This window comes from the organism of the source record quoted next, unplaced genomic scaffold (genome assembly GCF_019419815.1).
Source record: "Pyrus x bretschneideri cultivar Hongxiangsu unplaced genomic scaffold, Pyrus_bretschneideri_v1 Contig33, whole genome shotgun sequence".
Taxonomy (NCBI): domain Eukaryota; kingdom Viridiplantae; phylum Streptophyta; class Magnoliopsida; order Rosales; family Rosaceae; genus Pyrus; species Pyrus x bretschneideri.
This window is the reverse complement of record NW_025999646.1, coordinates 3,137,170-3,207,019: the sequence shown is the minus strand read 5'-3', so window position 1 is coordinate 3,207,019 and position 69,850 is coordinate 3,137,170. Positions and strand designations below refer to the sequence as shown.

At 37.6% G+C, this 69,850-nt stretch overlaps 7 protein-coding genes, 1 long non-coding RNA gene and 2 pseudogenes across 13 annotated transcripts in view; 2 read left to right on the top strand and 8 right to left on the bottom strand.

The window, feature by feature from the left end:
• The window catches only part of LOC125468084 (G-type lectin S-receptor-like serine/threonine-protein kinase RKS1), a 4,124-nt gene extending 1,686 nt beyond the window's left edge, over positions 1-2,438 (bottom strand). The window contains 4 exon segments of the mRNA XM_048591231.1: positions 1-155; positions 582-704; positions 983-1,379; positions 1,381-2,438. The exon segment at positions 1-155 is cut by the window's left edge and continues 15 nt beyond it. Of these exon segments, the coding sequence (XP_048447188.1) occupies positions 1-155; positions 582-704; positions 983-1,379; positions 1,381-2,286 (1,581 nt within the window). The 5' untranslated portion in view covers positions 2,287-2,438.
• Positions 2,439-16,642: 14,204 nt separating this feature from the next.
• On the bottom strand, positions 16,643-17,930 carry LOC125480461 (annotated as a pseudogene).
• LOC125480398 (G-type lectin S-receptor-like serine/threonine-protein kinase RKS1) lies at positions 17,828-20,795 on the bottom strand. Of its 3 annotated transcripts, none has more exons than XM_048591233.1 (5): positions 19,183-20,795; positions 18,775-18,897; positions 18,310-18,481; positions 17,966-18,176; positions 17,828-17,875 (listed from the first exon to the last, which is right to left on the bottom strand). In XM_048591233.1, exon 1 carries the CDS (start codon positions 20,482-20,484, stop codon positions 19,267-19,269), a length of 1,218 nt encoding a protein of 405 aa, XP_048447190.1. In that variant the 5' UTR covers positions 20,485-20,795; the 3' UTR covers positions 17,828-17,875; positions 17,966-18,176; positions 18,310-18,481; positions 18,775-18,897; positions 19,183-19,266. The 3 variants fall into 3 exon arrangements, with proteins under 3 accessions (XP_048447190.1, XP_048447189.1, XP_048447191.1); XM_048591232.1 differs by having other exon boundaries at positions 18,310-18,478; XM_048591234.1 differs by having other exon boundaries at positions 17,828-17,862; positions 18,310-18,478.
• Positions 20,796-23,550: 2,755 nt separating this feature from the next.
• LOC125480352 (G-type lectin S-receptor-like serine/threonine-protein kinase At1g11410) lies at positions 23,551-27,397 on the bottom strand. Of its 2 annotated transcripts, none has more exons than XM_048591080.1 (7): positions 25,884-27,397; positions 25,507-25,629; positions 25,031-25,203; positions 24,686-24,896; positions 24,358-24,595; positions 24,079-24,232; positions 23,551-23,981 (listed from the first exon to the last, which is right to left on the bottom strand). In XM_048591080.1, the coding sequence occupies exons 1-7, from the start codon at positions 27,190-27,192 to the stop codon at positions 23,676-23,678; spliced, it is 2,514 nt and encodes an 837-aa protein (XP_048447037.1). In that variant the 5' UTR covers positions 27,193-27,397; the 3' UTR covers positions 23,551-23,675. The 2 variants fall into 2 exon arrangements, with proteins under 2 accessions (XP_048447037.1, XP_048447038.1); XM_048591081.1 differs by having other exon boundaries at positions 25,031-25,200.
• A 1,488-nt stretch (positions 27,398-28,885) lies between these two features.
• On the bottom strand, positions 28,886-37,412 carry LOC125480460. Its single transcript, XM_048591344.1, has 14 exons — positions 35,957-37,412; positions 35,727-35,864; positions 35,401-35,606; positions 34,988-35,198; positions 34,665-34,902; positions 34,440-34,587; positions 34,063-34,354; positions 31,130-32,461; positions 30,917-31,048; positions 30,699-30,841; positions 30,336-30,546; positions 29,761-29,998; positions 29,514-29,664; positions 28,886-29,417 (listed from the first exon to the last, which is right to left on the bottom strand). Exons 1-14 carry the CDS (start codon positions 37,239-37,241, stop codon positions 29,118-29,120), a joined length of 5,025 nt encoding a protein of 1,674 aa, XP_048447301.1. The 5' UTR covers positions 37,242-37,412; the 3' UTR covers positions 28,886-29,117.
• Positions 37,413-47,095: 9,683 nt separating this feature from the next.
• Positions 47,096-51,059, bottom strand: LOC125480351 (G-type lectin S-receptor-like serine/threonine-protein kinase RKS1). Of its 2 annotated transcripts, none has more exons than XM_048591078.1 (7): positions 49,570-51,059; positions 49,171-49,293; positions 48,691-48,863; positions 48,346-48,556; positions 48,019-48,256; positions 47,740-47,893; positions 47,096-47,643 (listed from the first exon to the last, which is right to left on the bottom strand). In XM_048591078.1, the coding sequence occupies exons 1-7, from the start codon at positions 50,876-50,878 to the stop codon at positions 47,338-47,340; spliced, it is 2,514 nt and encodes an 837-aa protein (XP_048447035.1). In that variant the 5' UTR covers positions 50,879-51,059; the 3' UTR covers positions 47,096-47,337. The 2 variants fall into 2 exon arrangements, with proteins under 2 accessions (XP_048447035.1, XP_048447036.1); XM_048591079.1 differs by having other exon boundaries at positions 48,691-48,860; positions 49,570-51,058.
• Positions 51,060-53,850: 2,791 nt separating this feature from the next.
• LOC125480330 lies at positions 53,851-57,186 on the top strand (annotated as a pseudogene).
• A 1,862-nt stretch (positions 57,187-59,048) lies between these two features.
• LOC125480331 (G-type lectin S-receptor-like serine/threonine-protein kinase RKS1) lies at positions 59,049-62,762 on the top strand. The gene is given in 8 exon segments (XM_048591013.1): positions 59,049-59,598; positions 59,601-60,461; positions 60,572-60,709; positions 60,913-61,040; positions 61,211-61,424; positions 61,553-61,790; positions 61,898-62,048; positions 62,140-62,762. Coding segments are annotated over 8 exon segments (2,421 nt in total). The 5' UTR covers positions 59,049-59,210; the 3' UTR covers positions 62,443-62,762.
• Positions 62,763-63,150: 388 nt separating this feature from the next.
• LOC103960186 (G-type lectin S-receptor-like serine/threonine-protein kinase At1g61500) lies at positions 63,151-66,674 on the bottom strand. Of its 2 annotated transcripts, XM_048591012.1 has the most exons (8): positions 65,441-65,780; positions 65,183-65,341; positions 64,984-65,091; positions 64,665-64,876; positions 64,356-64,566; positions 63,984-64,221; positions 63,705-63,855; positions 63,151-63,630 (listed from the first exon to the last, which is right to left on the bottom strand). In XM_048591012.1, exons 1-8 carry the CDS (start codon positions 65,703-65,705, stop codon positions 63,331-63,333), a joined length of 1,644 nt encoding a protein of 547 aa, XP_048446969.1. In that variant the 5' UTR covers positions 65,706-65,780; the 3' UTR covers positions 63,151-63,330. The 2 variants fall into 2 exon arrangements, with proteins under 2 accessions (XP_048446969.1, XP_048446968.1); XM_048591011.1 differs by having other exon boundaries at positions 65,183-66,674.
• A 1,809-nt stretch (positions 66,675-68,483) lies between these two features.
• Positions 68,484-69,493, bottom strand: LOC125480333. Its single transcript, XR_007260712.1, has 3 exons — positions 69,310-69,493; positions 69,117-69,228; positions 68,484-68,539 (listed from the first exon to the last, which is right to left on the bottom strand). It is a non-coding gene; the product is annotated as an uncharacterized LOC125480333 (long non-coding RNA).
• Between the last annotated feature and the right edge of the window lie 357 nt (positions 69,494-69,850).

Genomic DNA, 69,850 nt, shown 5'->3' with positions numbered 1-69,850 from the left:
AAAACCTCCTTTCCCAAGTTTGTTTGCTACAGAGAAATTGTCCGTGGCCGCTGCGATGGTTGTTAGATCAAAGAATGGTAATTCTGAGTTTATTTCACTTTGATCATCAAGATCTGTTCTATCTTCCATGAAAAACTTTTTGTTTCTCTGCCTCCCTGCTATCATGAAATACATAACAAGCAATGCAACGTTATAGCCTTTTGGTCATTAAAAATCAGTATTCCGCGACACTACAAGCAAACTTACAATAACAGTTGGCATTAGTTTTACATAATAGAGTGAGTAAAAGGTCTCATAGTATACCCATCCAGTAGCCCCTAATAAGTCTTTTACCCATCTCATTTTGTTCAACACCATAATAGTTTTTTTTTTTTGGTTAAACGATAGATTTGTAGATTAAATGTTAAATTAAGGAGCCGACGGAGTTCGAACCCACGTCGTGGTACAAGAGCAACACTATCATCTCCACCACTGTGGTAGATGGTCACTTGCACCATAGTAGTTTATTAATGTAGTGTTGATGTAACAGAAGACGGACACAAGAGGGATACTAATTAAGATAAAGAAAGAAAATTATTTACCTTTCCTCTTTCTCCTTATCAACCAACACAAAAGGAATACTAGGACAAGGAACACAAGAGCGGATACTAGCGAAATTGCCAGCCTTGCCTTCTTGCTAATTACAGAACCAGTTGCAAATTGAGCTACAAGAATATAAAATAAAAATAAAAATCCAAAGAATTCAACAGTTATGAACTGTAAATAGTAGCAAATCACTATAAAAAATCAAGGAAAAATATGAGGTTTTCTCATGTGCGAGATAATTGTAGGATGTAAGTAGCTAGGCGGATCATGGCAAAGTACAGCCGGTCAATCAATATGCAACCACGTACTATTCAACAAGATTTATCTCGTAGTAGAGAAATTCTGATAGATAGTGTAGAATACAAAATATTGCGAGTATGAAAAATAAAGTGACTACCTAGAGTAGCTGCATCCACTCGTACATACAAGTCCTGCCCAACATTGGAAAAAGTTCTTGTGTCTATCAAGTCCCCGTACCACGTCACACAACCCTTCCCTCCATCCCTTTCGTCTGCATTTGTGTATGCCGTGCAAGAACAATTCTTCCAGCACTCTTGCTGGCACTCTTTCAGACTCAAACTCATATTCACACGTGCCCAAGATGAATCGGGTACCTTCACGCGTGCCACCCTAACAAACCCATCCCCTTTTTGGCATGTAGACGCTCCCGATTTTCTCAGGCATCCACCCCATCCAACTCTCAGAGACCAATCCCGGGGGAACTTGGGTTCAAATCCGGGCAGACAAAGGCAAGAGAAGTTATAATTACTGTATGGGTTACAGTTACTATTTGGGACCACACTGTCCATAGTAGTCACACCACTCACTAGGGTTAGAGCTTACTTCGATCCATCTGTTTTCTTGATCTCGCCATACGAACCGTAGAAAAGTTCCTGACTCATCTACCACCCCCCTTGTGAAAACCGAGCCATTTGGAACGGTATACACCAGATATATCTCATCTTTATTGTTCACAAAGCTGCGGTGACTATTAGATGTTATTTCGGGGAGCCCGCTAAATCTCTGGCCTGTCCAAGGTCCAGCTCGAAACCATTTGGTGCGACCCTTGTAAAAAACCAACTGCGGAAACCCGGTCGGGTCAATCTCATACGAAAAATTCCCCGATCCGGGATCATCGTGGGACTTCCAAGATTTTAGGATCCAGTTCAGCCCTGACCGCCGGTTCAGCCCAATCTTCAACGACGGAAGCACTGTATCTGAGGGGTAATCAAAGCCTTGCCACAGCACCCTTTGGCCACTACCGTCATTCTCAAGCAATACAAGATTTCCTGTATCCAAAAGTTTGGCTATTATGGAATTGTTTGGCGAAGAGACTCCGACATTAGCGGACCAAAGAGAGGTATTTTGGTCCTTCCCATAAATGATAAGGCCTCCATGATCTCCATGAATCGCTAGGAGCCCAGCTCCATCAATAGGAGTTATGGGGTTGTCTCTGTTTGCAGTCCAGACGATGGTTTGGACTGGAATTTTGTTGTACCAAACTCCGACGTAACGGTTATGAGAATTACCTGGGTTATAAAACCCGAGTGCAAAGATTTTAGTGGTGGAGAGAAGAACGTCGCCATCTCTTAGGGGTTGGTTTGGTGTGATCGCGTCTATGGCAACCGAAAGGGAAGAGGGAAGAATCACAAGGAAAATAAGCAATAGACTTGTGACAAAAAACAATTTAGTGGAATTCATGGCTGATGGTTAGCTTTCTCATTGAGGAGTTTAAGTGCCAAAAAGGTTGCTTCTTCCAAAGGGAAGCAGAAACAAAAAGCCGGAAAGGTTGATTGTTTTTTTTTTTTTTTTTGAAGTTGGAGTAACACTAACGGCAGAAACAAAAAGGTTGCTTTCTCACTGAGGAGTAACACTAATGGCGCATGGGCAACATCCAGTCGTTGATGCTACGGTCAACTCACCCGCAACTTCCCGTCGTTGATGCAACGTGAACTTATCCACGACTTCCATTCATACGTGTCAACAAGGCATGAATTCCCTCAAACTGATCCTAGCTAGAAAACTCCACTTCAGTAATGCCTGACCACACCCCAGTTGTATACAGTTCGATTGATAAAGGCAGCTGAGCTAAATTGGCTCCGAGTAGGGCCGAGTACAAATTTGGCGAAACAAAATATCTCATGTTGAAAATTTGACAAAATAGAATACAACTAACAACGACACCTACGCGATGCTGCAGGTTTAAAAACCGTTTAAAATATTTGAAAATTTTTAAATACATATTGTAACAACCCATCCCGATATTTTATTTTCGGGTTTTTGAACAAGAGTACGTCCGTAAAGGTGCACTTTGGGCTAGACATTTTGCTTAAAATATTATTTGTGGGTCTTATTAGGTGTGCCCAAGAAGGGCCCACCTTCGGTTTGTATCCCCCGGCCCAATCACTCAACTCTCCCTCTTTCCCTGTCTCTCCTTCACTCTTTACCTCTTTTTCCCCCGAGCCTCACTCTGTGCCCTCTCCTTCTCCCCGAGTACCACACATACACACACCCATGCACACACAAAACAATACAATGGGTGCACCACCATCATCCTCACATCGTCATATCTTCCTCCCTGAGCCTAAACTAGTCGAACAATCCTTGGACCCACGTTCAAATCGGAGGAAAACTGGAAATGGAGAACTCCGGCGAGTTCTTACTTCCTCCAGCATGGGTAAGTCATCTAACCACGCCAAATCATCGTAAATGGTGTTTAGCAGTAAACTTAGGTTGTTGTTGAAGTGGCTTGGCATGTTTGTACGCAGAAAACGAACTCGAATCATAAACCCAGATTCCGGCGAGGAAACCGTGGCATTCCCGGCCACGACTGGCCCCGTGATTGGTATGATTATCTTCCTCATCCCCGTAGCTTCATTATCACAGTTAGATCGTCGTTTTAAACTTTAGAATCAAGGTTGGCCGGAGCTGGGAAGCTCCGGCGTTCTTCTCTGATGCAATCGGCCAAACCCAGGCCTTCTGGCCGTTGCTTGTGAGCCCAAACCCTTAACCCTTTGTTAAACCCAAAACCCGGATCTGTATCCTTTGAACCCAGCCCAAGCCTTTGGGCCGGACTGCTGAGCCCAAAACCCACTTCGAACCCAAGTTGCAAACCCCTTAACCTAGAAACCTTTTAGTTTAGGCCCTTGGGCCGTATAGGACTCGGGCCTTAGACCCGTTAACCTCAAACCCAAACCCTATATTTCAAACCCTCAGAGCCAGGCCCTTGGGCCGTGCACCTGGGCCCAGGCCCGTTACCAACCCAGCCTAGTTGACCCAGATCCATTTGACCCGACCCGGTTGGAACCTTTCAAGAATATTCTTTGAAATATTCACATGTTGACTTTTTCGAAATTTACCCATGACGGTTTTTAAGGTAATTCGACGTTTGGAATTTGTTTTTGACGTCCATTTTCCCAAATTCAATCATTTTAATATAGTTTTATTAATTGGACCATTTATGTGCTCAAGGGCAATTATTTGTGACGTTTCCGTCTTCGCTAGTTTGCGTGGCTCTTCGGCGGCCGCTAAGTATCTATGAGTGGGGCCCTTCTAAAATGCATGTTTTAATAGTAGAAATGCATACATGAAAAGCATGATTTAATGATTACGTTTTATGAGGTACTATGCTTACTGAGAATTTTGAATTACAATATTTTATCGAACTCATATTCTTTGTAGTATAGATGATGAATGACTTTATACTGCTTATAAACATGCTTTTACACACTTCTTTATAGTATAGATGATGGATGACTTTATATTATGAAGATGTTTTTGAGATATATGTACCTATATTTGGAAAGATTATGTTAAATGGTTTTGTGTGTATCTAGCGGTCACTGTTCTGCCTACGGGCGAGGGAGAAATAAGGCTGAGGGAGATATATGGTTGAGGGACATTTATGGTTGGCAAGAGGTATATGTTACTGGCTTCGGGCGAGAGATACTAATACTGATACTAACACCACCAGTTAGCACACTATATACGAGATATGTTTTATTTTATGGCATGCTAGGGTTTTTGAAAAACTTATTACATATTATACTACTATTGCGTTTGCACTAAAATTTTGGGGGTTAGTATGTTAATAACTGTTTTAGTATTATATATATATATATATATATCAACTTGGTCCACTCATATTTGTTTTGCGCCCCCTTAGGATTTAGATTTGAGGGGTACGATCCTAGCGTCAAGGCACTTACGCGTCGGCATCTTCGAGTCCTCTTGGTGTAGGATCCATTTCTTGTACTCATTCAATTTTATATTATTTCTTTTTAGGGTTCTAATTAGTTGTATGCTCTAAACATGTCTTCATTGCATATTAATTATATTTAAATTTATAAGTCCTATTTATTTCTTGTCCTCATGCATTCTAATATGGCTTCGTCACCTTCGGATGTCGGCCAGCACGTGCCTACCCTAGTGTTCAGTGAATATCAAGGTTGGGTGTGTCATATATGGTATAAAGTACTACTTATATATATGTTGAAATCTATTTATAATAATATGGATTGGTGATTTTATTGCCATTGTTCTAATATTCACATCATTTGAATAAAATTTATTAAAGAAATATAGATTGTAGCTGTCACATCCCCGCCGGGGGTCTACCATATCCTGGGCCTGCTCCACCATTGTAGTACGATATTATCCGCTTTGGGCGCCGACCACGCCCTCACGGTTTTGTTTCTAAGAACTCACACGAGAACTTCCCAGTGGGTCACTCATCATGGGATTGCTCTCGCTCGTTACTCGCTTAACTTCGGAGTTTCGATGGAACCTAAAGCTAGTGAGCTCTCAAAAGGCCTCGTGCTAGGTAGGGATGGGAATATACATATAAGGATCACTCCCCTGGACGATGTGAGATGTTACAATCCACCCCTCTTAGGGCCCGACATCCTTGCTTGGGGTCCACCACATCCCGGGCTCGCTTCACCACCGTAGCACGATATTGTTCGCTTTAGACCCCGACCACGCCCTCACGGTTTTCTTTGTAGGAACTCACACGAGAACTTCCCAGTGGGTCACCCATTATGGGAGTGCTCTCGCTCGTTACTCGCTTAACTTCGAAATTCCTACGGAACCCGAAGCTAGTGAGCTCCCAAAAGGTCTCATGCTAGGTAGGGATGAGAATATACATATAAGGATCACTCCCCTGGGCGATGTGGCATGTCACAGTAGCACACGGTTTTGTTTTTGGGAACTCACACAAGAACTTCCCAATGGGTCATCCATCATGGGAGTGCTCTCGCGCGCTACTCGCTTAACTTCGAAGTTCCTACGGAACCCGAAGCCAGTGAGCTCCCAAAAGACCTCGTGCTAAGTAAGGATGAGAATATACATATAAGATCACTCTCCTGGACGATGTGGGATGTCATAGTAGCATACCTTGTAATTTTTGGAAGCTAGGGAGCTGCAATATCAATAGTGAGATAATTTCTAGTCTTCTTAGAGTATGGGAAAAGGGAAGTCCGAACAAAAGTTCCTCGTTCCTTTTTTGAGCAAATTAAAAAAAGTGATGTTTCTTTTTGGGAACCTGTAATTAGACAACGCTGCAATCAGATGATACAAAAATGCACAAAATAGAAATAAAAAATAAAAAAATAAAAATTGAACACTGAGTGGATAAAAAAAAAAGTCACCTTACTCTTCTTGGTTGTATTGCTGTTGTTCTAATCTTACCATGTTTTAGGAACCGATGTGCTAAATGTGGTTAACTGCACTATCAGCAGCGATGTAATTCGCTTCCAAACCATGAGTAAAAGTAAACTTGAGTAGAATATTTATTAAAAGCTGAAGAGAACAGCAAAAAAAAAAAATTTACTATACAACATGAGGAAGAACTGTCGTAATTTGTTTATATAATTGATATGTTTGTCTGTATTTATTTTTTTTCCTCAGCAAGTAAAAAGGCCTATCCTTATTTTATCAAATTTGGAAGCACACGGAATATTATAATAAAATGATCAACTGCATATTACAAAATTACTGCCAAGACTTCTTATGGTTTAAATACTCTTTGTTTATATCTTGAGTTAGTTGTTCATAATGGTGTGTTTCAGGCTGTTTACCAACTGTTCTACTACAACGTCATAATTTGACTCTGCTCTCTAAATTTAGTTAAATTTTTTTATTAGAACACATAAGATAGGGTAATGAAATATCTTACCAAAATAGACATTGAATTTTTAACATTTAAAATTAAAGAGCACAAAATTGATAGATTTGGACAAAAAAAAAAAATTGAAAAAAAACTGCTGTAAATCAAATAGTGAAAATGTAACAACATGTCTCCAAATTTTAAGTTTTTATAATATTTTAATACATGAATTTACAAAAATACCCTTGCAGGCAAAATGTTGACTTTTGTTGATTGCCTTGTCGTGTCACGTAAGACTCATTTCCTTGGTATATCCTTGTAGTATTTGTCGTTACGAACGCGTGAGCGCAGACAAAACCGAATTTAGAGTTACAATAAATGTTTTACGGAACTATGAAGCCGAAGGGCAAAATTGTCAATGCACTATTCTAGATATTAAGTTTGGTTTTTTTAATTATTTAAATATTATCGTGGGGCCCACCTCCCCTTTTCCTTCTCGTGTTCCCTTATTCCAAGAGATTTTTTAATGTGACTGTCACATGAGGTGGTACACCACGTGTCCCTAAATAAATCGTGGGTTATGTGTGTTAAAAGGTTAATAACTTAAAAATTAAAATTATTCATCACTTGCAGAAAAACACATAGTGTACCATTTGTATTCTCGTCACAACGAAAAATTTATCCTCATTCCCAATCTCTCGGACTCTCTCGAAACCTTTCCCTACGCTCTCTCATTCTTCCCTCCCTTTTCTCCTTCTTATTCTTGTGGACATCTCTCACCTTCTCACTCGCAACTCTTATCTCTCTACCGTTATACTCTCTCTTCCTTTTAACTTTTACTTTCTACTCACTTTTTTGACATGTTGAATCCATATCCACTGTCTGTTTTCCCAAATTCTAACATTTTTGTAGAGTTTTACTAAATGGTCCCTAATTGTGTTTAGGCGTGTTGGTGGGAAGCAACATCATCCTTGCTAGCTCAAGCTGTTCTTAGGAATAAAATATTTGTGAGTGGACCCCTTACTAACTTATATGTTTTCATAAAATAGTAGCCTAGCATGCATTACATATTTAGTGATTTGAGTATGTTTTATATTATGCTTTATGAACTTCTATAATTACAGTTTACGAAATATTCATGATTTTATTGAAATTACGTTTACGAATGGTTATGAATGATTGGATTTGCACATATGGATTTCTATTGATCTTGAACATGACTTATATTATGGATTTGCGAATATGATTTATTTTATGGATTTATGAAATGGGGCTTTGAATTTTCGAGCTCCAGTGTTTTAATATGAGTTTTAAGATATGTTTTTGGTACTTATCTGGTGGGTTAAACCATCTCCAATCAAGGGCTAGCCAAAAGGCTTATTTTAGCACTCTGGTCTTCTAAGATATTAATATTTTAATAAACAGTATAGGGTCATATTTGCTTCTGTCTCCAACCGAGGGCCAAAGGGCTCGTTTTAGCACTGCCACAAAAAACCGTCTCCAACTGAGGGCCAAACATAATTTATTATTTAAATTTAAAAACTACAACAACTTAAATTCAAATCTAATAATAACTTAAATTTAAAAACTACAACGGTAACTGGCCCAAAAAACCAAAAAAATTAGAACTTAAATTTAATGAATGGTTTAGGTATTCAATGGCCCAAAAAACCAAAAAAAAAAAAAATTGAATACAATGGCTAGGTAATTTTTTTTAAGCAATCTTGTCGGTTATAATCGATAAGATTGCTCTATTTTCTGGCCAGCCCTCGAGCCCTTTGGCCATTTCAAATTCCGTGGGGCCCTTTAGATTCCACGAGCCATTTGGCTTAACCGTCGGTTGGAGATTGTTTCGGGTTATTTTTGGCCCTCTGGCCCTCTGGACCATTCAGTTGGAGATGACCTTATTATACAACACATCCGCACACGGGTATAAATGTCTATGGCCATAAGACACAATTGATGAGGAGGAGTGAGATATGATATATGATATACCCCCAGCTTCACTGCTGAAAGCAGTGTCGAATAACTTCACTAGCCACAACTAGTGTTGGTGTGGATGTTATTCTATTTTATACAGCTTCACCATCGGGTGATGGACATGTTATTCAGCTTCATCCTCGGGTGATAGACATGTATTGCCTTCGGGAGACTATGATACCCTAGTTAAGTACATCATGGATACGATTTACAAATGTTTTATGATGTTTTGCATAACATTCTAGGATTTTCATTAAACCTATATGTATTATTATATATGTGTTTTCAAAACAGGGGGTTATTATGTTCAAGAATAAAATGTTTTCCTATTATTAGTACTCATATTATAAACTTTGGTCCACTCACCTTTTGGTTTTTGTGCTTCATTCCTCAGGAGTTAGGATCGAGGCACATGATCTTGACGTTAGGACTCTACATCATAGGTATCCTATACGTATCATTCCCTTGTTCGTATATTTTCCTAGTAATTCTTCCTTATTACTTTTAGTAGGTTTATACTCTGAACACGTTTCTACTTTGGCATAATCGTTCTAATTACTTATTCTTTATTTGCATGCATGTTTAAACTGGTTTCGTCACCTTCGAGTGTCGGCCAGCACGTGCCTTCCCTGATATTTGGGGATATATGTCAGAAAAGGAAGAGTAGCATAAAGAGTGAAAAGTAGGGGTCGGTACCAAGTATACTAAATGATGCATTGGTCAAATTGGGTATTACAACTGTCAATCAGTTGTTAATTTGGTAAAAAAAATATTTATATAAAAATGGAATAAATGATGTAGTGAGATGGATCAGACCTCTTTGATTTGTTTTTTTTAGGCCTTTTAGAGATGTAATTTGCTGAGGCATTTCACATATCTTAATTTGAGAGAAAATCATCATTTTCATCTTTTTTTCTTAGAGGAATTGCTTGTTACAAATTTATAGATAAACCCCTTTTACTTTTGGCTTCCTTTATATACATAACCAATTATTCAACTGTTTATTGACAGGTTTAAGGTGGAGGTCTAAAAGTATGAATAACAATGCTCCCACTAAATACATGCCCTCTCCATGTGGTTTAATTGATCCAAAGAACATGTTACAATTGGAGAAATTATTAAAAGGAAAACTAATGAAAATGACTTGAAAACTTTGAGTTTTAACGATAAAGACAAAATAAAGGGTAAAGTGAATAGTGTCAGGATTGACTTTTTAGTGTAAAAATATGATTTTTCGTTAAAGTGAACAGTATCACGGGTTTTTCGTTAAAACTCCCATTATAGTGAGAAACGAAAATAGTATATGGATAGATTTAACTATTTCTCTATTATTAAGGTGTTTTTTTTGGCTTAATTAAAGCATGTGGAGAGGGTATCTCTAGTACGGTGACTTTTTTATTAATACGTTTGGATGTCGAACTAAACCTTTCAGTACTCAAGCAAACAATTGGTTATGTATTAAGAGGAAGTAAAAAGAAAATAATCACTATCTATATTTATAACAGCTAATTCCCTTGAAGAAAAATGTTAGTAAAGATTGCATTTAAGTGTTAAATGTTGAGAAAGGAAAACTAATGAAGTATGAGTTTTTGTGCCATACCATTCGATTGTTGTAGTAAGATACCATTCAATTGTTGTATTGCAATTGAGGGATGCTGTAGGCAACAATGGAATGAACCTGCTGAATTAGTGTTACTGTTCGTTCACTACTTCTGTTTGAAGGCTGCTTTTGCTGTAGAAAAATGTTAACCTACAAAAGGAAATATGATACTTATAAATAAGCAGGAATGAATTTAAATAAAGAAAAAGCATAGAAGGAAATAGATATATTATATATATATATATTTTAACATAGAGGGTTTTAAATATCAGAAACGGAATGTGTTTAAAAGCAATGTTTTGTGAAACTGGTGATAGAATTATATAAGATACTTATACACATTAGCTAATCAAGGATAGAAAACATACATAATCAGAAAGGTGAAAGGTAAAACGTAAAGATAAAGACGAAAAAAGAAAAAGGAAAAAGTTATGAACTGATAGATTTATAAAACTAACCTAATTTTATTCTAAATTTTGTAATACATCTTTAAAAACTATGTTAAGAGTGTAATTATTTGCACTGTTTTCTCCATTTTGTATCAATATTTTTAGACCTTCTTTTGATGTAACTCTGGATAATACAACATATAATTGTCCATGAGTGAATACAGGCTCATGAAAATATAAGCTAACTTGTTTTAAAGATTATCCTTGGCTTTTGTTAATAGTCATTGCTTAATATGTTCTAACTGGAAATTGACGTTTCTAAAAACGAAGGGCCACTTACTTTCAATTGCTGTAAGAGTTATTCTGCGTATAAAATCCTAATGTCCAATATTGCTTCCAACAAGTATTTTAGCTTCAATAACCCTGTTAAAAATTTGAGTCACAATCAATCTAATTCCATTACACAAACCATAAAATTGATTTAAATTTCATAACAATATAATTGGCATTCCTATTTTCAAAATTAGATTATGTGTTGGCAGATCATTGAAATCGTGTTTCTAGATTCTCAATGTTTCCACTTGAAGAACATATAGAATCATGACTTAAAAACATATATTGTTCTTCAGGTAACAAATTAATTATATAGCTATTTATTTTTGATACAGTTGTGTTGCGATGTGTTATAATAGCTCGTTCTCTTAAATAATCTAAATTGTCAAAACAATTTTCAAAATTGGGGAAAGTTGCAACAAAGATTGGAGAAATTGGGTTTGTAGAAGAATGAATCATTAAATCTTTAGGTGTGAAATCTCGTTCCTAGATTTCACAATTATAATTTATGTATTCATATTCGAGGAATTTTATATTAATTTTGCTTGAATTTAATTTAATTTAGTTAATTTAGAATTTTAATTACTTAGTTATAAAGTTTGAATTTTAAAAATAATCATTTAAAATCCGTAAACCTTTTGAGGTCACAATTAATGTTTTCAAATAGAGCTCAATCCTACGAACGTAGGTTCAAGCCGTTCGCGAATTGAAGCCATAACGAAGAAGTTACGAGCAATGGAAATTGGAGATAAATATTAATTTAGGAATTTCTCTAAAATATTTGGAAGAATGACCAATAAGATTGTGGGGAAAGCCCCATTTAATGGGAGGGTGGACCAATCAAAAAAGGGAGAAGGGAGTGAACTAATGGGAGATGAGAGAAATAAGAGAAGGGAAAGGAGAGAGCCAATGGGTCGGGTCAGAGATTGACCCGTGTGACTCGACGGCAGCAAGCTCAAATTTAGGTGATTTTTCGGCGAGATTGTCATGCCCCGATCCGAACATACAAGCAAGATCGACACGTGATGTCACCACATTCCTATTTATCTATCATGTTTCGCCTCCAAGACAAGACCAAAACACAAACAATGATTTAACCACGCATTCATTTTCTTTTATTTCATGACTGCATCTAACCTTAGCATTAGACTGCCTACGTACCCTAAGAAGGGATCAAGCCTATTTGTAGTTAACCATTCACTAAACTCAGACATTTATCGCAGTATGTTCTAACAAGAAAGCATAGCATTCCTTAATCAATTATTGGGACTTGACAAGCATGAATTACTAGATTCAGGGCTACATAACAAACGCACATGACAACCATGATTTTTATTTCATCCATCTTGTAAATCACTATGCTTCAACATAATACCGTGATTTATAGCATGCAACGTCTCAAAGAACAACCAACGAAGCACAATATTATTCTCTAGCCACATTAATCAACAAAACTGGTCATAGTAATAACAATCATATCCAACATCTTTCCACAATACTCTAATTAATCAATCCCAAGAATCAAAGATGCACAATATTAACATTTAAATACGTTAATCAATCAATAAGATCACATATCAATTCACGAAATTTAATAAAGGAATTCTACATAATTCCCTACCTGGATTCCAAGTAATAGCATGACAAATCTAATTTATAAACACAACGTCTACTGTGAGCAATTCCTATTCACTCGAATCTAGGGTCGGACTAACCTTATGGAAATAAGTAAGAGTAGGGATTTCGGACCACTCAACAGAATCCAATTAAAATATGGTTGCCTATCGAAATGTACCAAGTACAACTAATCCTCATCACCCATAGAATGCGTATGGTCCTCTATTGCAAATATACCAAGCAGAACCATAGGCATAATCTAATCGTGCAGCAGTGATCACCCATTGCGGATATACTAAGTAGGACCATGCATGTACCACTGCTTCATGGTGTAGTTAGATCAACCCACAACCTACTTACCCCTACCTTAACCCCTATGATTTACTACGTAAGCACCTGCACTATTAACTATCACGACCACTAACTATCTTGTCATACCAGTATATAAGTTCTATATAATACTTCTAATAAGATTCTAAGCTCGCATTTCAATACTAGCAATCATACATTTCATTCATATCATCTAGAAGTTTAGTAAACATGTACAGCAAATTTCATTCATATCTAATAATGCTACTTTTAGTATTGAAGAACGCTTCAGAACATCTTGACCAAAGTCAACCCTAGGAATCCAATTAGGAAGATCCATCCAGCGGATTTTTGATTTGTAAGTTCCTAAAGTTATTAAATATTACGTACAATAGCATACTGAAGTTTGGTGACAATCCAACGATTAGATCGTCGTTCGCTACAATGGTCAGGTGGTATTCCTTAATGCAAATGATAGAATTTCACTAATCGGCTGTCAAATATGGAACCGAGGTATCAAATTCAACCTAGAAGGATCAAGCAGTTTCTCGGGCCATGCATTGTCGCCACGCACGATGAACATAAACTAAGTTTTCCAATCAACTTTAAAAATTACCAAATTTTATAGGATTGTAGGGAAATAACTTTCATAACTGGGTCGAAGTCCAATTTGGCCGGGAAATACCTAAAATCCAATGTGGATCACCGGAAACCCTAGAATTGGGTGATTGTTGATTCGTCTTCTTCGCTGCTCTGTCGCCCCCAAACTTGTTTGGGGTTTGGTCCTGGACTCAAGATGATGCTAAAGATGGTGGTGGTCAAAGGAAAACGCTTCAGAAATGGTGGATCGCCGGTGGAGGGTTCTCGGACCCGTGTGCATTATGCACCATGAAATGGGGCCAAAACTTGTCGGGTTTAGGGTGAAAATCACAGGAGGGATGACGAGAAGACGTTTGCAGGTGGTGGCGGACTTCAGCTCGCCGAAAAATCACCTGAATTAGAGCTTGTTGCCTTTTGGTTAGCAGTCGAGTCACGCGGGTCAATCTTTGACCAGACCCGCTAACTCTCTTATTTCACTCCTCTCCCATTGGTTCACTCCCTCCCCTATTTCTGATTGGTCCACCCTTCCATTAAATGGGGCTTTCCCCACAATTTGATTGGTCCTTCTTCCAAACAAAAATAATAATTTTTTTTATTTAGAGAAATTCCTAAATTAATATTTATCTCCAATTTCCATTGCTCATAACTTCTTCGTTATAGCTTCGATTCACAAATGGCCTTCGCCTACACGTTCGTAGGATCGAACCCTATTTGAAAACATTAATTGTGACCTCGAAATGCCTACGAAATTTAAATGATTATTTTCAAAACTTCAAACTAACTAAGTAATTAAAATTCTAAATTAATTAAATTAAATTCCTGCAAAAATAATATAAAATCCCACGAATATGAATACATAAATTATAATGGTGAAAGCTAGGAACGTGATTTCACAGAAATCGAAGGCGAGATCGCGGTAGGGATTAGGGAAAATGTGGGGCTATGCATTCAAGGGAAACTGAAAAGAGAAAATGGAAAGAAATATCTAGAACAACCAAAGCCAAAGCACCTAGCGATGAAAGACTTGTAGAACCAAAAGGGCAAAACGGTCTTATCACTGTAGAAACGCAGCACCAAAATGGAGAGGACGAAAGTTTTGAGGTGCTGTTTCGCCACTTTACTATTAATGAACAGTAACCAAGAGTTTGGGTTTTAATATATGTATAATATATAATGAATGGTTTTACTTTTTATTATTGTGATGGAGTCCAACAGATACTGTACTCGTATGTGGTAAGATACTAGGTCTGATTAGTAGTGGACACTATAATAAAAGTGATCCATGATAAAATGAAATAGTTAACCAATTTGAAAAGTCCTAGGATTGTTTATTTGGCAAGCAAAGAATCACAGGTCAACATCTTTCCTCCTGTATGAATCCCAGAAGCCAAAACCTAGAAAAAAAGTCTTACCTGCTCCCTATGCTATGCTGAAGTTTGATTACCACAAACCTCTCATTCTTCAACACTAATTGACGTGAATGTGTCTGTTAGCGATCAAGTTTCCACCATAGTACGTCGCTCAATTGACAGAATTAGCTAACTAGACTAGTTTCTCTTCAATTACCTAGCAAATTCGCAATCTTAACCAATAATTCTGATATCCTACACGTCAAAACACTTGAAATATCTTAACGAGTTCAACTTTAGCAAGGTTCTATGTTATTACATGTCACATCATTTAAAGAATTTTTAGTATTGGGTGATGCATGTGATTCAATATCCTAGTGGTTAGGGTATTCGGTTTTCACCCATACGTTCTAGGTTCGAAATTGTCTCCACCCCTAAATTTTTATAATAGTTTTGAGCCCTTCCATTCCCTTAATAATAATTATAATAATAATAATAAATAAATAAATAAATAAAATGGGTGATGGATCTCCACTGTTATAACTCCTTTTCAATAAAAATGCTGGTTGTTTTGGTGAGGGAGCTGCTTCTTCATTACCTAGCATGAAAACGACTGCCAACATTGTTTGCCGGTCGTGGCATACTCTTGCACACAGAAGCTGGGCAATTTAGCAGCAACACCTCTCTCTTAGGGTGTGTATGCTTTGTTTAATATTTTTTGTGAGAAAGGGGAAACAGAGAGGAGAACAAAGAGAATCTTTTTCATTTTATATGTAAATGGTTTGAAAACCGAACCGAAATTGTTTGAAACCGCACCGAACTGAACCAAACGGTTTGGTTTCATTTCGGTTTTATCTTCAAAACCACACCAAATCGAACTGCAAAAAATTGTGATTTCGGTTTCTCTTTCATCCAAAACACCACAGGAAATGGCTTTATTTTTTTTAGGGATATTTTGAATGCGGTCCCGAATCATCTATATTCTTTGACTGAAACCTTGTTGATTTTTAATTTTTGATCGAAGTTCCTGAAATTAATGTGATAATTATTATATGTAGGTTACTATATTAATTAAAAATTGAAATTTATAGTTGTTTGTATTAATGAGATTTTAAATAAAAAAACCATAATTTTTGGATTAAAATTATTAAAATATAAATTATACTCTCCAATATATTGTGTGTGTGTGTATATATATATGTATGTATATAAACATGGGTACATTTATCAAAATTAACAAAAAAATTATTGTACCAAAATATGGTTACATTCTTCAAAACCACACAAAAATAATAGATATTAGGCTTAATAACATTAGTAAATTTCTTTGATTAAACTTGATATGGATACATTCTCAAATCAAGAAAAAGAATGTACCCATATAAGTTTAAAAATGGATTAGAAAAAATAGAATAGATTTTATATAAAAAAAAGGGTACATTTTACGACAACAAATTGGTATGTTTAAGAACGGGTACATTTTAAGATTAAAAAAATTGAAAAATTAGATGAATGGGTGCATATAAGATTAAAAAATTGGAAACCTTTTTGTAAAAATTAATGGTTACAAACTTATTCTAATTTTTTTTTAGGAAATGTTTTGAATTGAAAATTAGTTAGGAGTTTAATAAAGGTGTGAGTATTAAAATCTTAAATCAATTATAATTTTTACTTTAAAAATTATATAATTGACATGTAAATTTATTATTACATTAATGTAAGGGACCTTGATCAAAATTTGAAAACTAATAAGGTTTTCATCAAAGAACATTAGTTACCAAGGACCGGATACTAATTTTTCCTTTTTATATATTATATTTTTTATGAGTTCTAACATCAAGAAGCTTCCTTTTGCTTGGAGAATCTTCATTTTCAAGGCATATGGTAAATTTCGTTCACCTTTCTTCACACAGTAGCCAATCGTATGAGGTTAATATATTATTCTTTTCAAGCTGCTACTAGTACATATATATAAATGTACGGAAACAGAAGCTCGCTAAAGAAAGGCCTAGGACATCCAACATGTTCCACAATATATATATATATATATATATATATATATATATTGTGGAACATGTTGGATGTCCTAGGCCTTTCTTTAGCGAGCTTCTATTTCCGTACATGTCACATCATTTATAGAACCAACTCCTTCAGTACTTGTTGATGGATCTCCACTAGTACAATTCCTCAACAAAAATGCAGGCTGTTTTGGGGAAGGAACTACATCATTACCTAGCATGAAAACAACTGCCGACATGGTTGGCCGGTCAGCAGCAAACTCTTGCACACACAAGAGGGCAATTTGGATGCATCTCACAACTTCGTTGACATGGTACAATTCACCTATGGATGGATCAACGGTTTCCAAGGCATTGTCTTCTCTCCACAAGTTCCAAACCTAAAACAGTTTGAAAAAAATCAACCAAGCATGAATAAAGTAGGGGACAAACTTGTGGGAAAATCATTGTTTGCAAATAGGCTATAGTTAACTTACATATCCAACCAAATTTGAGTGGGGATATTTTTTGTGGTGGTAACGGAATTCCTTCTGCCAGTTATGATTTCTAGCAGTAAAACACTAAAACTATACACATCAAATTTTACTAAAAAAATTTCTTCCATTGCATACTCTAGCGACATATAACCACTGCAACAGTATAAAGAGATCATGGTGAGACTTGTACTCGGAAGTTGGAACTATTAACCTACTATTTTGGTACGCTCTAGCCAACTTGTATCTTCAATTTTGCTGAAATTTAATTAACTTACTATGTTCCGACCACACGATGTGTATTTGCTTCATATTGGTCCCCCATAAATATTCTTGCCATACCAAAATATGCTACTTTGGCGTTCATAGATGCATCCAATAGAACATTGCTGAACTTTAGATCTCTATGGATAATCCTTAATCTCGAATCTTGATGAAGATATAAAGTCCCTTTAGCAATCCCGCAGATAATCTCAAAGCGTTTTGTCCAATCTAAAATATTTCTTTTTGTTTCATCTGGATACAGTAAGAAGTTGAGACCAAATAAATTCTTGTTAACTTTAGTTCCAAAACGAAATTAAAAGAGAAAAAAGTAAGAAGATGTACCAAAAAAAAAGAGTCCAAACTTTTGTTTGGTACGTATTCATAGATTAGCATCTTCTCTTCATCTTCAACGCAGCAACCTATAATCTTGACAAGGTTCTTGTGTTGGAGTTTTGCAATTATAACAACTTCATTCTTAAACTCTTCAATTCCTTGACCAGAATGCTTCGATAGTCGTTTCACTGCTACGTTCCTTTCCATTATGAAGTACACCCTGAATTACAATCCAAGCACTTATGTAGCAGTTCATTTTAAGGCTTCAAACATGAATTGTCATGTTTGTTGTAAGCTTCTAGGGGTTAACCTAAAGTTGTGCATGATTCGGAAAGGTATAGGAGGCTAAGTACCTTATAGACTGAGCCAAAACCTCCTTTCCCAAGCTTGTTTGCTACAGAGAAATTTCCCGTGCCGCTACAATGGTTGTTCGATCAAAGAATGGTAATTCTGAGTTTATATTACTTTGATCATCAAGATCTATTCTATCTTCCATGAAACACATATTTTTTCTCTGCCTCCCTGCTGTCATGAAATACATAACAAGCAATACAACGTTATAGCCTTTTGGTCATTAACAATCAGTATTGTGTGACACTACAAGAAAACTTACAACAACCGTTGGCGTTAGTTTTACATAATAGAGTGAGTAAAAGGCCTCATAGTATACCCACCCAGTAACCCCTAATAAGTCTTTGACTCATCTCATTTGTTCAACTAACATTAGTGACATAGTAGTTTCTTAATGTAGTGTTGATGTAACAGAAGACCGACACAAGAGGGATACTAATTAAGATAGAGAAAGAAAATTTATTTACCTTTCCTCTTCCTCCTTACCAACCAAAATGAAAGGAATACTAGGACAAGGAACACAAGAGCGGATACTAGTGAAATTGCCAGCCTTGCCTTCTTGCTAATTACAGAACCATTTGCAAATTGAGCTACAAGCATATAAAATAAAAATAAAAATAAAAATACAAAAAATTCAACAGTTGTGAACTGTAAACAGTAGCAAATCACTATAAAAAATAAAGGAAAATTATGTGGTTTCCTCATGTACGAGATAATTGTGGGATGTAAGTAGCTAGGCAGATTAGGGCAAAGTACAGCTGGTCAATTAACATGCAACTACGTACTATCCAATAAGATTTGTCTCATATTAGAAGAATTTCCGGTAGAAGGTGTAGAATACAAAATATTGTGAGTACAAAAGATAAAGTGATTACCTAGAGCAGCTGCATCGACTCGTACATACAAGTCCTGCCCAACATTTGAAAAAGTTCTTGCGTCTATCAAGTCCCCGTACCACGTCACGCAACCCTTCCCTCCATCCCTTCATCTGCACTCGTGTATGCCGTGCAAGAGCAATTCTTTCTGCACTCTTGCTCACACCCTTTCAGACTCAAACTCATATTCACACGTGCCCCAGATGTGTCGGGTACCTTCACGCGTGCCACCTTAACAAACCCTTGCCCTTTTTGGCATGGAGACGCTCCCGATTTTCTCAGGCATCCACCCCATCCAACTCTCAGAGACCAATCCCGGGGGAACTTGGGTTCAAATCCGGGTAGACAAAGGCAAGAGAAGTTATAATTACTGTATGGGTCACAGTTACTATTTGGACCACACTGTCCATGGTAGTCACACCACTCACTTGGGTTAGAGCTTACTTCGATCCATTTGTTTTCTTGATCTCGCCATACGAACCGTTGAAAAGTTCCTGATTCATCTACCACTCCCCTTGTGAAAACTGAGCCATTTGGAACAGTATACATCATATACGTCTCATCTTTATTGTTCACAAAGCTGCGGTAACTATTAGATGCTATCTCAGGGAGCCCGCTTAATCCCTTTCCGGTCCAAGGTCCGGCCCGAAACCATTTGGTTCGACCGTTGTACATAATCACCTGCGGAAACCCGGTTGGGTCAATCTCATGCAAAAAATTCCCCGATCTGGGATCATCGTGGGACTTCCAAGATTTTAGGACCGTGTTCAGCCCTGACCGTCGGTTCAGCCCAATCTTCATCACTGGAAGCACTGTATCTGAGGGGTAATCAAAGCCCTGCCATAGCACCCTTTGGCTACTACCATAATTCTCAAGCAATACAAGATTTCCTGTATCCAAAAGTTTGGCTATTACGTAATTGTTTGGCGAAGAGACTGTGACATTAGCAGACCAAAGAGGGTTATTTTGGTCCTTCCCATAGATGACAAGGCCTCCATGTTCTCCATGAACAGCTAGGAGCCCAGCTCCAGAAATAGGAATTATGGGGTTGTCTCTGTTTGCAGTCCAGACGATGGTTTGGATTCGAATTTTGTTGTACCAAACTCCGACGAAACGATTATGAGAATTGCCTGGGCTAAAAAACCCTAGTGCAAAGATTTTAGTGGTGGAGAGAAGAACGTTGCCATCTCTTAGGGGTTGGTTTGGTGTAATGGCGTCTATGGCAACCGAAAGGGAAGAGGGAAGAATCACAAGGAAGATAAGCAATAGACTTGTGAAAAAAAAGAATTTAGTGGAATTCATGGTTGATGGCTAGCTTTCTCATTGAGGAGTTTAAGTGCTAAAACGGTTGCTTCTTCTAATGGCAAGCAGAAACAAAAAGCCGGAAAGGTTGAATTTTTTATTTCGTTGGAGATTGAGTAACACTAACGGCGCGACTTCCAGTCGCACATGTCAACAAGACACGAATTCCCTCAAACTGATCCTAGCTAGAAAACTCCACTTCAGTAATGCTGACCACACCCCAGTTGTATCCCGTCGATTGATAAAGACAGCTAAATTGGTTCCGAAAAGGGCCAAGTACAAATTTAGAGAACAAAAAAAAAAAAAAAAAAAAATCTGATGTCTAAAAATTGATAAAATAGAATACAATATAAATAAATGGTTTTATTTTTTATTATTGTGATAGAGTCCAACAGATAACATACTCGCAGGTGGTAAGCTATCAGGTCTGATTAGTAGTGGACACTACGAAAAAAGCGAACCATAATAAAATGAAATAGTAAACCAATTTGATAAGTTCTAGGAATTTTTATTTGGCAAGCAAAGAATCACAGGTCAACATCTTTTCTCCTGTATGAATCCCAGAAGCAAAACCTAGATAAAAAGTCTTACCTGCTTCCTGTGCTATGCTGAAGTTTGATTACCACAAACCTCTCATTCTTCAACACTAACTAATGTGAATGTGTCTGTTAGCGATCAAGTTTCCACCATAGTGCATCACACAATCGACAGAATTAGCTAACCAGACTAGTTTCTCGTCAATTACCTAGTAAATTCGCAATCTAAACCAATAATTCTCACGCCCTATACATCAATGCACTAGAAATATCTTACGAAGTTCAACTTTAGCGGGGTTTCATGCTACTACATGTCACATCATTTAAAGAATTTTCATACTAGGTGATGAGATTTTTGCATGTGATCCAATATCCTAATGGTTAGGGTATTCGGTTTTTGTCTATGTGTCCTAGGTTCGAAACTGCCTCCTCTCCTAAATTCTTGTGATATTTTCAAACCCTCCCCTCCCCTTAATAATAATTTAAAAAAACCGGGTGATGGATCTCCACTGTTACAACTCATTTTCGATAAAAATGCTGGTTGTTTTGGTGAAGGAGCTGCTTCTTCATTACCTAGCATGAAAACGACCGCTGACATTGTTGGCCGGTCGTGGCATACTCTTGCACACAGAAGCTGGGCAATTCGGATGCATCTCAGAACTTGGTTGACATGGTCCGATTCAGCCAGAGATGAATCAACGATTTCCAAGGCATTACCTTCTCTCCACAATTTCGAAACCTAAAACAGATTTAATAGGTAGTTAATAGATACGTTTATATTTGTTACTTCAAAGTGCTAAATCCCCTTATTATCTTCATCCCCACCCATCATGCTCATTACTTAGTTGACTATTATCTTAGTACGGTTAATTCCAGTGACTACTCGTGAAGACAATTAGTGAATACTCTGTACCAAGCAAAGAGGAAAACAGGGTAACCGAGGCAGACTTTTTTCGGTTATCAACCAATGTACTGAAGCAGTATTCTACCCAAAATCACAACTTAGGGCTATTTTCGCTGAAGTTTGGTAACACATGACATTACAAAGGACAGTTGTAAGAAATTTTCTTTGAATACGACGTATAAACCCATGTCATTAGCGCGCTTCAGTCATGGTTATTGTTAACTCATTTAGTGAACAAGTTTCTCCCTGCGATACTGCTGAGTTTGGATTTCTGGACTGTTATGTAAATGCAGGTTTCTCGGGAGAGGGAAGAGTTGTTTCCTTACTCAACACGAAAATAACTTCCGACATGGTTGGCCTATCCGATGCACTTTCTTGCACGCAAAGTAGCTGATCTAGATGCATCTTGAAACCTCGTGAGTAGGATGTGACTGATCCGAAGATGAATCAACTATACCTAATTCTTGTTCCTCCACCCACATATCCCAAATCTGATGCAATTAGGATCATTTTAGCGTACACTTTCAGAAATAAAAATTGGTAAATCGTTCCATACATAATTTAGAAGTTTAATGAATTGCCTACTTGTCCAATCAAATTTAGGGACGGACACTCAATATTGCAATTATTGTTCCTTTTGCCGCTAACGATCTCTAGCAGTATGACACCAACGCTAAAAACATCCGATTTTGTTGAATATCGCCCTTCCATTGCATATTCTGGTGACATGTATCCACAGCAGTTACACAACATGATATAAAATATTGAGCATGTTAATTGTTTGCTAATCGTTGTATGTTTCTATCTGTATATACTCAGCGAAAGACTAAAACACTTACTATGTTCCAACCGCTCTGTTTGTGTTTGCTTGGATTTAGTCTTCCCCAAATATTTTCGTCAGTCCAAAATCTGAGATGTTGGGGTTCATAGTTGAATCCAATAGAACATTGCTGGCTTTTCCCAATCTTGATGAAGGTATAAGACCCCTCGAGCGATTCCAACAATAATCTCGCTGCGCTTTTCCTGGTCCAACAATGACCTTCTACTTTCATCTAGTCCAAAAACATAAATTCAAAGTATGAAGAGTAAATAAAGTGAAAGATAGCATTGACAAGCTCTGCTGTAATTAGTTCTTCGTTATAGATTTTAGTTCATTCGAGTTATATAAATCATTTAAATATGAGGTGAATAAATCAAAGGATTAAAAAAGAATCAAGGGACTTCAAACAAAAAGGGATGCGCATGAGGAGAAAAATGGTGATCGGAAACACTTCCCATGAAAAAAATGTTGCTATTTGTAAATTAAAAGGTATATTAATTTTCTTTATTTTAGTTATTAGTCCAACACAACTTCAAATGCTACGCTAAATTAGTCCAGCTTAGTCTATTCTAAGCTAGTCTAAATTAGTCTATGAACCTAGTCTAGTCTAAGATAATCCAATGCAACAAACGCACCCAAAAGGGCCGCCAAATTTGCAAAAAGTCCAAGCTTTTGTGTGAATGCATACATGCAGCAACCAAACACCACAGGAAATGGCGTATTTTTTATTTTTATTATATTTAATTTTTATGAGTTCTAACATCAACAAGCTTCGCTTTACTTGGAGAATCTTCATTTTCAAGGCATAGTAAATTTCGTTCACCCTTTCTTCACACGGTAACAAATTGTATGTGGTTAATACATTATCTTTTGCAAGCTGCTACAAGTACATTTATGTTGTGGAACATGTCGGGTAATCCTAGGCTTTTCTTTAACGAGCTTCTATTTCTGTACATGTCACATCATTTATAGAACTAGCTCCTTCAGTACTTGTTGATGGACCTACTCCAGTACGACTCCTCGTCAACAAAAATGCAGGCTGTGTTGGGGAAGGAACTGCTGCCTCATTACCTAGCATGAAAACAACGGCTGACATGGTTGGCCGGTCAACAGCAAACTCTTGCACACACAAGAGGGCAATTTGGATGCATCTCACAACGTCATTTACATGGTATGATTCGCCCATGGATGGATCAACGATTTCCAAGGCATTGCCTTCTCTCCACAAGTCCCAAACCTAAAAGAGTTTTGAAAAAAATCAACCAAGCATGAATAAAGTAGGGGATAAACTTGTGGGAAAATCATTGTTTACAAATAGGCTATAGTTAGCTTACATATCCAACCAAATTTGAGTGGGGATATTTTTTGTGGTGATAACCGGAATTCCTTTTGCCAGTTATGATTTCTAGTAGTAATACGCCAAAACTGTACACATCAGATTTTACTGAAAAAATTCCTTCCATTGCATACTCTGGTGACATATAACCACTGCAACAATATAAGGAGATCATGGTGAGACTTGTTCTGGGAAGTTGGAACTATTAATTAACCTACTATTTTGGTAAGCTCTAGCCAACGTGTATATTCAATTTTGATGAATTTAATTAACTTACTATGTTCCGACCACACGATGTGTATTTGCTTCACATTGGTCCCCCATAAATATTCTTGCCATACCAAAATCTGCTATTTTGGGACTCATAGATGCATCCAGTAGAATATTACTAGCCTTTAGATCTCTATGGATAATCCTTAATCTCGAATCTTGATGAAGATATAAAATCCCTCTAGCAATCCCACAGATAATATCAAAGCGTTTTGTCCAATCTAAAAGATTTCTTTTTGTTTCATCTGGATACAGTAAGAAGTTAAGACCAAATAAATTATTGTTGACTTTAGTTTCAAAATGAAATTAAAGGAAAAAAAAGGAAGAAGACGTACCAAAAATAAAGGAGTCCAAACTTTTGTTTGGTACGTACTCATAGATTAGCATCTTCTCTTTATCTTCAACGCAGCAACCTATAATCTTGACAAGGTTCCTATGTTGGAGTTTTGCAATTATCACAACTTCGTTCTTAAACTCTTCAATTCCTTGACCAGAATTCTTTGATAGTCGTTTCACCGCTACTTCCTTTCCATTACGAAGTACACCCTGAAATTATAATCCAAACACTTATGTTACAATTCATTTTTAAGGGCGTCAAAAATGAATTGTCATGCTTGTTGTAAGCTTCTAGGTTAACCTAAAGTTATGCATGATTCGGAAAATTATAGGAGGCCAAGTACCTTATAGACTGAGCCAAAACCTCCTGTCCCAAGCTTGTTCGCTACAGAGAAATTGTCCGTGGCAGCTGCAACGGTTGTTCGATCAAAGAATTGTAATTCTGAGTTTATTTTACTTTGATCATCGAGATCTGTTCTATCTTCCATGAAAAACATATATTTTCTCTGCCTTCCTGCTGTCATGAAATACATAATTAACAAGCAATGCAATGTTATAACCTTTTGGTCATAAACAATTCGTATTGCGCGACACTACAAGGAAACTTACAAATAACTGTTGGCATTAGTTGTACAGAATAGAATGAGTAAAAGGCCTCATAGTATACCCGGCATGTAGCCATTAATAAGTCTTTTACCCATCTCAATTCTTACAACTAATATTAGCGACTATAGTCGTTTATTGTAATATTGACGTAATAGAGACCGTCAACCGACACAAGAGGGATAGTAATTAAGATTGAGAAGCAAAATTTATTTACCTTTGCTCTTCCTCCTTACCAACCAACACAAAAGGAAAACTAGGCCAAGGAACACAAGAGCGGATAATAGTGAAATTGCCAGCCTTGCCTTCTTGCTAATTACAGAACCATTTGCAAATTGAGCTACAAGGACATAAAATAAAAATAAAAAAACCAACAAATTCAACAGTTGTGAACTGTAAACAGTAGCAAATCACCATCAATCTCATGTGCGAGATAATTGTGGGATGTAATTAGCCAGCGAACCAGGGCAAAGTACAGCCGGCCAATCAACTCGCAACTACTATCCAACAAGATTTATCTCTTATTAGAGAAATTCCGGTAGAAAGTGCGGAATATATACAAAATATTGTGAGAATGAAAGATAAAGTGATTACCTAGAGTAACTGCATCAACTCGCACATACAAGTCCTGCCCAACACTTGAAAAAGTTCTTGTGTCTATCAAGTCCCCGTACCACGTCACACAACCCTTCCCTCCTCCCCTTTCATCTGCACTCGCGTATGCCATGCAAGAACAATCCTTCATGCACTCTTGCTCACACCCTTTCAGACTAAAATTCATATTCACACGTGCCCCAGATGAGTCGGGTACCTTCACGCGTGCCACCTTAACAAACCCTTCCCCATTTTGGCATGTAGACGCTCCCGATTTTCTTATGCATCCACCCAATCCATCTCTCAGATACCAATCCTGGGGGAATTTGGGTTCAAATCCGGGCAGACAAAGGCAAGAGAAGTTATAATTACTGTATGGGTCACAGTTACCATTTGGACCACACTGTCCATAGTAGTCACACCACTCACTAGGGTTAGAGCTTCCTTCGATCCATTTGCTTTCGTGATCTCGCCATACGAACCGTTTAACAATTCCTGATTCATCTAGCACCCCTCTTGTGAATACTGAGTCATTTGGAACAGTTATCTCCATATATATCTCATCTTTATTGTTCACAAAGTTGCGGACACTATTAGTTGTATATTCGGGTACCCCGCTGAATCTTTGGCCGGTCCAAGTTCCGCCTCGAAACCATTTGGTTCGATCCTTGTAAACCATCAACTGCGGAAACCCGGTTGGGTCAATCTCATACGAAAAATTCCCTGATCCGGGATCATCCTGGGACTTCCGAGATGTTAGGCGCCTATTCAGCCCTGACCGCCGGTTCTGCCCAATCTTCATCCATGGAAGCAGTGTATCTGTGGGGTAATCAAAGCCTTGCCACAGCACCCTTGGGTTACTACCATTGTGCTCAAGCAATACAAGATTTCCTGTATCCCGAAGTTTGGCTATTACGGAATTGTTTGGCGAAGAGACTGTGACATTAGCAGACCAAAGAGGGGTATTTTGGTCCTTCCCATAAATGACAAGGCCTCCATGATCTCCATGAATAGCTAGGAGCCCAGTTCCAGTTCCACCAATAGGAATTATGGGGTTGTCTCTGTTTGCAATCCAGACGATGGTTTTGATTGGAATATTGTTGTACCAGACTCCGATGTAACGGTTATGAGAATTGTCTGGGCTAAAAAAACCCAGTTTAAAGATTTTAGTGGCGGAGAGAAGAAAGTCGCCGTCTCTTAGGGGTTGGTTTGGTGTAATGGCGTCTAGGGCAACAGAAATGGAAGAGGGATGAATCACAAGGAAGATAAGCAATCTAATTATGACAAAAAGGAATATAGTAGAATTCATGGTTAGTTTCTCTTTTAATGGCAGCAGAAACAAAAAGCCGGAAAGTTTAGGTTTTATTTTCTTTGGTGTTGAATTCACCGGCGAATTCTAGTCGACGTAAGAATACTGATCCTAGCTAGAAAGGTGCACTTCATTAATGCTGACCACACCAGTTGTAGTAGATTGATAAAGGCAAATTTTCTCCTATGCTGGAATTTTAAAGAATCACAGGTCAACATCTTTTAAAGAATTTTCTCTTATGCTACGAGAGGATATTTTTCAGTGTAACCGTCACATGAGGTGATACATCACGTATTCCTATATAAATGGTGGGTTATGTGTGTTAAAAGGTTAATAACTTAAAAATTAAAATTTTTCATCACTTTCATAAAAACACGTGGTGTACCATCCGTATTCTCGTCACAACTAAAAATTTCTCTCCACGCGGAAGTTTGATGACCACAAACCTCTCATTCTTAAACACTAATTGATGTGAATGCGTCTGTTAGTTTTCAAGTTTCCGTTCATAGTACGTCTCACAATTGACATAATTAATTAGCTAACTAGACTAGTATAATTTCTCTTCAATTACCTTGCAAGTTCGCAATTGTAACCAGTATTTCTGACGCCCTACAAGTCAATACACTTAAAAATATCTTTAACAGTTTAACTTTAGCGAGATTCTGTGCCACTACATGTCACATAATTTAATGAATTTTCTCCTTCAGTACTGGGTAATGGAGTGTTTGCATGTGGTCCAATATCTTAGTAGATAGGATGTTGGATTTTCACCTATGTGTTCTAGGTTCAAAACTGCACCCTCCCCTAAATTGTTGTAATAGTTTAAAACCCTCGCCTCCCTTTAATAATAATTAAAAACAAAAAAAAAAACAAAAACAAAGATAAACTGGGTGATTGATCTCCACTGTTATAACTCTAATGCTGGTTGTTTTGGTGAAGAAGCTGCTTCTTCAGTACTTAGCATGAAAGCAATCTTGATATTTTTGACCGGTCCGTGGCATACTCCTGTCCACATAATTTGGGATATTTGGACGCATATCAGAACTTGACATGGTCCGATTGACCCAGAGATGAATCAACGATTTCCAATGCATCGACTTCTCTCCACAAGTTAGAAACCTAAAACAAATTTAATAGCTGGTTGATAAAATCATTTATTCATGTTACTGCAAAGCTACGATGCATGGACATCGTGATTTCTTCTTGTATTCCCGTGTTGTGTCGTATCCCTATGTTTGTGTCTGTATCCATGCAATCGTAGCTGCAAACTGTTAAATCCCCTAATTATCTCCATCTCCGTCACCACTCATCACGCTCATTACTTGGTTGACTGTTATTCTTAGTATGGTTAACTTCCAGTGACTATTCCTGAAGTCAATTCGTGAATACTCTGTACCAAGACAGGGGAAAAACAGGGGAACAGGGGTAGACTTTTTTCAGTTATTAACTGATATACATTCTCTGTACTAAACTAGGATAAGCAGAGAGGAATCAACATTCTACCAAAAATTACAAGCAAGAGCTTTTTTTTTCACTAAAGTTTGGTACCACATGACATTATAAAAGGCAATGGCAAGAAATATTTTTTTGTATACGACGTATCAAATCATCCAGGAAAGTTGACTACCAATTCATTCAGGAAAGATACACGCAATGTAAAAGGAAAAAGAGTCTCTATTTGAACAGACAAGAGTCAAACGAATCTTCAGTGCTAGGTGACTGTTGAAATCATTAAAAAATATTAGTAAGTATGAATTAGGATAAAAATACAGAATAGTGTCTGAAGTATATATTAACAAATGAAACCATAAATGTAAGAAGAAAATGAAATGGTATAATCTTGCACACATAAGAGGGCAATTTGGATGCATCTCAGAACTTGGTTGACATGGTACGATTCACCCAGAGACGTACAACCTAGATCATTACCGCGCTTCAACCACGGTTATTGTTAAGTCATTTAGCGAACAAATTTCTCCTCTTGATGCTTCTTTGTTTGGATTTGTGGATTGTAATATAAATGCAGGTTTCTTGGGACAGGGAAGAGTTGTTTCATTACACAACATGAAAACAACTTCCGACATGGTTGGCCTATCCAATGCACTTTCTTGCACACAAAGTAGCCCGATCTGGATGCATCGCGAAACCTCATGTGCAGGATATGACCGATCCAATGATGGATCGACTATACCTAATGCTTGCTCCTCCATCCACATATCCCAAATCTGATGCAATTTCAAACATCATGTTAGCACAAATATTCAGAAGAAAAAATTGGTAGCTCACAGCGTATATACTTTAGAACTTAATGAATTGCCTACTTGTCCAATCAAATTTGGGGAGTGACTTTCATCATCATAACTCGTGTTCCTTTTGCCACTAACGATCTCTAGCAGTATGACACCAAAGCTAAAAATATCCGATTTTGTTGAATATCTCCCTCCCATTGCATATTCCGGTGACATGTAGCCACTACAATCACACAACATGATACAAACTATTGAGTATGCCAATTGTTTCTTCATAATCATCCTATGCTTCTAATTGGATGTACTCCGAAATACTTACTATGTTCCAACCACTCTGTTTGTTTTTGCTATGATTTGGTCTTCCCCAAACATTTTCGCCAGTCCAAAATCTGAGATCTTGGGGTTCATTGTTGAATCCAATAGAACATTGCTAGCTTTCAGATCCCTGTGGATGACTTTCAGTCTTGAGTCATGATGAAGGTATAAGACTCCTCGAGCGATTCCGATGATAATCTCAATACGCTTTTCCCAGTCCAACAATGAGCTTCTACTTTTATCTGGTCAAGAAACATAAACCTTGATTCAATGTATGGAGATTGGAAAGTAAGGAAACCATAGGATAACATTTTCAAGCTCTGCTGCAATTAGTTCTTTGGTATATGCTTTAGTTCATTTGACTTATAATTCAAATATCCGATGAAGTAAGAAAAATGATTTCTACACACCCATTTTCGCTTTCAGCATACCATTTTTTTGACCTTTGGATTGAATAAAACAGAGGCTTAAAGGAGAATCAAGGGAACATAAACAAAGAGAGACGTGTAGGAGAAAAATGCCGTGGCGAAATAACTTCATGCAAAAAAATTGTTGCTATTTATAAATTGAAAGGTATACCAAATATGAAAAGGTCCAGGCTTTTGTTTGGTAAGTATTCATAGATCAACATCTTCTCTTCTGCCTGGACGCAGCAACCTACAAGCCTCACCAGGTTCCTGTGCTGAAGTTTTGCTATCAACATAACCTCATTCTTAAATTGTTCTAAACCTTGTCCTGAATCCTTTGATAATTGTTTCACAGCAACCTCTTGTCCATTAGCTAGTAAACCCTGAAAATTATCATCCCGTCTTTAGTTTAAGATTTGATACAGTAACGAAAATGCTATGTCAATGTGTGCATAATTACATACTTAGGAATGGAGTACTACTTGAGAGATGTGCTTAATTATGTTATCGATGTTTATGTCTTGTACTGAGATACCTTATAGACAGAGCCGAATCCACCTTCGCCGAGCTTGTTAGCAGCAGAGAAATTTTCCGTGGCAGCAACTAAGCTTTTTAGGTCATAAAATGGTAGGTCATGATGAGTTTCACTATCATCTTCCGTTTTTTCCTTTGAAGATCCTACACATAACATAAAGTGCCTATTAGACTCACTAAGAGGCTTGTAATACATTGGGGGAATAAATTTTTGCGTACCTTTTCCCTTTCTCTTTAAACACCAACAACATCCGACGAAAATGAAGGAGGATACCATAGCAATAGATACTACCAAAACCGGCAGCATTCCCTTTTTGGCAAGAAAACTCTTTGACTTCTTTGCGTATTGGGCTACAAAGTTAAAAATACTTAATTGAGAGAAATATGCGAAAGAATATTATTTCAGTACTACTTAGCAAGTTAGCCACATACCATACTCAAGTGCATCCACGCGAATGTAAAGCTCGTCACCACTCCCTTCGGCATTATCTCGAGTATCTATTAAATTCCCATACCATGTCAGGCAGCCAATGCCAACTCGTAATTTTGTGTATGCCAAGCAAGAGCAATTTCTCAAGCACTCATCCTCACATTGTTTCCAACTCGAATTCGTATCCACCAGTGCCCATGATGTGTCAGGAGTTCTCACGTTGGCAACTTTGATGAAACCTTCGCCATTTCTGCATGCCTCATGCTTCCTCACACAGCCACTCGATGCATTTTTCATGTTCCACTCAACTTCCAACAAGGGTTGAAACCCTGGCAGGCATTTGCACTCGAACTCGCTCAAGCCATAAGCTCCAAAGGGATCACATTTGCCGAATGCTCCACACCAGCCATAAGAGTCGCATTTGTTCAAGGGTTCAGACCAGACTAGGTTCCACCCCTGCTTTTGTTGATACCATATAAGTTCTTTGATTGATCCAGAACTGTCCATCACTATTATTCTTGAGATGATCGAAGGGTTGACAACGTCCCACATCAATGTGATCTCATTCTCGTCATTTGTAGTGTAGATTTCAAGGCCACCTTGCACTGTGGTTGTGCCATTCCACCACCCCCTATTCACATTCCAATTTCCAGACCGCCACAATCGGATGTTACCTTTGTTCATCACAATCTGAGGAGCTCCACCTGGGTCAATCCTGTAGGTGTAATTCCCTGTTCCGGGATCATCTTCCGACTTCCAGGAAGTCAGGAACCGGTTCAATCCTGTCCTCTTGTCAATACCAAGTTTCATAAATGGTAGCTGCACATGCGTGGGGTAATCGAAGCTTTGCCATGCTACCTTTTCGCTGTCTTGTTGTTGCTCAACCAAAACAAAGTTTCCAGTGTCTAAGAGCTGAGCTTTGTAAATAGGATCTTGTTCGGATGATAACGATGAAATTGAAACCCCGGATTTGGTAGACCAGAGAGGAATATTGCTTCTGTTTTTCGCATAGACGAAAAGGTTTCCATCTGTACCGATTGAGAGGACTCCTGAAGTGTCATTGACCGGATTGTCTCTGTTTGCGACCCACACAACTCTGTTTTCTACATCTTTCTTGTACCAAATTCCAACGTATCGCTTCGTGGATTTCCCAGGGCTAAAGAACCCAAGCTCAAACACTTCTCCACTCGAGACGAGAACTTCGCCATCCCTGATGGCTTGGTCTGCTGCTATGCTATCCGTTGAAGCGCAGCACCGGATGAGAAGAACGATTTGAACTAGTGTTGTAACAATCACTCCTTCTGTAAAATTCATGAACATGTATCTCTCTTCAACTAGAATACCATCAAAGAAATTTTTTCAATGAGAAGATTATATGTGACTGTTCCAGAGGAAAGTACTATTCATCCCAAACCAACGATTAGAGCATTCATTCAAAGAATTCGTTTCGAAAAAAGAAAAATATGCGACTGCAAGCTCCGGGGAAGAAGTTTTATGCATTAGGAAACCTCAACAACGACCTTGTGGCTAGAACTTGCAAGATTACAAGTGTTGAGAGATCCAGATTGAAAAACGAGAGATCTTATAAATAATTGGGTTATTTTTCATACTGCTTATTACTTTTTCATAGTATCAAAACAAGTTGTCCAACAATTACGTATATGGTTAAATTTTTTTTTTATTACTAATTAATTTTATAATAAAACTTCAACTTCTTTATTAAAATATTTCTAGAAGAACCTTACCAGATCTTTCCTTCATATCTTTTTCAAGATTTGGCTGACAATGCTAAAAAAGTCCACTATGGCAACTTTATAGTCACTGTTTGATGTTTGATGCGTAACAATTTTTAACTCTTATAGAATTGACTGACTGCTAAAATGGTCCACTACGGCATCTTTATAGTCAATGTTTAACTACTCATGCGTGACAATTTTAATTTTTTGTACACCCAAGCGACAATGACAGTATATTCACATATGCAACTCTACCATCTCGGGCATATCTTTACGGTTAATGATTTTGAGGTTGGATTGCGATGTATATTTTGTGACATAGAATTGATGGATACGAAAGGAGAGCAAAAATAAATGAATCCGAAAAATGAAAAATGAAATTGAGTTAGAGTGATTTCAAAATGGCTCGGTTTTAGATTTTTTTTTTTTTTTTTTTAACTGAGAATTAAAATTGGTTAGCAAAAGTTTTCAGTTTTAGTTTTTGAAAAAAGTTAAAATTAAGCTAAAACTTGTTACTAGCTTAGCACGTCTTCATCTTTACAACTAAGAATTTCAATTCTTTCTAATGGAACTTATCAGGTGCCTTAGCATTTATAAGTTGATTGGACAAATTGTTGTACCATCCTCTCTTCCATGCATATTCGGTTTTCTTACATTTATCGCGAAGGAAATAAGGGGGTAGATTGTTTGGCAAACTATGGTGTTGATCATGTTGGAGTTCATTGGTGGGATTCTTGTCCGCCATGTGCAGTTGCGGCTTTTGTTCATAATCCTTCGAAGCTTCCAAATTTTTCGTTTCTATTACAAGTTCTCTTAATTGATTTTTGTTTCTAATAATTTTCTACTTCTTGTTAGGGTTTGGCTTCATGTCCCTCTATATTTTTTTTATCTTTACTTTTTTCTTCAATATATATTCACAATAATGTCTCTTTCCATGCAATGGTGGAGGATATGACATTATTGTTTTAATTAAAAAAAAAAAACTGAGAATTTCAATTTGTTACTCTGCTTACCACTTCTTCATGGTTGATCTAAAATTTAAACATTTAGGCCCGTTTGGATTCTAGGATTTGAATTTGAATCTTCATGTACAAAGAAATCTTGAATTGAGTATAAAGACTTAAGAAGTAATGCAAAATCTCTACAGGGATCTGAAAAATGCAAAATCTCTACAGGGATCTGAAAAATGCAAACTCAACGAGCTTCAATAACTGTGACTGTTACATCATTTACAGAAGAAGCTCCCCTAGAAGTTGAAGAATCCGGACCGCTATTTTTGAAGCTAAACACTGCCTTTTTCGGATGTGGAAGAGTCATTTCGTTCCCCAGCATGAACACAACATCTAACATGGTCGGTCGGTCTGTTGTGTATTCTTGCACACACAAGAGCCCAATCTGAATGCATCTCATAACTTCATGAGTCAAATATGACTCATTTAGTGATAAATCAACTATGTCCAAGACTTTTCCTTCTGTCCACAAGTCCCATATCTGAAACCATTTCGGCATAAGTGTTTAGATGGATGGACTATTGAAAAGTTAAATTCATCATCTAAAATATTATCTGTTTACTTACTAGTCCAACCAAATTCAGAGAGGGGTTTTCGAATTGGAAATTGTTCTTCCTGCCACTAATGATCTCTAGTGCCAAGACTCCAAAGCTAAACACATCAGATTTTGTGGAATATAGCCCATCCATAGCATACTCCGGTGACATGTAACCGCTGCAATGACACAATATTAGTACTAAAAAAATATCGGCTCTACTTGAGTTTTATTTCAAGGGAGAGAAGAGAATTACTAGGTGCCAACAACTCTATTCGTGTTGGCTTCAATCTGGTCATCCCCAAACATTCTTGCCATGCCAAAATCTGATATTTTTGGGTTCATTGAACCATCCAGTAAAACATTGCTTTCTTTCAAATCCCTGTGAATTATTTTTAGTCTCGAATCTTGATGAAGATATAGGACTCCTCGAGCAATCCCAATGATAATTTGAAATCGCTTTCTCCAGTCTAACGACGACTTTCTGTTTTTATCTGAACACAACACATAAAAGCGCCTATTAGCTAGATACTAGTTAAGTGACGAAAGTATTTATTAGCGTATGTAGAGATCGCATACCAAAAATGAATAAGTCCAAGCTGCGATTCGGCATGTATTCATAGATTAACATCCTCTCTTCTTTATCTATGCAGCAACCCAAAAGCCTCACAAGGTTTCTATGCTGGAGTTTTGCTATAAGCATGACTTCATTCTTGAATTCGTCTACTCCTTGTCCTGAATTTCTCGATAATCTTTTGACAGCTATTTCCTGTCCGTCAGCTAGATTTCCCTGAAATGGTGATGCAGACTCGAAAATCTTAACGACAAACTTCAGATCAATATAAAGTTTACATACAATTCTATCTTATCCTCCTCAACGTCACAGAGCTTATGTATTGGTATGTTCGTAAACAAAGTACAAGATGTGTACTTCACATTTTATTTTAAAGTCACACAATGCTGAGTTACACAGAACGGTTCTAGGAAAGTACCTTATATACCATGCCGAAGCCACCATGTCCAAGCATATTAGCAAAAGAGAAATTTTCTGTGGCTGCAACCACGGTGGTTAAATCGAAAAAAGGTAAATCTGTTTTTCCTCTGTGTTCATCAACCTCTTTTCTTATTGGCAAATCTTCACAGCTTCGTGAACCAAAAGCAGCGGGATCATTCAGCAGTTCAGGTTGTCCTCCTCTCTCTGTTTCCATTCCATTGAAATTTCAGGTTATAAATTTCAAGACGAACAAAATGAACTTGAGCTAAAATAAAGCCGTAAAACAAAATTGCGAAACGAAAGAAGGGGAAATTTTTCGCATACCCTTCCTGCTTATTTTCCTGAACCAACATAAAACTGCGAGTATGAGCAATGAGGCGACAGAAATTGACGCTCCCAATATAATAGCCAGTCGCCTTTTTCCGGAAGAAAACCCTGCTTCTGACTTCTTTTTATACTGAGCTGGAAAAAAGAAGAAAAAATATATTACTAGTGCCATCAATGGTATGAAGTTGGAACATGTAGCTGACGCAATTTCTTGGAAGATAAGGTACCTAAAACTACTGCGTCTGCGCGAATGTACAAATCTTGCCCGCCTTCTGTGAACTGCTTAGTATCCATCAAATCTTTATACCATGTCATGCATCCAGTACCTCCATTCCTCACATCTGCACTCGCATACGCTAAGCACGAGCAGTTCCTCAAGCACTCCTCCTCGCACGCTTCCAAGCTCAAATTCATCTCCAATTTTATGGAGGACGTGTCTGGAACCTTTACATTTTTCATCTTCACAAATCCCTCGCCATTCCTGCACATGGACCGCGACCCCTGCTGCCTCTTGCATCCACCTGTTCCGTCTCTCAAATCCCAATCCTGCAGTGAGGTTGGTTCGTACCCGGGGTAGCATGTGCAGTTGAACCCACTGTTAGTGTAGGGATTGCAATTGCCAAACTGACCACACTTGCCATAGCTGTCACAGGCATCCAATGGCGCTGACCAAAGCGAAACCCACTGGTGCTGTTGCCCCTGCCATGCTAGCTGGTTGAGTGTTCCCATCCCATCTATTGTGATCACCGAGTAAATTGAAGGGTCGAGAACAGTCCACTGCACAGCAATTTCATCTTTGTTGTTCACAAAATTGATCTTAAACACAACGTTCCGCTGCACGGCAGGTATGCCGCCCCATTGAATCCCGTTCCAATGTCCTGACCTCCACCACTTAGCCTCATTCTTGTACAAGATCAACTGAGGCGATCCATTCAGGTCCATTCTCAACGAAACATTACCCGTCCCTGGATCATTGTCCGATTTCCAACACATGAGGAACCGGTTGATGCCACTTCTCCTGTCCAACCCGATTTTCATACTCGAAAGAAGAATATGTGTAGGGTGATCAGTGCTCTGCCAAAAAACATCCTGGCTGCCTTGTTGAGCCAAAACAAGGCTTCCCGAATCAAGGATTTGGGCGAAAATATTGCTCGCTGATGATATCGAAACATTCGTTGACCACAGACGAACAAGGCCTTGGCTAGTATTGGCTTGCAGCCCTAGGTTTCCATCAGAACCTATTGAGAGAACTCCTGAGCTGCCATTGATGGGATTATCTCTGTTGGCCACCCACACAACCCTGTCTTCTGAAAACTTGTACCAAATTCCAACATAGCGGTCGGTAGATGTCCCGGGACTAAAGAACCCCAAGACAAAGGTCTCATTCTTGGACACCAAGAAATCACCGTCTCCGACGGGTTGATCAAATTTTCTGGTGTCCAAGGAAGAGCAGAGCCGGACAAGGAGGAGATGAAGAACTAAAACATTTAGCAGACGTTTCACCAACTGCATTTTGCAGAACAATGGTTTGCCAAAGCACGATTGATTGCTTGCTCAAGTAATCTTTGAATTATTATTAATATTTTGTTTTATCCATAAATTTATGTAAAATATATGTAAATAATAATTTTTTGCCCCACCACGGAACGTACTCATGGAAGAAATTTTTGATACAGACAGACTCTACATAGATTGCAACACCCTTTGGACTTTGAACAACTTGGTGGGATTTAAAGGGTGAAAGGAGGATGGTGAAAAAAAAGTTTGTTTAAGTCTTATCATTCACCATCTTCCCTTCACCTTTCGTTTATAAGTCTTAACTTTTTTCATATTTATTATAAATAAAAAAGAAAATGTATGTGAAAGAAATGAGAAATGAAAAGTGAAGTGGATGATAGCGAATGATTAACAAAATAAAATTAAAACAAAAAATGAAAAACAATTTTTTTTCACATTCAAGTTTTTATTTTCATGTGCTCTCTTTTATTCATTCCTCTTCCTTCCTACCACCTCTCTTTCTCTTAAATATATATATATATATATATTTATTTTTTTTCTATATATATTTTTTCTATCTCACACGAAAAATAAAAAAGAAATGAAATAGTTATCAGATAAATTTTAATTAGATTATTTTCTAAATGTCATAAAATTTTCAATCTCACATACAAAAAAACAAAATAATTATCAGACGAATTTGAAATAGATTCTTTTCTAGAAGCCATAAAATTTTGTGCTGGATAAAATTTCGGTTTTAATTACTACCATTTGGTACGAATTTTCTATTGAAGAGACAAAATGTCACTTTGAGGAAAGAAAAATGACTGCGTTTCTAGAAATGTTGGACAATGAGAAGGGCATGAGTATTGACCATTTCATAAAGTTCAAGACCAAATTTTTGAAGAAATTGATACCATGGCCCCATCACTCACTAGGTCACAGCCACAAAAATCCACTTTGGAACTTTCCCATAAGAAATTTAAAATGTTCCAACCACTCTAGCACTAATTACTAAACAGACAATTGCTAAATGCATGTTGTCACTCAATAAGCTAAAATACTTAATTAAAAAAAATATACATTTTATTGCTAGTGGCTGGTGGTCGGCGTGGATCTTATAAAATATTTCATGTAGGACAATTACTGTATTCTAATCTCGGGAAGAGGTGGTGCTGTAGCTTGGTTATAGTGCAATTGAGGGGGAATTTAGTTTTAATTACGAAATAGCCATTTTTTTTAATTTTGTTTTTTACTTTTTTTTATGTAAATATGGGCTATTGTGTGGGTTTGTGGATTTGGGCCTTACATGAGTTGTGGTGGGAATTTGTGAGTTTGACCTTGTACTGTTATTTGGCTAGATTGATGTCTTTGCTCATTTATGCTCGTATTAGGCCTGACATAATTAGTTGTGGATCATTTAAACGTATCTGGTTTTGCTTTAGAATTAGCGGTTTCAATGGTGATGCAGGTTCATTTTCATCAATAGATAGTGGGTTGAATGCCATAATATGCACACTTAGTTGTATTGTCGCCGTTGTTGGGTCTTCCCACCATCGTCTTTTGGTCTTGGTTGGCTACGTTGGTTGGCTCCAGTTTGCGACTTGTGATGGCTCGCGATTTTGGAATTTTAGTGCAATAGGTCTGCAGCAATTTTTGGTTGCTCGGTTGCAACAGGGCAACTTGGAACGGTGCTTTTTAGGTTCTACAACCAAGGTTTTAAAAGATACTAGACGTTAGTCGGGCAATGGGATAAGGCCTAATGGCTAGACGGGGCCTAGGCGTATCTAAATAAATTTGTTATATTTCGTGTAAATAAGTGTTTGTTTATACTTAAAATATCATAAATTATGATGAGTCAATATTATATTATAAATTTTACCCTATTCTTAGTATTAGTTTATTGATTATTTTGGTAGAATTTTGATACTTTGCTTTATATTTTCAACATAGGACATTCAACTTCCTCTGGAGCAAAACATAATCAAATGGATGAATTTTGGAGTGATTCAAATTGGAAGACGTTCGTGTGTCTCTTGCCGTGTTTGTATCAAAATTTGGGATTTTTCTACCAAGCGGTTATTTTCTGGCGACCAACTAAAGAAGCAATGCGCGTTGCTGAAAAGTGACGTGGGCTTAAATTGAGTTTTTGGAGCCCAAGATGACCTCAAATGGGCTTGTGGCCTTCTGGAGAAGTGTTCATAATAGTCCAAGCTTTAAATCCAGCTATTTTGGGGCAGTTTTGGAGCTGACTTAGGTCCAAAACGTGGCTGTGCAGATTTTTGGGCGAATTTACCAAGTTAATTTATGATTATGTTTCCTATTTTGTTTCAATTTATTAGGTTTCCTAGTTTTATTCTAAGACCTTTTCAAGGTAGGGTTTTATTTTCTAGTCGTATAAATAAGGCTTGTTAGCCATTAGGGTTCGCTACGCAACATTGGAGGGGAACGTACGTGGAGAATTTAGCTAGCCTTTGATGCTTTGTATTTTCAAGGTGTTTTCTATCCTTTTTCTATTTCAATAAAATTTATTTTGTTTTATGGTTGTTCGTAGCTAATTTTCGTTTGCTAGGGTGATGTCTTGAGCCTTAGCATAAATATGTAGTTTTTATTTAATTGCTTATGATATTATTCATGCATACTTTGAATTATTAATCATTGTGCTTTAAACTGTCTCTATATCTTAATGCTTAGCTACCATTAGGATGTTCAGATAAGTAATTGGATGCAATTCGATCGGAATGCCACCGGGGAATTGAGTATCGCTTCTTGTGATTGATAGTTGTAAGTTCACCTAGGGCGAATGCCACGTCTTAGGGGTTGCATGGTTTTTCAAAGGGTTTTCACAAAGCCTAATGAGTCATGTATGTGTATATTTGATCTAAATGTCACATACGGATTGCATGTTGCCACAAGTAGAATATGCATAAGGAAAACCTAACCTTCAAAGTTGCATGTGTAATTCATAAGTAATTGGTAAAACTACATAGGATTGTTAATGGGACAGCATGTAATACCCTGAAAATTTAAATATATGAATTTTATATTCATAATTGTGAATCATGGTTGTAAACAAGACAGATAATTAAAGAATTACGATAGGTGGTAGTTAAATCATTGAGATAAATCCTTTGTTGAGAATTGGTACTAAGAAAAGGAATTTGGTAAATAATTTGAATATTAACCTTATGGCTTGAAAATTTAAAAGTTGGTCATGAATTTAATGTGAGGGATAGGAAATTGAAGTACAGAATCGGGTTTAATGGTGATTAACTAACCAAGAGTTTAGTTTGGGCCCATCACCAATAATATTCCCCGAAAATAAATATTTTGGGCAGGGGTGTGACAAAATGGTATCAGAGCAAATGATCCTACTCTACGAGATGCACTATTTGTGTGTCTTGTTGGTGTGCATTATGACATGCATTGTGGTTGCATTAATTCATATTTTTAGGAATAAAGTGGCATTCATGTTTTATATGTGAAGTACATATATAAATTGTATTACGATTGTGGTGCAATTTCCTTGGTAAATATGAAAGTTTCGTTAATGGGAATTGTGATTTGCGTTTATATTGCATTATTTCATAAGTTCTATAAGAATGACGGAAATTATGTGGAATGCATATATTGTGAATTATGATGCTTTGAATTAAATTGAATGGGAGTAGGAAAATTTTAAAATATCGTATTCATGTTATAGCTTCGAAGATGAGCATTTGATTAAAGTTTTGGATTAATCTTGAGTTGAATCAATATTAGGCTATGCATTATGAAAATGTTGAATGTTAAGGTGATTGGGAGGTGGTGATAAGCAGATGGAGAATTTGTATTATACCTGGCACTTGAGAACTTGAAATTGGGCGAAAAGGGCCCATGGATATAAGGGTGGATATGTGAGATTGGGCGAGAAGGGCCCGTGGATATAAGGGTGGATATGTTTGATTGGGTGAGAAGGGCCCGTGAATGTGAAATTGGACGAAAAAGGACCCGTGGATATAAGGGTGGATATGTGAGATTGGGCGAGAAAGGCCCGTGAATGTGAAATTGGGCGGAAAAGACCCGTAGAGATGAAAAAAAAAAAAAAAAAAGAAGAAGAAGAAGAAGAAGAAAAGAAAATTAAAGTGTAATGTGTATTGGCCAGGTATATTACAATATTTTCCAGTTTCCTAATCACTGATTGAGATAAAAAGCAAATGGTGGTGGAATCATTGTTTTGACAATGATAAGTGTGGCTAGAAATTTTAAAAATCTTTTGGCCAATGATAATTGTGGTTGGAAATTTTAGCATTTATCAAGGTTGTGATGATGTATCTAATGGGAATAAAAATAATAAAAAAAAATGTATAAACTGTGGTTATTGTTGACCATTATGATTTGAAAGGGTGGAAAACCTATGTGGCGTTCTTCATTTATTATTGGTGGACGTGAATAAAATTATGGGAAGTGTGAGTCCTTAATTTAGGCGATATGTGGCTACCTTTAGAAACAGTTTGAAAGAGAATCAATTAAAATGAAAGATTTAAAAAGGTTTTAAAGATGACTAAGGGTAATTTAGTTTAATTGTGGATATTAATGAAATCATAGAACAGGATTTGATTTCGTTCAGTGTGAACGGTATTGTGGATTTGGTTTTAAATTTCTTTCCATCACATAGTAAAGAGATTGGAAATTCCAATAATTTTGGTTGGAATTTTGGTATTTGATTTGCCAATTCTAATGGTTTGGCTTGAAAATTTTAATATTTACCTAGCTATTAATGATCATGGCTTGAATTCTGATATTGATTTGGCCAAAAGAAAAATTATGGCGGGAATTTATGATATTAGTTTTGCCAATATTGAGTATGACAAAAATTTTCTGATGTTGGCATCATCAATGGTTGTGGTTAGAAATTTAGGGAAAGAATTGTGGTAACGGTTGTGTGTAGCCAATTAGAATTATGACTAAATGGTTGATATTATTTTTGCCAAAAGTAATGGTAAGTGGTAATACCCATAATTATGATTTAAAATTTAAATTAGTGTGATTGGGATTTCGGATATCTATCTTGCAAATATGTGTGGCTAGAAGTTCTGATATTTTCCCTTACCAATGAATGTGGTTGTGAGAATCACGATCAATTATTCGTTGATTTATTTATTCTCAACTTGAATAAAATTGTAGACGGAGATTTTAATTGTATTCACCATAAAAGAAATGGTGTAAATAGTTTTAGTTCCTTCTCGTAACGCGACAGTTGAAATCTCGGGGACGAAATTTATTTTAATGGGGGGTGATTGTAATACCCTAAAAATTTAAATATATGAATTTTATATTCATAATTGTGAATCATGGTTGCAAACAAGACAGATAATTAAAGAATTACGATAGGTGTTAGTTAAATCATTGAGATAAATCCTTTGTTGAGAATTGGTACTAAGAAAAGGAATTTGGTAAATAATTTGAGTATTAACCTTATGGCTTGAAAATTTAAAAGTTGGTCATGAATTTAATGTGAGGGATAGGAAATTGAAGTAGAGAATCGGGTTTAATGGTAGTTAACTAACCAAGAGTTTAGTTTGGGCCTATCACCAATAATATTCCCCGAAAATAAATATTTTGGGCAGGGACGTGACACGGCGGAACCCTAGGCTTTTACAATTTGATTTTCAAAACTATTTTCTTTTGTTTTCTTTACTTTGTCAATTTATTTAATTGTTTTAATTTAAAATTTTGTTTTTAATATTTTAAGTCATAAAATCACCTTTTTCCAATTTTTGTTTTCAATTAATTAAGATTTGGTGATTTACATAAATTATTTATTCAATCCATGCGGAAACAACCTTACTTGAGCCATTTATACTACAACTATCTTGTTCTCTTGCAAGTATTTTTAAGTGTTTTTATCTCTACTTTTGCAGGTGGTAAAATCCCTATCAAATTACAAAATAGAATAACATATATATATATATATATATATATTATGAAGTACTGAAACATAATGAAAACATGGGGAACAAGCATATAATTTGTGTTCATTTTAGTATTCAACAAGTTTCTTACAATTTATTTTAAAAAAATAATGCAAAATGAAAGTTATCTATTTTCTGTCTAAGTGAGTCGCAACTTAGGTGAGTGTCTAAGCGTGTCTGGGTGGGTTAGGCGATTTAGGCAGGCGCCTCAACAGGTCTAGGTGTCATTTCTAAATTTTCAAACGTCTAGGCATTAATCGGGACAATGGCCAAATGTCTAGTGTCTAGGCGGCGCTAAGTGGAGATTTTTAGAATAGTGTCAATGTCTGCAACTTTGATAAGTCTGCACCTACAGATTTGCGATGCCTACACTGTACCAACCGCTTTTGGTTCTGCTTTGGATTGGACTTTCAAATTGCTGCACCTACAGGTCCCACACACTTTTTCAACAGGGAAAGGGATCACCTCCGGATCCCTTCCTCCTAATTCACCAAATCAGGGAATCCGTGCCGTTGAAAATTGATCCAACGGCTGAAGTTATTATAACTTTTAAAGTGGGTCCTTATTTGTAGTTGTTAGATCAAATTTTAACAGCATAGATCCTCTTATTTGGTGAATTCAGAGGAAGGGATCCGAAGGGATCCCTTTCCTTTCAACAAGTTAAATTTCAATTTTATATTACTTAATTTTTTATGTATTATTTTGTAATGAGTTTTGTTTTAGGTTGATTGCTTTTGGCTTTATTGGACAAGTCACCCATTGCCCTATGCCTATGGGGCTTCCTTGACTTCTCTGCTACTACGTTCAAATTGAATATTGTCACTGGTCAACAATCTCCAAAAGCACATATCTTTGCTTCCATTGTTTCAAATGGTGCAGAAAGTTCAATTTATATAAGCCAACTTCCTACTCCTACTATTCAAGAAGATGTGACTTATGTCAAGATTGGTGAGGACCTTTACGCTCATGCCGAACGAACCTCATGGGTGGACTTTTGTTAAAAAAAAAAAGGAATGATGCCGATGAAGATTGAGCTTCTCAAGAGTGCTTTGGCATCTTTATGGAAGCTTCACAACTCTTGGAATTGGTACCTCTAAGTAGGGAATACATTTTGATCTTCACTTTTACACCGAAAAAGATATGAGAAGAGTATGGGGTGGTGGACCTGTACACTTCAATTTGGTCTTTTTAGGTTGTCTCACTGACAACCAGATTTCAAGCCTGGTGTGAAATCAAATCTTCGTATTTCACTATTTAATTCTATGTATTTTTTATTTTTGTATTTCAATGGCAACCATATTTCTTTTATTTTTTTATATTTTTTTGATGAACCACGTTCATTTTATTTTGGTGTTTGAATTGAATATAGCAAAAGATAGTTTACGAAAAGTTTTAAGTAGGGATGTGCAGAATGAAAGGTAATGAAACAAAAATTCCTGTATAAATAAATATTTTTAAGCACTTGAATTACAAGTCTTGTAGCCTAACACTTATCACCTAATATTCAAGGTTTATTAATCTCAAATGCCTAAAATTGATCGAACGGGGATTAACTAGAGATTAGCCCATTTTAGTAGTCGAGGAAGAAATTCGGTCTTGTAACTCCTGCCACTCTTTTTCTTGTATAGTTATCAGAGTCCTATTCTTTTATTTTCCTTATAATTGAGTCTGTTGCTATACTCTTGGCATGTTACGATTTACGTAATTGTCAACAATACCAACAATGTCCATGTATAGGTGCCAAAGTCGCATGGAAAATAATTAAAATCCATTTCAGACACTGAGATGCCCCGAAAATCTTTATGAAAGTGTTGCTTGTGGTTTTCCTCTTCCGATTTTGCACATCCAGGGACACCCTCAACATCTGAAGTATGTTGATTGTTGACCTTTTCTTCTCCAAAAAACAGAATCATACTTGGATTCACACATTCATGAATAAATCACCATATCGTCACCTTTTGCATTCTTTTTACTATTCTTTAGCCAGTAATTTGGTTCTATTTTGTTCATATGCAATGGGTACATGTCACCAAATTATGCAGTGTTTAGGAGGCCATTCAACAGCATCGGATGTCTTTAGTTAGGGGGGATCATGTTGTTGGAGATTGTGAGTGGCAAGAAACATGATACTATGACAGCTTTTGTTAGGAGGGCCATTCCATGAACTTGATAGGACATGAAATTTATACAAACTTTGCGAACAATATACCTTTGCTACTTGCTACTTACGTTTATCCCTTTTTCTAAATGTTACTTTCAACTGCTGGTTTGGCAGCCGTGGAGAGAAGACAGAGCCTTAGAATCATGGATCCGTCTCTGGAGTTGTATCAGTCCAGTGAAGTCATGTGACGCGTTCAAGTCTGATTCTAGTAACGACTTGACAATAACTGAATCCGAAGAGCGTTAATGGTGCAGATTCTTGCTTGAACAGTTGTCAAAGTTCCGTAATATCTGTTGGAAACCTGTGTTATGTGGGACTGCCAGTCCCACATCGCCCATACACCCTTTACAACAACTCTTTATAAGTGAGTTCACTCACTTATAGTTTGAATTGAATTGGACTAAAGCTATGGACCTTGGACCTTAGACTTAGAGAGTTTGGGTGTATATGTTAAGGCCCTGTTTGGCAAATCCGATAAAGGATCGGATAGGATTAGTTATACAGACCCGGGTGTTTGGCGTTCACTCGTACTAAATAAGCACCGGATTAATTTAACCGGTCGGATAGGATAATACGGTATACACCCGCTTAATAAAACCAACCAAAACGTCCGGATTATTTAGTCGGCGAAGAAGAATATGGGAGAGAAAGGGAGGGAGTTTGGGGGGTGTGGCGGAGAGAGCTGGGGAACAATTATTTGGGATTCTTCTACCGTCGGGGAAGAAGAAGGGAGAGAGAGGGAGGGTGTTTGGGGGGTGCGGGGAGACCTGGGAACAAAAAAATGATTTCATTTTTTTAAAAAAAAAATTTTAAAAGTTTGATGCCTCCTATCTAGTATAATATCAAACACAGTATAAATAATACGGTCACTAGTCCGATACTGCACCAAACACCTGACTAATTTAGTCAGTACTATCCGGTGGCTATTTATCCTATCCGACAGAAATAGTCAGTACAGTCCGAGCTGCCAAACGAGGCCTAAATGTCAAAGATGGGCCTTGGGCCTTGGGGCTCGGATGGACGAAAAACCCAAGTATCATTTTTATGTTTTTGATTTTTTCATTCAGTTTTTTTTTTTTTTTCTGAAATGATAAAACCAATCACATGAACGGTTTCAACTGCTCATTTTATGCCATTATATATGGTTGTCGGATTAGAAACAAAGACAGAAATCTTCCATCAAATCCCTCACAGTTCACAGAGAAACACCATAACCAATTCGCCAAGAATCCAAGTTCGAGTGCAAGAACTTGGATTAGATAGTTGTATCATGCAAGATAGACGTCCATCGAACTGCTGCACTGGTGTAGGGACGAATTTCTATCTTAGGAGATTGCTTCTGCAAGCCTCTATCTTCAAAGAACAAGTCAGTGATTTGTGATTTTATATATAATTACACTAAGTGTTTATGTTTTAATATATTGTATTTGTTGCTGAGTTTTTCCATTCGAAATAAAACTGTGCAAATTGTTGTATAATATATGCTTAACATTTGATTGGTTCTAGCAATATCTTTGGCAGTTGACAAGTTTTGAATATCATCAGTAGTCATTTTGGAAGTAAAAGTAGGCTACTATAAGTCAATTCAACCCACAGATACGTCATTGTTTAGTAGCTCATACCAATTGACCAAAATTGCCAAGATTCAAAGAAGCCGCCAATTTGTCAAACCAAAAGTGTCAATTTATCCCCACACTCCAAAAGGTCCAGCCAAATTTGAAAAAAAAGTCCAAGCTTTTGTGTTAATGCATGCATGCAGCAACCAAACGCCACAGGAAATGGCGTATTTTTTATTTTTATTATATTTAATTTTTATGAGTTCTAACATCAACAAGCTTCGCTTTACTTGGAGAGTCTTCATTTTCAAGGCATGGTAAATTTCGTTCACCCTTTCTTCACACAGTAACAAATTGTATGTAGTTAATACATTATCTTTTGCAAGCTGCTACAAGTACATATATATTGTGGAACATGTCGGGTAATCCTAGGCCTTTCTTTAGCGAGCTTCTATTTCTGTACATGTCACATCATTTATAGAATTAGCTCCTTCAGTACTCGTTGATGGACCTACTCCAGTACGACTCCTCGTCAACAAAAATGCAGGCTGTGTTGGGGAAGGAACTGCTGCTTCGTTACCTAGCATGAAAACAACCGCTGACATGGTTGGCCGGTCAACAGCAAACTCTTGCACACACAAGAGGGCAATTTGGATGCATCTCACAACATCATTGACATGGTACGATTCGGCCATGGATGGATCAACGATTTCCAAGGCATTGCCTTCTCTCCACAAGTCCCAAACCTAAAAGAGTTTTGAAAAAATCAACAAAGCATGAATAAAGTAGGAGATAAACTCATGGGAAAATCATTGTTTGCAAATAGGCTATAGTTAGCTTACATATCCAACCAAATTTGAGTGGGGATAATTTTTGTGGTGATAACCAGAATTCCTTCTGCCAGTTATGATTTCTAGCAGTAATACGCCAAAACTGTATACATCAGATTTTACTGAAAAAATTCCTTCCATTGCATACTCTGGTGACATATAACCACTGCAATAGTATAAGGAGATCATGGTGAGACTTGTTCTAGGAAGTTGGAACACTTAATTAACCTACTATTTTGGTAAGCTCTAGGCAACATGTATCTTCAATTTTGATGAATTTAATTAACTTACTATGTTCCGACCACACGATGTGTATTTGCTTCACATTGGTCCCCCAGAAATATTCTTGCCATACCAAAATCTGCTATTTTGGGGCTCATGGATGCATCCAGTAGAATATTACTGGCCTTTAGATCTCTATGGATAATCCTTAATCTCGAATCTTGATGAAGATATAAAATCCCTCTAGCAATCCCACAGATAATCTCAAAGCGTTTTGTCCAATCTAAAAGATTTCTTTTTGTTTCATCTGGATATAGTAAGAAGTTAAGACCAAATAATTTCTTGTTGACTTTAGTTTCAGAATGAAATTAAAGGAAAAAAAGGAAGAAGACGTACCAAAAATAAAAAAGTCCAAACTTTTGTTTAGTACGTATTCATAGATTACCATCTTCTCTTTATCTTCAACGCAGCAACCTATAATCTTGACAAGGTTCCTGTGTTGGAGTTTTGCAATTATCACAACTTCATTCTTAAACTCTTCAACTCCTTGACCAGAATTCTTCGATAGTCGTTTCACCGCTACTTCCTTTCCATTATGAAGTACACCCTAAAATTATAATCCAAACACTTATGTTACAATTCATTTTTAAGGGCGTCAAAAATGAATTGTCATGTTTGTTGTAAGCTTCAAGGTTAACCTGAAGTTATGCATGATTCGGAAAATTATAGGAGGCTAAGTACCTTATAGACTGAGCCAAAACCTCCTTTCCCAAGCTTGTTCGCTACAGAGAAATTGTCCGTGGCAGCTGCGACGGTTGTTCGATCAAAGAATTGTAATTCTGAGTTTATTTTACTTTGATCATTGAGATCTGTTCTATCTTCCATGAAAAGCATATATTTTCTCTGCCTCCCTGCTGTCATGAAATACATAATTAACAAGCAATGCAATGTTATAGCCTTTTGATCATAAACAATCCGTATTACGCGACACTACAACAAAACTTACAAATAACTGTTGGCATTAATTAGTTGTACATAATAGAGTGAGTAAAAGGCCTCATAGTATACCTAGCCCGTAGCCATTAACAAACCTTTTACGCATCTCAATTCTTACAACTAATATTAGCGACTATAGTCGTTTATTGTAATATTGACGTAATAGAGACCCTCGACCGACACAAGAGGGATACTAATTAAGATTGAGAAGCAAAATTTATTTACCTTTGCTCTTCCTCTTTACCAACCAACACAAAAGGAAAACTAGGCCAAGGAACACAAGAGCGGATAATAGTGAAATTCCCAGCCTTGCCTTCTTGCTAATTACAGAACCATTTGCAAATTGAGCTACAAGGACATAAAATAAAAATAAAAAAACCAACGAATTCAACAGTTGTGAACTGTAAACAGTAACAAATCACTATCAAAAATCAAGGAAAACTATGGGGTTTTCTCATGTGCGAGATAATTGTGAGATGTAATTAGCCAGGTGGATCAGGGCAAAGTACAGCCGGCCAACCAACTCGCAACTACTATCCAACAAGATTTGTCTCGTATTAGAGAAATTCCGGTAGAAAGTGTAGAATACAAAATATTGTGAGAAAGAAAAAATAAAGTGAGTACCTAGAGTAACTGCATCAACTCGTACATACAAGTCCTGCCCAACATTTGAAAAAGTTCTTGTGTCCATCAAGTCCCCGTACCACGTCACACAACCCTTCCCTCCATCCCTTTCGTCTGCATTTGCGTATGCCGTGCAAGAACAATTCTTCCTGCACTCTTGCTCACACCCTTTCAGACTCAAACTCATATTCACACGTGCCCAAGATGAATCGGGTACCTTCACGCGTGCCACCCTGACAAACCCATCCCCTTTTTGGCATGTAGACGCTCCCGATTTTCTGTGGCATCCACCCGATCCAACTCTCATATACCAATCCTGGGGGAACTTGGGTTTAAATCCGGGCAGACAAAGGCAAGAGAAGTTATAATTGCTGTACGGGTCACAGTTACCATTTGGACCACACCGTCCATAGGAGTCACACCACTCACTAGGGTTAGAGCTTCCTTCGCTCCATTTGTTTTCGTGAGCTCCCCATATGAACCGTTTAACAATTCCTGATTCATCTAGCACCCCCCTTGTGAATACTGAGTCATTTGGAACAGTTATCTCCATATACATCTCATCTTTATTGTTCACAAAGTTGCGGACACTATTAGTTGTATATTCGGGTACCCCGCTAAATCTTTTGCCGGTCCAAGTTCCGCCTCGAAACCATTTGTCTCGACCCTTGTAAACCATCAACTGCGGAAACCCGGTTGGGTCAATCTCATACGAAAAATTCCCTGATCCGGGATCATCCTGGGACTTCCAAGATGTTAGGCTCCAGTTCAGCCCTGACCGCCGGTTCTGCCCAATCTTCATCCAAGGAAGCAGTGTATCTGTGGGGTAATCAAAGCCTTGCCACAGCACCCTTTGGCTACTACCATTGTACTCAAGCAATACAAGATTTCCTGTATCCCGAAGTTTGGCTATTACGGAATTGTTTGGCGAAGAGACTCTGACATTAGCAGACCAAAGAGCGGTATTTTGGTCCTTCCCATAAATGACAAGGCCTCCACGATCTCCATGAATAGCTAGGAGCCCAGTTCCAGTTCCAGCAATAGGAATTATGGGGTTGTCTCTGTTTGCAATCCAGACGATGGTTTGGATTGGAATATTGTTGTACCAAACTCCGATGTAACGGTTATGAGAATTGCCTGGGCTAAAAAAACCTAGTTTAAAGATTTTTTTGGCGGAGAGAAGAAAGTCGCCATCTCTTAGGGGTTGGTTTGGTGTAATGGCGTCTAGGGTAACAGAAATGGAAGAGGGAAGAATCACAAGGAAGATAAGCAATCTAATTATGACAAAAAGGAATATAGTAGAATTCATGGTTAGTTTCTCAGGGGTTGGTTAAGTGCTGAAAAGGTTGCTTCTTTTAATGGCAGCAGAAACAAAAAGCCGGAAAGGTTAGATTTTATTTTTCTTTGGAGAATGCGCAACGCTAAAGACTTCCAGATGTTGAATTCACCGGCGAATTCCAGTCGACGTAAGAATACTGATCCTAGCTAGAAAGGTCCACTTCATTAATGCTGAGTCAGTAGATTGATAAAGGCAATATTCTAATTGAATGGCAGATTTGAAAAGTCCACGTCAACATCTTTTAAAGAATTTTCTCCTATGCTACGCGGAAGTTTGATGACCGCACACCTCTCATTCTTAAACACCAATTGATGTGAACACGTCTGCTAGCGTTCAAGTTTCCGGTCATAGATGTCTAACAATTGACAAAATTAATTAGCTAATCAGATCAGTATAATTTCTCTTCAATTACCTTGCAAGTTCGCAATCGTAACCGGTATTTTTGACATCCTACAAGTCAATGCACTCAAAATATCATTAAGAGTTCAACTTTAGCGATGTTCTATGTCACTACATGTCACATCATTTAACAAATTTTCTCCTTCAGTATTGGGTGACGAAGTCTTTGCATGTGTAGGATGTTGGATTTTCACCTATGCATTCTAGATTCGAAACTGTGCCCTCCCCTAAATTGTTGTAATAGTTTCAAACCCTCGCCTCCCTTTAATAATAATAATAATAACTATTAAATCCCCTAATTATCTCCATCTCCGTTACCACTCATCACGCTTATGAACGTGTTCTTATCGGCCAGTAAGAACACATTCATTAGTAGCTAGAGTTGAAAATTTACACGTGTTCTTACCAGTAAAAAACGTTCATTATGTGAGTTGAATATTTACAAGTGTTCGTACCAGTAATAACCTTTGTAAATAAGTGAAAAGGCCCAAAAAATGTTAAATGAAAGCTTTGCTTCTTGTGTTCTTCCTCCTCTTCCCATTTTGCACATCTGTTGACACCATAGCAACGGAAATATCTTCGAACTAGGGTTCTTCAGCCCCGGGAACTCCAGGTCCAGATATGTCGGAATTTGGTAATGCTCAAAAAGATCAAAAAAGCAGTGGTTTGGGTTGCAGCAGTGGTTTGGGTTGCAAACAGAAACAACCCCATCAAGGATACCTCTGGAATCCTTACTATAGACAGGTATGGAAGACTGCTTCTTTATGCTTACGATATGCATATTAGCCATAATCTTGCGGCTAATATGCATTATCTGGCATTCAAACCATGAAAGTAGCCAAATCGTCAATGGAGAAGTTGTTGAGGATCGAACTAGTTACAATTGCAAGATTATGTTACACCTTTCAGTAGAAAACAAATCATGCATGAAAGATGTCTGCATGACATAGCCAAACCATGAAATACACTAAATACATATTCTTTCATCAGCTTTGGTCAGAAGAAACATGTTAAAAATATTTTATGATTTACTATATTCTATTTTACAGTTGATTGTGTGGTTCCAAAAATTCCTTTTGGAATAAAAGTACTCACAACATATAAATTAGAATTCTGATTTTCCAAAATAGTCATTTAGAACAATATCAAGTAATTCATTTTGGTGGAATATTAATTTAATGATTCTAAAAGACAGATATAAGAACATGTTGCTAGTGATATGGAACAACAAATTCTCAAGAGATAGAAACACGGTTATTCAATTGTTCAATAATGATAATAAAAATATCACTTATTATACTGATGCTACTTTTCCAATTTTGTCTTGAAAAAAATGATCCTCATAATCAAAATTGATAACCAAATAAAACAATTGGTTTGAACAAAATAAACCAATAGTTATTTTCAACCAAATTTTGCTAATTCTGTAAATTATGTGACATGTACTATGGTGGAAGCTTAATCATTAACAGCCTTGGATTTGAAATATAAATCCCTCCACTACATGACACATTCACATAAATTAGAGTTTAAGAATGAGAGGTTTGTGGTTTGTGGTAATCCAACTTCAGCATACCATAGGAAGCAGGTAAGGCTTTTTAACTAGGTTTTGGCTGCTAGGGATTCATGTACAGGAGATAAGATGTTGATATGTGGTGCTTTGCTTGCCATATAAACAAATCCAATGACTGTTCAAATTGATTACCTCTATTTCATCTTATCATGGATCGCTTTCATCATAATGTCCACTACTAATCATACTTGGTATGAGATTTTTTGGTTCTCTAAATTCGTACGTACTTGGCCCCATTCGAGCCAATTTGGCTCCGCGATTCCTTCGCATATGCACAGAAACGTTAATTAGAATTGTCCTTATCAACCCACTGGCAACTGGTCAGAATTAAAGAAGTGGAACTTTCTAGATTGTACTAAATGACAATATATAATATCACTTCTGGACTTGTCAAAAAGTTTTACTGGACCGGTCAAAATCAAATATCAAATCAACTACCAACCACGTATTCAGAAACTGAATTATTTCTGTAAGTGAGGATTTCGCTAGGTATGAAAAATTATACTTTCGGGATAATATTCACCACCTCCCTTTGTTGAGTTGTAATTTGCTTTTCCGATTTGGATCCTCTCCTGAGCTCAAGGAGAGGATCTTTCTGTTCAAAGGATTTAAACCGTTGGATGAAAATCCAACGGTTATAATTATTATAATTTAAAAAAATTAATGATTTGTAATCTTTGAATTTTTATCTAACCGTCTAAGTTATTTGGTCAGGAGGATACTCTTCTTGGGCTCAGGAGAGGATCCAAGTCCCCCTCGTGGATGTTCGGTGTTCCTCCTGCCTTTTGCGCTGGTTATGAAAATTCTCAGTTCATCATAAAAATAAAAAAAAATAAAAAAAAACAAACTAATAAAAAAGATTTAAAAACTTTGAGTTTTAACTATAAAGATAAAATAAAAGGTAAAATGAATAGTATCAAGTTTGATTTTTTTAGTGTAAAAGTATGATTTTTTGTTAAAATAAACAATACTACAAACTTTTCGTTAAAATTTCAAAAAAAAAAAAAAAAAAAAAAGATTCAATATTATCGAGTTGAGCCCAGAATGGCGCCGTTAGAACTTGCCACGCAAAAACTTCGACGAAAACATCTAACATTGTCAATGATCCGACAGAAAAATAAGTAAAGCACCAAATGCCCAGAAAAAAGGTTTTGAAACTACTTTTGCATGTTGTCTTCCTTCTCCTCATCGTCCTCTTCCCATTCTGCACAACCATAGACACCATAGCATTCAACCAACAGGTCAAAGATGGTGACTTCATAGTGTCGAAAGAAGGCAACTTTGAACTGGGATTCTTCAGCCCCCGGCAACTCCAGCTCCCGCTACTTCGGAATTTGGTTTGCTCAAAAATATGAAAAGGGACAGAGGTAGTGGTTTGGGTTGCAAACAGAAACAACCCCATCAATGATACCTCTGGTGTGCTCACAATTGACAGGCATGGAAATTTAGTTCTCTATGCTCTTGAGAATATTTCTATTTGGTCTGCTTACGTGTCGGTTCAAACCAGAAGCACTTCTGTGGCTCAGCTTTTGGATTCAGGAAACTTGGTACTTTTCCAGGACAATAGAAGTGACAGCTTTATATGGCAGAGTTTTGATTATCCAACTGACACTTTACTTCCTGGAATGAAAGTTGGGTTGAATTGGAAAAAAGGGTTGGAATGGATCTTAACATCTTGGAAATCAGAAGATGACCCTTCAACCGGGGACTATAGTTTTCGGCTTTTTTCGAATCAGACTGCCATTCCACATTATTTTGTGTACAAGGGTTTAGCTAAGTATTGGAGATCTAATCCCGGGCCATGGCTTAATTATGTGAGCAATAGCGAAGAGAAGTATTATTTCCTTGTAAATGATCACACATCTGTAATCAGAACTGTCTTGAGGGACTATGGTTCATATCAACAACTGAGATGGAATGATGGTGATGATGAATGGGAGGAACTCTGGGAGGTGCCAAAATATCGGTGTGGCAATTATGGACAGTGTGGTGCTAACAGCAGATGTAGCCCTGAAAATATTTTGTTTGAGTGTGAGTGTCTTCCAGGGTATGAACCAAAATCTGTGAATGATTGGAACCGGAGAGATGGGTCGGATGGGTGCGTGAGTAAGCGAATTGGGGTGTCAAAGTGTGGGAATGGAGATGAGTTTGTGAAGGTGGTGCGTGTTAAAGATCCAGACACATCGAGAGCAGCACAGTTGTTAACAAATATCAGTGCAAATGAGTGTGAGCAAGTGTGCTTGAGCAATTGTTCCTGCACAGCGTATCTGAGAGCAGAATGGGAAGGGCGGAGTGATTGCTTGTTTTGGTATGGTGATTTGATGGACATCTTAGTGCAGACAGAGTTGGGACGAGATTTATATGTTCGCGTAGACAAAGTCGAATTAGGTACTCAATTTTCTTGTCTGGTTTTGGTGTCTAAATATGTTCTCCTTTCATGATTTTTTAATCCTTTATGTCACTCTTATTTGTAGATCAGAATACTAGAAAATCGAAAGGTTTTCTGAGATGGAGGGGTTTGCTTGCTATTCCAATAGTTTTTGTTCTTCTGGCATTTGTACTAATCATTGTGTTTGCCTGCTGGAAGCTTAAGAAAAAGAGGAAGACAGAAGGTATGAGAAGTGCTAATCCGTTCTGAATTGTTGAAGGTAAATAAAAGCAATTTGATTTCATCTAACTGAATGTCTATTGGTTTTTGTGATAGCACAGACTTCGTGGAGGCAGATGAATATGAAGCAACTAGGAGACACCCTGAGTTGCAACTTTTCGATCTGAGTACTATAATAGCAGCCACAGACAACTTTTCGCCCATCAGTGAACTTGGCCGAGGTGGTTTTGGGACTGTTTATAAGGTAAGTCCGAATTCAGAATTCCTAATCTTTTTATGATGGAATGATTTCTTCTAAGCAGTTTTGTTTCAGTCTCTGACTGTCTTTTCTTTTATCATGTGAAAGGCTAATAGTAAAACTGATTCTTTACTTTAGGGTCAGTTACCAAATGAACAGATTATTGCTGTAAAAAGATTGTCAAGAACGTCAGGACAAGGGGTTGAAGAATTCAAAAATGAAATTGCGCTGATAGCTAGACTTCAGCACCGGAATCTCGTGAAACTTTTAGGCTGTTGTATAAGGGGAGAAGAAAGGATGTTAGTCCTCGAACACTTGCCGAACAAAAGCTTGGACTCCTTTCTTTTTGGTATGTCTAACTCAAACTATGGAGTATATATTTGCAAGTTTCATGCTAAAACGTACTATATATAATTACACAGATACCGATCAATGCAGATCACAGAAAAAGGTCCTTGTTGGATTGGAAAAAAACGCTTTGAAATCATCAACGGGGTTGCTCGTGGAATTTTGTATCTTCATCAGGACTCAAGACTTAGAATTATCCATAGGGATCTAAAAACCAGCAACATTCTTCTAGATTCTAAGATGAACCCAAAAATTTCAGATTTCGGTATGGCAAGAAACTTCCATGGAGACCAACTGCAGGACAAAACCAACAGAGTTGTTGGAACATAGTAAGAAACATACTAGCTCTCACACATTGATGGAATAAATCACAATAAAGTCACCTTTCATTAGCTTTCCTTCTCATTTTACTATTCTTCGACTGTAACATATTGTTCTATTCGTATGCAGTGGGTATATGTCACCTGAGTATGTAGTGTTTGGGAGATTTTCAACCAAATCGGATGTTTTCAGTTTTGGGATCATATTATTGGAGATTATAAGCGGCAAGAAAAACAACGGTGTTTATCAAGATGATCATTCCGTAAACTTGATAGGACATGTAAGTAACATAAATTCTGCTAAAAATCTACCCTTTTTTACTTCCCCTGTTTAAAATGATACTGTTACTACAGGTTTGGCAGCTGTGGAGAGAAGGCAGAGCCTTAGAAATTGTGGATTCATCACTAGAGTCATTTCAGTCGGATGAAGTAATGCGATGCATTCAAGTTGGGCTCTTGTGCGTGGAAGAAGATTCGAAGGACCGACCATCAATGTCAGCCGTTGTTTTCATGTTGAGTGGCGAAACATCTCCACCATCTCCTAATCAGCCTGCATTTGTCTTCAGAAAAAGTTCTTGTGATGATGCTGATCCATTAATTCCGAAAGGGTCAGATTCTATGAACGGCTTGACAATAACTGCATTTGAAGCTCGTTAATTGTTAATGACGTAGGCTCTTGATTCTGTAATTACCAAAATTGTTTGATCATTTCGTTTCCCTTCCTTATTACTTGTATTAACCAAGAACTCATTTTCTAGCCTTTTAACTTCAATCCAATAATTTCACACCAAAGACATAGAGTTAAGATTACTTAATTCCATGTTTAGTTAAGATCAATGCACAGTTACCTGACGAATAACGAGGTCCATATTGGCAGTCGAGAAGTTTGAATTCAACTTAATCAGTAAGGGTAGTCATTTTCACACTCCCAGTTTCTCCTTCCGATGCCTCCCTTTACTTTTATTCTTTGTTCTATAAAACGAGGGTGGTGAAAATCACTTCGCAATCAGTAATCAAGGTGAAAGTAAAAATAGGCAACTGAATTACTGTCACTGAGTCGGTCAAATACCAGTTGAACAAAAATACCACATCCAAATAAATACCAATTCAACAAGATCCAAGGATCGACCAACCATGTCAGCCGTTGTTTCATGTTGAGCCGCGAAGCATCTCCACCATCTCCTCAGCAGCCTGCATTTGTCTCGTGAAAAAATTCATGCAGCGATGCGGATCCATCAGTTTCAAAAGAATCATGTTCTGCCGCTTAACACTACTGTCTAGTGGTATTCCTCTTCACTTGTAAGTGAGAGATATTTGGTTCGAATCTCGCCAAAGGTGAATTTGAACCACATTATTGCTAGCTCATTGTGAGGCTAAGTTCACCCCTTCTCTTAGTGTAGATAATATCGTTTGTTTAAAAAAAAAAAAAAAAAAAAAAAAGGAATCCTGTTCTATAAATGACTTGACGATAACTAAATTCGAAGCTCGTGTGCACTTGATTTGTAGTATGATTATGAGCCCTTGTGATCTCTTTAACCCGCATTAATTCTTGCTGCCATTTTGGCACAAGCAAATTATACAGAACATGTATGGTTGGGAGCTGTCACGCATCTCACATCTATAAATTACAGGACTTACTCTCTGGTGTGGTGTGACTTACACCAGCACATGTTACATAAGCAAAACTAAAAGGAAAACTCGATGGATACAACTGAACTGATGGCTAAAATTAGAACCAAAACGAAATGACCACAATGGTATAGTTCATGTGAGAAATGCAAATTACTGTACAACAAATTTTTTTTTAAACAAACGATATTAGCTACACCAAGTGAGTGGGGGAGTGGGCTAAGCCTCACCATGGACTATCAATAATGTGGTTCAAATTCGACTTTGATGAGAATCGAACTTCAAATCTCTCACTTTTAGGTGAAAATGATTACCATTAAACAGTAGTGTTATACATTTTCCCTTTCATTGTGGATTTTTTTTTTTTTTTGTTTAAATGGAGGCCTGCAGCCCAAATACTTTCTAAAAGTCGGCCCATAGTTAACATTGCCGTCAGCTGCTCAAGATTCGGCCCAATAAATCAAGACCTCATATTCAGATTTTTCGAAAAGGAAAATGAAAATTCCTTAAGAAAAGTCTCAATCTCTAATTCTTTTTTTTTTATTTTTTTTTATTTTATGAACCATGTTTGGTTTATTTTGGTGTTTGAATTGAATATAGCAAACAAGAGTTCATGAAAAATTTTAAGTAGGGGTGTGCAAAATGAAAGGTAATGAAACAGAGATTTATGTATAAATAAATGCTCTTAACCACTTGAGTTACGAGTCTTGCAGCCTACAATTATCACCTATATCCAAGGTTTATTAATCTCAAATGGCTGAAATTGATCTAACGCCGATTAACTAGAGATTCGTCCATTTTAGTAGTCGAGGAAGAAATTCGGTCTTGTAACTAACACAAAATCCTAGTGAAAATGAATACAAGACGTGTACAAGTCTGATTCTAGTAACGACTTTGACAATAACTGAATTGGAAGATCGATAATGATGCAGGTCCTTGCTTGAACAGTTGTCAAAGTTCCATAATATCTTTGGCAGTTGACAAGTTTTGAATATGATCAGTAGTCATGGTGGAAGCAAAAATAGGCAACTGTAAGTCAATTCAATCTTTAGATACGTCGTTGTTGAGTAGCTCATACGACCCGACCAAAATTGCCAAAATTCAAAGAAGCCGGCAACTTGTCAAACCAAAAGTGTCAATTTATGGCCACAACTCAGAAAAATAAGTGAAAGGGCACTGGTTGATGAATGGAAATGCCCAGAAAAATGTTAATGAAAGCTTTGCTTCTAGTGTTCTTCCTCCTCTTCCCAATTTGCACGTCTGTTGACACCATAGCAACGGACCAACATGTCAAGGACGGTGACTTGCTGGTGTCTAAAGATAATATCTTCGAACTAGGGTTCTTCAGCCCCGGGAACTCCAGGTACAGATATGTCGGAATTTGGTATGCTCAAAAAGATCAAAAAGCAGTGGTTTGGGTTGCAAACAGAAACAACCCCATCAATGATACCTCTGGAGTCCTTACTATAGACAGGTATGGAAGACTGCTTCTTTATGCTTACAATATGCAGGATATTCCTATATGGTCTACAAATGTGACGGTCCAAACCGCAATCACTAGTTGCAGGGCTCAGCTGTAGATTCTGGAAATCTAGTTCTTTTCCAAGATAACAAAAGTGAAAGTTTTATGTGGCAGAGTTTTGATCATCCTACAGATACTCTCCTTCCAGGTATGAAACTTGGCTTCAATTGGAAAACGGGGATACAATGGGTCTTAACATCTTGGAAGTCACAAGATGACCCTGGAACTGGGGACTACACTGTTAGGCTCCGTTCCAATCAGCGTTTCAAACCCCAATATTTTGTTACTTATAAAGGTTTGACTCCATATTGGAGAAGCGATCCACTGGAAGACCCTAGTTTTGTCAGTAATCAGGACGAAATGTATTACTTAATTCCAAGCGACAGCACTCCAATAAGGGTGGTCTTGAATGATTCTGGGTTACTGCAACACCTGAGATGGAACAATGCAGATAGCAAATGGAACGAAATCTGGTCTGCGCCAAAATATAGGTGTGACCAGTATGGACAGTGTGGTGCCAACAGCAAATGTAGCCCTGACAATATCAATTTATTCGAGTGTGCGTGCCTGCCAGGGTATGAACCAAAGTCTGTCAATGAGTGGAATAGGAGAGATGGGTCAGGTGGTTGTGTCAGTAAACGAGTTGCGGTGTCAAAGTGTGGGAACGGAGAGGGGTTCACGAAAGTGGCACGAGTTAAAGATCCTGACACAATGAAAGCAGCACGGTTGGAAAACAGTACAAGTGACAAAGAGTGCAAGCAGGTGTGCTTAAGAAATTGTTCTTGCACTGCATATATGACCATAGAAGCTGAAGGGCGCATTGATTGCTTGACATGGTATGGTGAGTTGCTGGACATTTTAGTGCACACACAGGTAGGGCGAGATCTACATGTTCGTGTGGACAAAATCGAATTAGGTACCACTTCTTGCCATGGAAAATTGAGTTTTAGATTTTCAGAATTTGTGATACTTACTGCACTACTGGTTTTGATGTTTTCTAATCCTTTGTCCCACTCTTATGTGTAGCTGAAAATTCCAGAAACTCAAAAGTTTTTCTTAAAAGGAGGGGTATGCTGGCTATTCTGATGTTGTCTGTTCTTCTGGCATTGATACTAATCCTTGCGTTGTCCTGTTGGTGGCTCAAGAAAAAGAGGAAGACGAAAGGTATGTAGTCAGCGATTATGAATTCTTTAACTGTGTCAACTAAACAGAAAGCATTCTACTCGTTGAAGTATGGCGTTGGTCATAACACTTCTGCAGTTTGTAAATCACATCAAAGCTCTCTACTTCCGATGTCATTTTTTTCAAAGCAAATGGAGCAGTGAGGAGAAATGACATGGACAATGTTTTTCTTTTATTAATTGCAGATGAACTTGAAGAAACCAGAAGACACCCTGAATTGCAATTTTTCAATCTGAGCACAATAATAGCAGCTACGGACAATTTCTCTTCCCTCAATAAACTTGGCCAAGGTGGTTTTGGTACGGTTTATAAGGTTAGTCCAAATTTAGAAGCCATCGATATCTTATAATTGAATGATTTCTTCTCAGCATTAGAGAGTACTTTGTTTCTTTACTATTCTTCTTTAGCTTATCACAAGTAAATATATCGTTAAAAGTGGCAATTACGTTAAAGCTTAATGATAATACTCAATAAAAACTTCAGGGCCAGTTACCAAATGATGATCGGATTATTGCTGTAAAAAGATTGTCCAGAACTTCAGGACAAGGGGTTGAAGAATTCAAAAATGAAGTTGCGCTGATAGCAAGACTTCAACACAGGAACCTCGTGAAACTTTTAGGCTGTTGTATAAGGGGAGAAGAAAGGATGTTGATCCTGGAACACTTGCCGAACAAGAGCTTGGACTACTTTCTTTTTGGTATGTCTAGAAGAAAGATTCATTTGTTCATAATGTTTTTAAAACTATGTACAATATATGATGTGTGTGTGTTAAGCTTATATCAAAGAAAAATATGACATTTACATAGAAACCATATCATTTTGTAGACCATACAAGAAGGTCCTTGTTGGATTGGAAAATACGTTTTGAAATAGTCAACGGGGTTGCTCGTGGGATTCTGTATCTCCATCAGGACTCAAGACTTAGGATTATCCACAGGGATCTAAAAACCAGTAATGTTCTTCTAGATGCTGAGTTGAACCCGAAAATCTCAGATTTCGGCATGGCAAGGATATTCCATGGGGACCAACTGCAGGATAAGACCAGCAGAATTGTCGGAACATAGTAAGAATCATACCACATTCACGCATTCATGAAATAAATCACACCATAATGTCGTCTTTATATTCAACAGAGTTGTCTGTAATACGGTAGTATCTGTTCATATGTAGTGGATATATGTCACCAGAATATGCAGTGTTTGGGAGGTATTCAACGAAATCGGATGTATTTAGTTTTGGGATCATCTTATTGGAGATTGTAAGCGGAAGTAAAAACAATGGTTCGTATCAGGAGGATCATTCCGTGAACTTGATAGGACATGTAAGTTACACAAAATCCGATAACAGTCCACCCTTACTACTAATTACTACTTACATTCATCCCTTTCTCAAAATGTTACTTTCAACCGCAGGTTTGGCAGCTGTGGAGAGAAGACAGAGCCTTAGAAATCGTGGATTCGTCATTGGAGTCGTATCAATCAGATGAAGTCATGCGATGCATTCAAGTCGGGCTCTTGTGCGTTCAAGAAGATTCAAAGGACCGACCGACTATGTCAGCAGTTGTATTCATGTTGAGTGGCGAAGCATCTCTACCATCTCCTCAGCAGCCTGCATTTGTCTTCAGAAAAAGTTCATGCAGTGTTGCTGATCCATCAATTCCGAAAGGATTATATTCTGTTGAAGATTTCACAATAACTAGAGTTGAAGCTCGATAATGATTCAGCCTCTTGCTTGACTATAATTCCTAGATGATCTGTACAGTATACTGTGAAATGTAATCGTATAATGTATTCTAGATAAGTTCACGAGCGCCATTCGGACTCGGTAGCACGGTGCCAAAAATATCGAGAAATTTCATTTCCTTCCTACAGAATAATGAACAAATCCGGTAGCTAGGTCTCTAACGAAATTTGGTCAACAATTCGGTTCGTTTGGCCGAACGGCTTTGATTAGAAGCTCCCTTTGGAAATGACCAACACAACATGTCCCTTGTATTCTTATAGAGTTCGAAATTCAAAAATCATAATTTTCTGTATCCAAATGTGTTTTTCATATTTTCCTCATGAAGAAAAAGTCACGCTGCAACTTTACAATGTATGAAAACGGTTTTAAGGAAGGACGATGATGCTCGCAGACACTCTATGGGAACATAGACGAGCTGACTTATCTTGTGAAATTACTGGGATTGCTTTTTGCATGAAACCTGTGACTATAACTCAGTATTCACGTTTGCTAGCTATGCCTTAAAGAGTATACATGTACATTGTAGCTTAAAAGCTAGATGAACACTTCAATGAATACTGAACGGATGAATAATCATGTCTTCGTTTTCATACGGACCGTTCGATCCTTGATTTGGTAGCTTTTCATTCGTGTGTTAAACTACCATGAAAAGTAAGGAAATGTTGCAGACAAGGGAGGGCTGCTTTGAATGTTACATGGATTTGTTTCAATCTCTGATAGGGAGAATAATGATCTTTCACAATAACAGTAACAATGTAAACAAAGAATATTAGGTAAAATCTAATCTCTACTTTTTGGGAAAAACTTCAATGGGTGTAGGAACACTTCAGAACAACAAAATCCTTCATGTACAGCGAAGATTACCGTCCTTCAATGGTTGTTATGGTATCAACATTTGCGGAGTATATACTGTCTTTCTGAGATTGAGGATTCGATAGAGCCTTTTGGAAAGTAAATATTGGTCGCTGAGGTTGTGGACGATCTGTCTCGCTACTTAGCATCAAAACTACATCCGGCATGGTTGGCCTGTCTGTAGCATTGTCCTGTACACAAAGAAGCCCAATATGCACGCATCTCATAGCTTGGGATGATGGATATGAATCCGCCAAGACTTCATCTACTAAGTCCAATCCCCTGCCTTCGTTCCATAAGTGCCATGACTGAAAAATTGTAGAGATTGTTTAGGCTATGAGAAATAGAATTTCACATTAGTATTTTTAGGATGTGAACTTACATATGCTAGGAAGCCGAGCTGTTTTTCATGGTAATAAAAGCTGGTATTCTTTGTCCCGCTAACAATCTCCAACAGCAAGACGCCAAAGCTATAGACATCGGATTTTTCAGAAAGTATACCACCCATGGCATACTCCGGAGCCATATAGCCACTACACATGCAACTCATTAGTATTTAACGGACAAAAATTTAGCCTGTGTATAGATTCTATAGAATGATAATATGCTAATGTGAGTCTTGTGAGAACAATTCGGAGAAATGGAAAAGAATGGTGCTTACAGTGTTCCCACAACCTTCTGAGTATTCTCTAGATTCTGTGTCCCTTGAACGATACGTGCCAATCCAAAATCTGATATTTTCGGGTTCATATTTTCATCCAAGAGAATGTTACTGACCTTCAAATCTCTATGTATTACCTTCAAACGCGAATCGTGGTGGAGATAAAGAAGCCCTCTAGCAACACCCTGAATAACGTCGAAGCGGCGGGCCCAATCAAGCTCTGCTCGGCGCTTTGGATCTAATCAATGCACCCATTCAAAATGTAAGCTGTAATGTCACTCAAACATCATTACGCAAAATTCAGTTAACGAAAGAACAAGACTAGTAACAAAGAGAAATTGGAGCCATGAATAAAGTACAAGTGAAACTAACTGAATAGAATAGTATCCAAGCTTCCGTTTGGCATGAACTCGTAAACTAGTAACTTCTCATCATCTTTCACACAGCATCCCATGATCCTAACAAGATTTTTATGTTGAAGTTTGGAGATCAACAGCATCTCATTCTTGAACTCTTCTACGCCTTGCCCTGAGTTACTTGATAGTCTCTTTACTGCTATTTCCTTCCCTTCTTTTAGCTTACCCTGCAACGAGTCCACAAATTAATCGTTCAATTCATGTCTGTATTGCGCGGCTAATGCCGTAATTTTCTTTAGAAGAAAGAGAATGAATACACACTCACCTTGTAAACAGGGCCAAATCCTCCTTCCCCGAGTTTGTTTGTGATGCTGAAATTGTTCGTAGCAATTGATATGCTGTCAAACCTATAGATGAATAGATCCGACCGCTCATGTTCTCGTATATATTCTTGAAGAGTGCTGTCACTTGAATTCTCCTTCGGATCAGTCAGTTCAACGTACTTTCTTGTTACTTCGATGTTTCCTGATTTGGTAACTATAACAAGCAAATAAACAAATATTCAGAGACTAAGAGCTAATATTGGCCAGCAACTAGTAAATATGCTTAACTGCTATTGCTCTATATCTTTATCTCTCTCTTACCCCTTCGGTTAGCTTGCAATCTGCAAAAAACGAACACCATGGCAACCAAGACACCGATAAAACATATAGCCGAGAGGCTGGCAATTAACCATGTTCGCTTTCCTTCACCTGAAATAAATGAATTTTGTAGTACAAAAAGCATGAGACAGAAGCTGAAGATAATTCATAATTAAGTTGTGTAAGCAATATTATGACTTACCAGATTTTGTGTGTCGGAGGCGAATAAAAAGATCTTCTCCACCAGACGAAAACTCCTGAATATCAATTAGGTCTTTGGGCCAGACCAAACACCCGATGTTGTTAACATATGCATAAGCCAGGCAAGAACAATTATTTAGGCACTGTATCTTGCACTCTTCTGCATCCAAAGACGAAATAAATTCATGAAAATCTGGTAGTTTTACACTTGACATCTTCGTAAAACCGTCTCCATTTCCTCTCCAAGCAACTGACTGACCTGTGTTACTCTCACAAAACAGTTTGATTTGCCTCACACACCCTCCTCCCCTGTTTCCTCTGCTCCATTCCTCACGTGACTTCGGTACAAATCCTTTCAAACACTTGCAGATTGGAGATCCAGAAGCTTTGCAAATCCCGAAAGGTCCACATGCTCCATAATTGTCACATGGATTCTTTGCTGCTGGTGCTTCCCAGAATGTATTCCAGTTCTCACCGTGTTTTGAATAGATGAGCCTTAATACACCTTCCGAAGAGATGTCCATAAATGCTGCAACAGTTTTAACAAACAAATCAAAAGAGAAGTACTTTTTTCCCTGCTGCGTATTATCCTCGAGATTAAATCCGCTTCGATACTGATCATCCATTTCTGGTACGCCGATGAACTTTGATTTATCCCATGGCCCGCTTCTCCAGTAGGGAGTCGACCCATTGATCCAAACTACCAACTGTGATGGCTCCTCATGTGACAGTCCAACCAAGAACATCCCAGTTGACGGATCATTCTCACTTTTCCAAGAAGTCAACGAATTCCTCGTTCCAGATACACTATCGAATCCCATAAGCATTTGCGGTTGAAGCGTGTCGCTAGGATAATCAAAGCTCTCCCACAAGTACTGATCTGCTGCAACTCCTACATTAAATTTGACAACAAAGTTTCCATTGTCTAAAAGAACTGCAACTGCTGCTGAACTATTATTCAAACTCGATGCTGTTGCCGAAAAATTGGTTGACCAAACAGAATTCTGTTTGCCATCGACAATCTCCAAACTCCCATTGCTGCTGATTGTCAAACCAGCCGAGGTGTCTGTAGCTGCAATAGGCTTCTCTCTGTTGGCAACCCACACAACTTTTCGAGGAAGTATATCTTTGTGCCATATCCCCACGTACTTATTAGCGGAATTATTGAAGAATCCCAACTCGAAAACGTTGCCTGCCGAGACAAGAGTTTGTCCCTGCGCTAATGGTCGCGACGGAGTTATGTCGTAAATTTCTTTGGCGCAAGAAATCAGTGACAGAAGAAGCAAAGTGAAGAAAATACAAAAACTTTGAGCGTCAAGAACCATTTGTATCCAAATAACTTAGCGCTCAATGTTCATTAAAACAAAGAATGATGACAATTCAGTACTGAATTCTGAGCAAGTATGGTGTTATCTACTTGTCGTCCGAAACCTTAATGACGATAATTATGTGGTGTTTAAATGTAATCAATCATCGTTAAGCCTTTTTTTAATCAAGTTTATTTTCTCTGGTAGACTGGTAGTGATGGTCAACTTTGTCAACTTCCTAATTTCAGTAGTTTGGTAGTCCATTATGCCCGCCCACCTGCGTATACTCTATTGGGGTTGGTACTTTTGGGTCCCTTTCTTTGATCACATTTTCTGGCATCCAGCCTTGTTATTCGAATCATAACTTTGAAAAGTATTTGAGCAACTTGGAGATGCTATGATAAAATATTAAATTAACAATACTATGAAAGTATTGCTGATATAAAAAGAGAATTGTCAGCATACCAGAAACACGGCCGTACACCAATTTATTGTAATATAAATGGTTGAAATATGTTTTTTATGTATCCAACAATTTGTATTGTGAAAGTGTACCAGACCGTATTCCAGCACTCTAAAAAATTGCTCTTGTAAAATGACTAGTGAGGAATACAATGATGTTTCTTCACCCATTGTAATAAAATGTTGTGAGCCAACAAGAAATTTTTTTATTGTGACGGGAACGCAAATGGTACATCATGTATTTTTATGTAAGTGGTGAGAAATTTTATTTTTTAAGTTATTAACTTTTTAACACATATACCCCACCATTTGTTTAGTGACACGTGATGTATCACCTCGTGCGCCGATCACACTAAAAAATCTCTCGTGAGCTGACACGACCGGCCCCGATATTCCCCGAACACAAAGGTAAGCATGTGCTGCCCGACACCCGAGGATGACGAAAATCATTTATTGAAAACATGAGAACTAAAATATGAATAAGATAAAAGAATTTTAATATAATTAATATGCAAATGAGGAACATATTCAGAACATACAACTAACTAGAACACTAAAAGTAATAATATAAAATTAAATGAATAAAATAATGGGTCCTACACTGAGAGGACTCGAATATGCCAATGAGGAAGTCCCTTGAAGTCAGGATTATACGCCTCGATTCTAAGTCCTGAAGGAACGCAAAACAAACATTAGTTTACCAAGTTGATATTTATAATAAAAATAGTTATCAACATACTAACTCCCAAAGTTTTATGGAAATTCAATAGTATAAGATTCCGAAAACCCTAGCATGCCATAAAACCTTTCAAAACGTAACTCGTATAAAATGTGCTAACTAGTGGTATCATAATCGACCTGAAGGCCCCTACATCACCCGACCAAAGGCCTAATATATAAATCTTCAATCGACCCGAAGGCCCCTACATCACCTGACCTAAAGGCCGATATAATAATCTTCAATCGACCCAGAAGTCCATGCATTACCCAACTCGAAGGCCAATATATTATCTTCAATCGACCTGAAGGCCCCTACATTACCTAACCCGAAGGCCAATATAATAATCTTCAATCAACTCGAAGGCCCCTGCATCACTCGACCCTGAAAGCCAATATAATATCTTCAATCAACCTGAAGGCCCTTACATCACCTGCCTTGAAGGCCAATATAATATCATTGCCCGGAGGTAAAACAATGACCACTAGATGCACACAAACTATTGAATATAGTCTTTCCAAACATAGGTATATATATCTCAAAAACATCTTCATAGTATAAAGTCATCTATCATCTATACTATAAAGAAGTGTGTAAAAACATGTTCTAAATAGTATATCGTCATCCATCACATATCTTACGAAAAACATGGGTTCGATAAAAAATATTGTATTCTAAAATATTCTAAGTAAACATAATATATCGTAAGTGTAAATCCAATTTACTCATAAAACGTAATCATTAAATCATGTTTTTCATGCATGCATTTTTACTATTAAAACATATATTTTTGAAGGGATCCACCTACGGATACTTCGCCGTCGAAGAGCCACACAAACTAAAGAAGACGGAATCGCCACAATATATACACCTAAACACATAAATGTTACCATTCATGAAACTATATTTTGACGCTTGAATTTGGAAAAACAGACATCAAAAACGGATTTAGGACGTCAAATTACTTTAAGAAGGGTCCTGGATAAATTTCGAAATATCAACACAAGAATATTCCACCGGATTGGACTTGGGTCTTAAGGGTTTTGGGTTAATAGGCTAGGGGATTATGTTAAGGGTTTAGTGGGCCGAAGGTACTAGGTTAAAAGGGTTTGGGTTTTGGGTTATTTGGGCTACAAGGCCCAAGGGCCTTTGGGTTCCAGAAAACAAATAAAATAAATAAAGAAATAAAAGGGGTTCGGGCTTTGGGGGTCACGGGCCTAAAGCCTGAGTTCTAAATGGCCCAAAGGCCTAGACTCAAAAGGACTTGGGCTTGGGGTTAAGTGGGTTGGGCTGGCCCAACTCAACTCATGGGTCGCCGGACCCAATGAAGGAGAAAGCCGGATTCGGGCCGGGGTAACTCCCGAGCTCCGACGCAGCTCAAATCTCGACCAAAACATGTCATTTCATATACCAAAATGAATCCCAGAAAATAAGGAATCAAACCGTACCTTTGGTTTCCACAAACGTGGTGGGATTTGGCCAGAAAAATGGCTCGAAGCCACCGGATATTCGCAGGAAAAAATATGGAGGATGCTCCCCGAGCAGTTTTCACGTTTAAACCTTCACCCAAAACCATTTTTTTAACAACAACTAAGCCTTAAACTATCCTTGAGAACCAAATAAAAGGCTATGGGGACTCACCTACAATAAGGGCTCGCCGGAAAACGAACTGCACGGTGGAGTAGCTACGGTGCACATGCTACGGTTGTCATTTCGTTCCAAGCTTGTGGAACTCGCATGGGGAAGGGAGTGATGGTGGGTTGCGAGAGAGAAAGCGTTCGTGTGTGTGTGTGTGGTGCAGCTCGGGGAGAGGGAGAGAACTGAGATAGAAAAAGAGAGAGAGAGAATGAACTGTGAGAAAGCACTACGGGGAGAGGAGAGGCGAGGGGCCGAGGGACAAAAGTTCCAGGGTGGGCCCCACGTGGCTCACCAACCAATCCCATAAAACAAATTTTAAAATAAAAACCCAAAACTTAATGAAATTTCAAAAATGTCATTTCGTTCCGGAAATTTTGACACGGACTGTCACAATGATCGACATTTAGCTTCCGCCTATCGTCCTTCAAGCAATGTTATGGTGGCTTCATTGGCGGAGCAAGTATTGTCATACCACGGCCGAGGATCAGAAACTGGGTTTTCGAAAGTGAATATAGGCCGCTTAGGTTGTGGACGATCTGTCTCG

Excerpts from the sequence above, each read along its gene's own strand:
- LOC125480398 (XM_048591233.1), bottom strand. The coding sequence starts at position 20,484 with ATGAATTCCACTAAATTCTTTTTTTTCACAAGTCTATTGCTTATCTTC.
- LOC125480352 (XM_048591080.1), bottom strand. The coding sequence starts at position 27,192 with ATGAATTCTACTATATTCCTTTTTGTCATAATTAGATTGCTTATCTTC. Across the intron at positions 24,897-25,030 it reads GTTTTGGCTCAGTCTATAAG|GGTGTACTTCGTAATGGAAA; the intron begins GTACTTGGCCTC and ends TTATAATTTCAG. Across the intron at positions 24,596-24,685 it reads TTTGGACTCCTTTATTTTTG|ATGAAACAAAAAGAAATCTT; the intron begins GTACGTCTTCTT and ends TACTGTATCCAG.
- LOC125480460 (XM_048591344.1), bottom strand. The coding sequence starts at position 37,241 with ATGCAGTTGGTGAAACGTCTGCTAAATGTTTTAGTTCTTCATCTCCTC. Across the intron at positions 35,199-35,400 it reads GCTTCGGCATGGTATATAAG|GGAAATCTAGCTGACGGACA; the intron begins GTACTTTCCTAG and ends TCACCATTTCAG. Across the intron at positions 29,999-30,335 it reads CCTGGACCTTTTCATATTTG|ATAAAAGTAGAAGCTCATTG; the intron begins GTATACCTTTCA and ends TTTCTTGACCAG.
- LOC125480351 (XM_048591078.1), bottom strand. The coding sequence starts at position 50,878 with ATGAATTCTACTATATTCCTTTTTGTCATAATTAGATTGCTTATCTTC. Across the intron at positions 48,557-48,690 it reads GTTTTGGCTCAGTCTATAAG|GGTGTACTTCATAATGGAAA; the intron begins GTACTTAGCCTC and ends TTATAATTTTAG. Across the intron at positions 48,257-48,345 it reads TTTGGACTTTTTTATTTTTG|ATGAAACAAAAAGAAATCTT; the intron begins GTACGTCTTCTT and ends TACTATATCCAG.
- LOC103960186 (XM_048591011.1), bottom strand. The coding sequence starts at position 66,506 with ATGGTTCTTGACGCTCAAAGTTTTTGTATTTTCTTCACTTTGCTTCTT. Across the intron at positions 65,092-65,182 it reads CCTCCGACACACAAAATCTG|GTGAAGGAAAGCGAACATGG; the intron begins GTAAGTCATAAT and ends CATTTATTTCAG. Across the intron at positions 64,567-64,664 it reads GATTTGGCCCTGTTTACAAG|GGTAAGCTAAAAGAAGGGAA; the intron begins GTGAGTGTGTAT and ends GACTCGTTGCAG.